This window comes from Coregonus lavaretus (assembly GCF_964263955.1).
Source record: "Coregonus lavaretus genome assembly, chromosome: 13".
Lineage (NCBI taxonomy): Eukaryota > Metazoa > Chordata > Actinopteri > Salmoniformes > Salmonidae > Coregonus > Coregonus lavaretus.
The window spans coordinates 10,605,283-10,677,371 of record NC_140000.1 but is presented as its reverse complement, the minus strand read 5'-3'; the positions used below and the strand labels follow the sequence as shown (position 1 = coordinate 10,677,371).

The following is a 72,089-nucleotide window of genomic DNA, read 5'->3' as shown; positions in this document are numbered from 1 at the left end:
ATGGAGAGGGGTTGAGGGAGAAGGAACCAGGAGAGAGATGGAGAGGGTTGAGGGAGAAGGAACCAGAGAGAGAGATGGAGAGGGGTTGAGGGAGAAGGAACCAGAGAGAGAGATGGAGAGGGGTTGAGGGAGAAGGAACCAAGAGAGAGATGGAGAGGGGTTGAGGGAGAAGGAACCAGAGAGAGATGGAGAGGGGTTGAGGGAGAAGGAACCAGAGAGAGAGATGGAGAGGGGTTGAGGGAGAAGGAACAGAGAGAGAGATGGAGAGGGGTTGAGGGAGAAGGAACCAGAGAGAGATGGAGAGGGGTTGAGGGAGAAGGAACCAGAGGAGAGATGGAGAGGGGTTGAGGGAGAAAGGAACTAGAGAGAGATGGAGAGGGGTTGAGGGAGAAGGAACCATAGAGAGATGGAGAGGGGTTGAGGGAGAAGGAACCAGAGAGAGATGGAGAGGGGTTGAGGGAGAAGGAACTAGAGAGAGGGAGAGGGGTGAGGAGAAGGAACCATGAGAGATGGAGAGGGGTTGAGGGAGAAGGAACCTAGAGAGAGATGGAGAGGGGTTGAGGGAGAAGGAACCATAGAGAGATGGAGAGGGGTTGAGGGAGAAGGAACAGAGAGAGATGGAGAGGGGTTGAGGGAGAAGGAACTAGAGAGAGATGGAGAGGGGTTGAGGGAGAAGGAACCAGAGAGAGATGGAGAGGGGTTGAGGGAGAAGGAACCAGAGAGATGGAGAGGGGTTGAGGGAGAAGGAACCAGAGAGAGATGGAGAGGGGTTGAGGGAGAAGGAACTAGAGAGAGATGGAGAGGGGTTGAGGGAGAAGGAACCAGAGAGAGATGGAGAGGGTTGAGGGAGAAGGAACTAGAGAGAGATGGAGAGGGGTTGAGGGAGAAGGAACCAGAGAGAGAGATGGAGAGGGGTTGAGGGAGAAGGAACCAGAGAGAGAGATGGAGAGGGGTTGAGGGAGAAGGAACCAGAGAGAGAGATGGAGAGGGGTTGAGGGAGAAGGAACCAGAGAGAGATGGAGAGGGGTTGAGGGAGAAGGAACCAGAGAGAGATGGAGAGGGGTTGAGGGAGAAGGAACTAGAGAGAGAGATGGAGAGGGGTTGAGGGAGAAGGAACCAGAGAGATGGAGAGGGGTTGAGGGAGAAGGAACCAGAGAGAGATGGAGAGGGGTTGAGGGAGAAGGAACCATAGAGATGGAGAGGGGTTGAGGGAGAAGGAACCAGAGAGATGGAGAGGGGTTGAGGGAGAAGGAACCAGAGAGAGATGGAGAGGGGTTGAGGGAGAAGGAACCAGAGAGATGGAGAGGGGTTGAGGGAGAAGGAACCAGAGAGAGATGGAGAGGGGTTGAGGGAGAAGGAACTAGAGAGAGATGGAGAGGGGTTGAGGGAGAAGGAACCAGAGAGATGGAGAGGGGTTGAGGGAGAAGGAACCATAGAGAGATGGAGAGGGGTTGAGGGAGAAGGAACTAGAGAGAGAGATGGAGAGGGGTTGAGGGAGAAGGAACTAGAGAGAGATGGAGAGGGGTTGAGGGAGAAGGAACCAGAGAGATGGAGAGGGGTTGAGGGAGAAGGAACCAGAGAGATGGAGAGGGGTTGAGGGAGAAGGAACCAGAGAGAGATGGAGAGGGGTTGAGGGAGAAGGAACTAGAGAGAGAGATGGAGAGGGGTTGAGGGAGAAGGAACTAGAGAGAGATGGAGAGGGGTTGAGGGAGAAGGAACCAGAGAGAGATGGAGAGGGGTTGAGGGAGAAGGAACCAGACAGATGGAGAGGGGTTGAGGGAGAAGGAACCAGAGAGAGATGGAGAGGGGTTGAGGGAGAAGGAACCAGAGAGATGGAGAGGGGTTGAGGGAGAAGGAACCAGAGAGAGATGGAGAGGGGTTGAGGGAGAAGGAACCAGAGAGAGATGGAGAGGGGTTGAGGGAGAAGGAACTAGAGAGAGATGGAGAGGGGTTGAGGGAGAAGGAACCAGAGAGAGAGATGGAGAGGGGTTGAGGGAGAAGGAACTAGAGAGAGAGATGGAGAGGGGTTGAGGGAGAAGGAACTAGAGAGATGGAGAGGGGTTGAGGGAGAAGGAACTAGAGAGAGAGATGGAGAGGGGTTGAGGGAGAAGGAACCAGAGAGAGAGATGGAGAGGGGTTGAGGGAGAAGGAACCAGAGAGAGATGGAGAGGGGTTGAGGGAGAAGGAACCAGAGAGAGATGGAGAGGGGTTGAGGGAGAAGGAACCAGAGAGAGAGATGGAGAGGGGTTGAGGGAGAAGGAACCAGAGAGAGAGATGGAGAGGGGTTGAGGGAGAAGGAACCAGAGAGAGATGGAGAGGGGTTGAGGGAGAAGGAACCAGAGAGAGAGATGGAGAGGGGTTGAGGGAGAAGGAAACTCCATGAGGGGTAAGAGGTAATAATAGACTTGAGGAAAAGAGATACAGAATGTCCCACTCCCCACATAAACACAGCAGCACCAGACAACAGTGATTACAGCAGAGTGTGTGTGTGTGTGTGTGTGTGTGATTTCCACCCAGACCCCAGCCTTCCTCCTGCCTGCCCTGTCACTGTGGAGAAAGTGACTGACTACTACTAACCCAGTGCATCCCTTCAAAGAGTAAGTAATCGTATTACTGGTACCTAATCATTAGCGCGACCCTTGATCTCATTCCCAACCTCAGGCCGGTGATACTGTGCCTTATCAACAGGTCCAGGACCTGTATTCCTGTGAAATGTTGGTTCTATTCTATCTAGTAGTAATAGCTAACCAAGGACAAAGCCTGATTTCAGATAAGTTGACCTAATGTAACCTCTCAGATAATATAATTTGTGCTAAAGTCAATTTACCAAACACTATCATCAATTGCTGGGAGGATACGATTGATTGGCACTCATTGAAAATCAGGAAATAGACTATTTGATTTTCAGGCCTGAATAAAAGGGTAATTCCTGATTACTCAGGATGGAAAAGTCACAGCATCAACAGGTTAGTGTCTGGTAACATTAGGCATATAGCGAGCAGACAAAGTGTCCTGTATGATAGAACAGAGAGATAGATTGATAGATAACTAAGCTTACAGAACAAATAATCTCTATCTAGAAACCATTAGATTGCTATCCAATATTGCTATATCCTATTTATAACATTCTCATTATGGCAATGCACATAGATTGTAATGAGTGGAGAGGCGTGTGTTAAGGGTTAAAACTCCCAACCAGGCCTACACAGCACAGCAACAGGAGAACTGGAGTGAGTGAGTGAGTGAGTGAGTGAGTGAGTGAGTGAGTGAGTGAGTGAGTGAGTGAGTGAGTGGAAGAGATAAAGGCTGGCTGGGATTAAAGCCTTATAATAATGTGACTATTTAAAGGCTCTATTATTAGGGCAGATTTGTGGTTAGATAATGCCTCGGTTAAAGCTCAACTGTGTTTGTCAACACGGTTAAGAGTGAAGGAGTGGGACTTGCACACGCAGGGACACACAACACACACAAGCACAAACGGCCGACATACACTTTCAAGTGAACGCACAAACAAACCCAACAACAGCACTTTATACACATGTACATGACACCGCTCAAACACACTCGGCTCTGGTATACACACATCCAACACATACACACTCTAGTTTTGGGTACACACATTCCCTGACATACAACCTAACACACACTCTAGTAAAAGGGCCCCTTGTGGTGGGACGTGGTGATGTCATCAGCCCCCTCCTCATGGCTGTTTCTCTGGGGTAGGGGTGTACTGGAATGTGGCAGAAAGGGGGTGGAGGTTAGAGAGGGGGAGGAGAGCAGCAGCCATGGGGCTCACACAGTCCGTCCGTCAGCCACTACTAGCACAGGCATGGCTCTACATAAACCACTACAGAACAGGCATCACTGTTGTGTTGTTCACAAAACCAAAGAACCACATTATTCTTCGGAGAGAACACACCCGTAAGATAAGAGTGGCCTGCGTCATCTCAAGTCCCTGTGATGTCAGGCATAGCCTTTGTTTTTGTTGTAGTGAAATAAAAAAATATGCAGCGTTGGCATTAAATGTGGGACTGCGCTTCCTGATGCTGTATGTATGGGGGAAGTTGGTTAGTAATGTGCTTCACAACATGCAAGAGAGAGCAGGAATAAACTTATGCCGGAATTTCAGGAATTAGCTGACTGTTAACTAGGGAGCTTGATGGTCACTGTTTGACCTATTTGGAATCCCCCTACTTATAATCATGGCCTCTTTTTACAATGTCATCTTTCACTGTTGTTCACCTTTGATAGGCCTCGGACTATAGACCAGATGACACATTGATGTAGCCACATTTGTTGCATGCTTGATACAGAGAGCATATTTGTGATTAGCTTGAATTGATCGTACTATTGAGGGAGAGATCACCCAAAGCTATCTCTGATCTTTTGTCACATTAGGCCAATATCACTTTACATCTCAAAACAACATCTTTGGAACAATTACAAAAACTTCACTAATTATACCGGAGATTTTGATCATACTACTTGACTATAGGCCTACACAACATCTAGGCTAAACCAGTCAGGGATGACATGATTATCAGTCACTTTGAACATGAAAGCATGCCGCTGATAGTGAAATTATACTAATCTAACACACAGCAGAGATGTACATACTCCGACCACTTCCTGTTCCGATGCCGTACAGTACAAACCAACCTGCACCAGATATCGACACGGGCCATTCACACAGACACCGTGAAGTCAGGCGTCGCACTGAGTGAAAGCCGCAAGGCCTGAGTATAGCTACAGTCCACCTTACGCTTGTGAGTAAAAACAATGCGATGCAGTAATAGACAATTCTCATTCATTTGTTTCAGTGGTAGCGTTTGTACAGTGATTGAGTCAGTGCGGAGTGGACGGACGCAATAACATGCAAATTATGTTGATAGGTGGGTGATAATGAAGTGAAGGGTGCACCATTAAAGAAACCGAGTCATGAGGGATAAGACCTATTTGTTTACAGTACAGATAGAATGGTGGTGTGGCAAATGTATATAGGCCTATAATTACATGTTACATTTTAGCCATTTAGCAGACGCTCTTATCCAGAGCGACTTACAGTTAGTGAGTGCATACTTTTTTCTTTTAGACTGGCCCCCTGTGGGAATCAAACCCACAACCCTGGCGTTGCAAGCGCCATGCTCTACCAACTGAGCTACACGGGGCCCAATCAATTTTATACACTGTAATGCCAGCATGTGTTTTTAAAGTGAAACAAATGTAACAATGCAATGGTCACTGCACCTTTGATCATTTCCATAAAACGGTTTCACAGCCAGTGATGTGTGAGCTACTGGCTTACTTGTGGGTGGTGCTAGCATAACCAGAGGTGAATCCCCTGCCAGATTTAATAATTGTTCACCCAAACAGGCTGGCTTAAAATATATATTTTTGAAATGAAATAAATGAAGTTGATTCATTGGTTGTATTGTCTCCTGATAATCAGAAATGTTGAATGTGTAGTAGAAGGTTCCTGGGATCAAGCCCAATTGGTTATATTGCAATTACATGGTAAATAAAAAGTGCATAGCCTACAGTCGAGAAGTCCGCAATTCAACAAATATGAAATAGCTGATGTCAAGTTGCGGCTGTCAGTGAGAACCATCTAAAATAGCCCTAGGCCTATTGCAATATTTCCAAATTAAATTGCGGGATAAACACAAAAGTCACATATATTCCAAATTATCCTTTCAAATGATTTAAGTGTGAAGTGTAGTTTATTCCCATTAGTAGGCACTAGTTTCGACCATACCACTGTCTATATCATTGAGCGAGTCAGTGCCACTGGAAAGTTTAGGACAATCATTTCCTCCTCAATCTGAAGATGGACGTCATATTGTACAATTTGTCTCCACTTTTCGTAGGCCTAGATTAGATGGTCGCCACCGACGATAGTTGGTCTGTTTTGTCAGCGGTTGCAACTTGTGTAGTTGCGCTGCCTACTTGGCAACAGGCCTAATAACGGGCTGGTATGCCATGGGAAATTTGTGGTGCATCTTGGTCAATTTATCATGTCTTAAATGAAAAATGTTGGGCCAGTCACTTTTACTCAGTCCTAGCCACACGGCAATTTCTGCCTACATCACTGATCATAACTAAAGTGAAAGCGAGATCAAACTTAATTATTGCTAGAAATATGCCTAAAGCGTTATTGTAAGCTTCAAACATATCAGAAACGGCATGATTTATTCTAAATGTTTTTCGATTCGTAATAGCCTCCTCCTTCAAAAATGACACAGTCCCTCTCCATTGAAACTTTCACCCGTCACTCTAGCTCGGCGGCCTTCATAACTAACCAAGCATGGCGTCCTCGCAAAGTTAACCCAAAAATAATTCACTTGCATTTTCACGGGTCTAACTAAATCTATTTATTGTGTGAATGACGAAGTTAATCTGAACGGTGAAGTGAATTGTGCTGATTTAAGGAGCTTCGAAAACTTGGCCAGAGACTTTTTATTGAAAGGGAACAACGAACGGGTTGAGGGGAAAATCCCAACATGGATTCCGCAACATTCCACGGCTGAGCCAGTGCCGTTACTTTGCAGAACTTCTTGAAGCACGAGACAAACAAAGCACGATTTAATCAGATTCAGATTATGACAGGGGCATAAATAAAATAACATTTGAGAAAATAGATCCTGAAGGTGGCCACATATTTAAAAGCCATTTCGGCCAAACAGCGGAGAAATACATTACTTGTGTGGGATGCATAGGATGACAAACAAACAACACCCTGTAAATGACCAAATTTGACAAAACTCCTAAACAAACCCGGTAGCTGGGTGCAATCTTCCATACAAAGTGTCTGGTTCACATGATTAACTACAACTCAACCAATCGTTTCCTTTTCGATTATTAAAGTGGATGTCCGCTAGCAAAAGCTTCCATTTTGAATGTCTCACTAAATTCGGCAAAACCAACTCAACGTCAGCTACATCAACAGGTCGATAATCAATCCACATTGACATATATTTCCAGCAAACTAGACACAGTAAGTATAAACAACACTTTTGCATCAACTTCAGTTGTATCAATTTATCTAACATAACTGGAAAACTGGTTGAATACTATTGCTACAATACAATGAACTCACGTTAGCTAGCTTTTAGCTTGTTAACTGTCAAATGCACGGCTAATGTTAGCAAGCTAACAAGCTTGCTAACTAGTTAAATGTGTTTGACAACTTGCATGACTTTTGTGCACCACCTAATAATTGACAATAATAGACCGGACAACTGGCGAAGATAACCAGCAAGTTCATGATCAAGTTCATCCAGGCGAAAGTGGTCGACTTGTGTTTTGCACAAACTTACCCGAATCTCCGGGGGTTTTCATTTTGAGTGTTGCAAGCTAGTTAACGTTAGCTAGCGAGCTTGATGGAACTCAAGTCAAAACAGTAGCGTTAGTGGAAGGAAAGGTCGTCTCCCTCTGAGCCCTTCCTTTGGTTCGGAGTGGAAAAACGAGGGGGAACAGGCTAACGTTACAAACTTTCCGCCGTTGCTCCAGTCGCGGGCCCCTTTGCTTCCACTTTCTTTCCCAATACCCCCTTCCCCAACTGTAGCAATCGAAGTAACGTTACTTTCCACGAATCGCACAGTCAGTTGATGTAGTTCACTGCTGTTTGTCCCACGGCAACTTCGCCTGTCCTGTTCGAGTTGCAGCGGAACACGGTCAACCGTCCCGACAAGCATACGAACCGAAAACCCTTCTCTTTCCTTGTTTGCATATACTTTCACGAACTGTCGAGTTGTTGTTTACTCCATCTCAATCACATCTTCCCCGTTATTTGACATATTGTCGTTAAAAGAACCGTTCTGTAGAATAGCAGTCGTCCTCTATTTTAGACTAGTTTTCTTCCTCCACTCACTCACATTCTGCACTCTGTGGCTACTCTTTCTCCTCCCCCGGTTCCTCTCTCTCGGGTGTCGTGTTTCGCTCTCTCCTCACGGGGCCGCCCACACCGACCAGGAGAGGGGGGGCTCTAAGGGGCGGGGCACACCCACTCACCACGAGCCAAGGTAGCGTCACTGCTGCAGCACGCGGCGTCGCCATGGAGACCGCCACAGCCACACTGCGGTGGTGACATCATATCCGCGATTCTAGAGCGAGAAGGCCGTCATCACGTCTTTTTACGTCAATCGTAGGCACTTTCTTCTAATTATCACTTTTCATTTCATTGTAATTGGATCTCTTGATGTGGCCAGATTATTAAACCACAGTACAAATGCACAAGGCATTATAACACTGAACACTGAGCATATTGCAACAAGAACCAAACCAAACTTTCACAGACCTCACCCTGTATTTCACATGGCCTACTACACCTCCCTGCTGCATTTGGTGGCAGTGATGGGATAGTCCCTGGCCACCTCCGGTTTCGGACCTTTTAGGAAGCGTAGGCCTTCCACTGAACACCATGTGGGGCTGCCTCTGAAACCGAGAGGCGATCATATCCGAAATATAAGATTTATCACCTTATGAAATGTCCAGCTTCATGGCCTACATGCATGGCGTCAGCTCGCTATATGTGTCGTCAGCTAGCTAGGAGAAAGTATTGCATATATACAACCTTGTGTCCTGTCACTCAGGCACTAGTCTGTGTCACTGTGCTTGTGTGTGGCACTGATGCAGAACTGTCACATTGTCAACAAGTGCATGTGAGAGAGGTGGCGTCATACATGGCAGGTGAAGTGTGTCTCTTGGGCCCTCTTTACAACCCCAGCTGCTCATAAGAACAGTACAGCAAAGGGTAATCTACTGTATGTGTGTGACACAGACCAATGCACAGGGACATCAACAGGATAACACTGCGGTGTAAAACAAAGTAAACAACCTCCTTATAACACTGGTGACACAGCCCCTCTTAGTCGCTCTCTGCCCCTCTCAGCCACTCTCTTCCCATGGTGTGATTTACAAACAGGATCTCTCTGTCCTCCACTGGCCATTCTTCAGGAGAGCAGGAAACGTACTCTGTTTTCCCAGATAAGCATCAGAGTGCTGGGAGAGAGGTTCTATCTGGGATGCAGCATTCCCAAATCCAGGAAACGGGGAGCACCATCCCGTCCCGTCTCTTCCTGTTTTCCCACACCCATACTCACTGTCAACCACATCTAGTGGAACATTAGCCACTGCATTGTTTTCTCGCCCCCCCCCCCCCCCCCCCCCCCTCTTTCTGTCTCTCTCTCGCTCTTCCTCTCTGTCCTCACTCACTTTCTCTGCCTCTGTCTCTCTACTCTTATCAATTTCAATTTCAATTCAATTTAAGGGCTTTATTGGCATGGGAAACATATGTTTACATTGCCAAAGCAAGTGAAGTAGATAGTAAACAAAAGTGAAATAAACAATAAATATTAACAGTAAACAATACACTCAGAAGTTCCAAAAGAATAAAGACATTTCAAATGTCATATTATGTATATATACAGTGTTGTAACAATGTGCAAATAGTTAAAGTACAAATGGGAAAATAAATAAACTCTTCCTCTCTCTCGTCTTCTCTTTCAGTTTCATTCTGTTGTCCTCTCTTTGTCTATCCACCTCTCATCCTATCTCCATATCGCTCTTTCATTTGAAGAGCTCTTCAGCATCCCCCAAGCCCTTCACAGAGGAAGTATGGTTGGAGAGATGAGAAGAGAGGGAGCGGGAGAGGAGAAGCGAGAGTTGAAGAAGAAGAAGAATAGAGGAAAAGAGTCAGGGATGTGTGTGTCCCCCCCCCCCTTTTAAAAGGTGCTCTATGATGACCCAAGTAGAGGAGATTACAATGTCATTGAAATCTACAGCACAGTACATTCTGAACACTGATAAACACACACAGTGCCTCCCTCCAACCCTCCACCCCTCTCCCCCACCTCTGTCCTCCTCCTCCCTCTCGCCGGCTGTCCCTCTTCTGTTTATCATTCACCTCTCTCTCCCTCCTCGCTCTTTTCTATTCACTCTTTCCCATGCCCTCCACTTCTCTCTCTCCATCTTCATCCTCTTCTCCTCCCCCGACCCTCTCTCCTCCCCCTCTCCCTTTTCAATTCAATGTGCTTTAAATATTGCCAAAGCAAAAGAGTTTGAGTATTATTTTTCTCTCCCACTCCACCACTCTCTGTTGCTGTGCCGTCATCCCCCTCTCTCTCTCTTACACCTCTTTCTCATTCTTCCTCTCATTCTGTTCTTCGCCGCCTCTCCCTTGCCTACCTCTCCTTTTCTCCCTGTCTCTCCATCCCTCAGTCTTTGTCACATGTCAAATTTCAAGTCTCACAATGCTCTCAAGGTTATGTACTTGTGTGAACTACATAATGCATTACTCACATTCTCCAGACTGTTTTTACAGAAAACCCACTGATCATGTTTCATAACAACTGTTGAATTCAAAGTCAACCAGACTTGTCATCTTTTTAATTACAGCTTGTCTGTATAAAAGCACAAGGACTGTGCCAATGACGTTCATGCCAATATCAAGAGCGTCCTGGTTCTATCAGGTGAATAATGTTTGGAAAAATATTTTTGAGGAAAAATTACCTAATATTTGTTTTCACAACTTTGTTATTGTGTAGTAACATGCATTCTACAACTGTTGTTGCGTTGACTGGCTGGATAGAACAGATCTCTCTTTAGGCAGTGGAAACACAACCACATTGGTGCAGTCTCTTTGATGAACTACTGATTGAAGGTGCCCTGGTGAATGATGATGGAAGTCACTGCTCTTGGTTGTGTACTGATTTATCGCTATTGATATTCCATGACAATAAAGTATTTTCAGCCATGGTTACTCTTAAGGACGTGTTAATCTGAAAGAGTCATTCCTCAGATCCTGATTTTAGAACATCTTCATGCTTTCCCACAGGTTTGCCTAATCTTCCCTCTTTCTCTCTTTCCCTCTCTCACTCCTTGCTTTTTATCCTGTTCTTCCCTCCGTGCTTGGTGAGAGTCCCTCCGTTCCTAATTGGAATGACAGACAGACGCTGTGGAGAGAAAGACCGAGAGATGGTGAAAGAAAGAGAACAGAGATTAGGTTTTTGGGGGGACTGGGGCACCCCCCAACCCCCACAAACATCACCCGCTGATCCCCTTCCCGAACTAGACCCTCCAGCCCCCCTTCAATATCACCAGACCATACCCCCCCAGAGCTTCACCCCCAGTCGCCCCCCTCCAAACCCCCAAACCCTGGATGAACCTGAGGGATTTACACCAAAACATCCCTCTCCCTTTAAAATAGGGGTGGCAAGCTCTATACTCCTAGTGAGATACAGGTTGTGCTGGCTTTTTTCCAGCCCGTCTCTAACACTCCTTATTCAGTAGAGGGTTGGCCCACCCTGATTTAGGAAAACCTACAGACCTGTAGAGAGCTCAGGCTCGTAGCCCATACGGCAGTGTTAGTGTGCTGGGCCAGATCAAAGCCCTGCACACCCTCCCAGAGCCAGGATTGAATATACATTGAGCCCAAATGCCTCCCCTGGTCTGTCTGTGGAGCTCCAACACAGATGACTCTGTAATTACCAGGGACAATGGGTGTGGTACCCCACTCAGCATTGCACCACAGGCGCGCGCACACACACACACACACACACAGATTAGGCCTACAGCTAACAGTGGAAATCAACCAGGATTAGGCCAAATACCTGGCATTATATGGTGTAATATGCTATGATTCATACGGCTGATGACGTCAAACACACACACAAGGAGGGATATTAGTCCTAAGAGGTAAAAGCTATGATCATTTTTACCTTGATTTCTCAATCAGTGTGTTACCGTATTATTATAATAATTCTAATTTCTACTTCTTAACACCTGAGCTTGGAAAGAGAGAGCAACTTTTGAGGGGACTGGGAAAGAGGGTTAAAGAAGATGAAAAGGACTAGAGGAGGTGAAAGAATGAAAGAGTTGGCAGTTGAAAGGACAACAAGCTGCCGGGGTGTTGGAGGGTGGCGGTTGATGCCCCTGTGAAAGAAGAGAGAGAGGGTGAAAAAGTGATGAGAGCAAGTGGAGATGGGGAGAAAAAGAGCGAGAAGTGGAGAGAGAGAGTCAATGGGCTCTTTGTCATCAAAGAACTTGTTTATTTTCAAGCTTGCCACTCCAACCGTCAGGATCACACCATCTCTCTCTGTCTGTCTGTCTGTCTGCCTTTCTCTCTACTTCTAGGGTCAAGTTTTAAGGCCTCTATCATCTTCTACCAATCTGATGTTTGTCTGTCTGTACGTATGTCTGTGTGTCAGTCAACATTGTCCAGCAGGAGAATTCCTCTGTAGTCTCCCTACCTGTGGCATTGGCATGCGCTCTCTCACCCTTCTTCTACTCCCTCCATCTCCATCTCCCCTCCCTCTCTATCCATCTCCCCTCCCTCTCTATCCATCTCCCCTCCCTCTCTATCCATCTCCCCTGTCTCTAACAGTCCCCTTTTCACTATTCTCTCACTTTCTCTCTTTCTTATTCTCTTTCATGTTCACCCTCTCACCCTCCATCCTCTCTCCCTTTCACCTGTCTCTTTCTGTCCCCTTTTCAGTCTTTCCTCTCTCTCTCCCTCCCTCTCTTTCTGCCTCCCTTTTTACCCTCCCTCTCTCTACCAGCTGGTATTTGCACATGAGTAATGGGATTACCACAGTGAGCGGTGGAGGAGGGGGAGAGAGAAGGGGGGGAGTCACAGTGAAGAAGAAGTAACACGGCGGAAGAGAGAGGGGCATCAGTAGGGGGGTTAAGGTGGGTAGAGGGGCATCAGTAGGGGGGTTAAGGTGGGGAGAAGAAGGCCTGATAATTGAGGAAGTAAACAATGCTGAATATTCTGATGATTGTAAACGGAATGTCACAGATTGAGTTCTGTCGGTGACATGCAAACAATCCATGCATGCACAAACACACATACACACATAATATGTATCCTAGTATACCCACAAAAGTACACCTGCCTCTCTCTTTTAGAAGACTGCTTCTATGTAGCACTGGCATTCCAATGCATGCCAGCTTAAAACCAGCCCTGGGCACTATTTTCATTGCCCTAGAGCTAGACAGAAAGCCACACATTTAATGTAGGATTACCATGGCAATGACCGAGCTAGTAAAGAAGAAAAAGCTCATTTTGCAGTCTGTAAAGTCTGGAAAAAAGTATGCAGAGTGGACCGTATTAAAATGGGGAGGTGGGAGGTGGAAAGAGAGGGTAATGTGAGTGCTGGAGAGAGGCACAGAGAATGTGTGTTATATTAAACCAATGTCTGGCAGCGTGTCAAGCCTGTAATACACAGAGAGAGAGAGAGTAAGAGAGAATTAAAGGTCCAATGCAGCTGTTTTTTTTATCCCAATATCAAATCATTTCTGGGTAACAATTAAGTACCTTACTGTGATCATTTTCAATTAAGATGGTCAAAAAGAAACAAATAAGCTTCTTAGCAAAGAGCAATTTCTCAAGCAAGAATGTTGCTAGGACCTTCTGGGAGTGGTCTGAGTGGGGAAGGGAAAACTGAAAACGAGCTGTTATTGGCAGAGAAGTTTGGAACTCTTTCTTATTGGTCTATTAACCAATTTAGGCTGGTGATGCCACCAGACAGGCCAAAACTCCATCCCACCAAAACAGGCTGAAATTTCAGGCAGTCTTTTCAAACAGCTCTTACACTAAAAGGGCATTATCATAATTTTCACAATTTCACAGCATCATTCCAATCTCATAGTGTGGCAGTACAGTATGTATAGTATAAAACACAGGAAAATCACGTTTTGGACTGCACTGGGACTTTAATGGCAGAAAGACCATGTTCATTTAGCCAACAAGACATGACACTGACAGACAAGCGGTGGAGTAGAAAGAAAGGAGAGATAGAAAGTAGGAAGTTAATTTGGGAGTTTTAAGGTCATGCGGTGTGGTCAGAGATGGAGAGAGAGAACGTGAGCGAGGCAGAGAGGGTGTAAAAGGAGAGAGAGGGAGCGAGAGAGGTATGCCTGGCACTGTGACTGTTGCTATATTGAGCACAGCGTGTGTGTTGACAGTGTCTCCTGTATCTCACAGAGGAACAAACTCTTCCTATTGGCACAGCTGTGAGCTTCCCTTCTCTCACCCTCTTACTCTCCCTCTCATTCCTTCTCGCCCCCCTCTAACCCCTCATTGACCAAATTGTTCTCACCCTTCCTCTCTCAAAACCACCCCTCTCTGCTGTATCATCCTCTACCTCCGTCCCCCTCGCTCACCTCTCTCCCTTTTACCCCCCCTTTCTCCATTTCTTCACCCACACCCCTCCCTATATCCTCTACACATGTCATAGCAGACCTAGAATTAGACCAGGCTACTGTAACGCTCTCCTCAGATGGGCTGGCTGGGTGAGAGAGTGAGTGAGTGAGTGAGTGAGTGAGTGAGTGAGTGAGTGAGTGAGTGAGTGAGTGAGTGAGTGAGTGAGTGAGTGAGTGTGTGAGAGAGAGAGAGAGTCTGGGTCAGATCCAATCAGTGCCTCCCTCCCCCCTCCTTTCATCCCCAATTACTCATCATCACACCATCAGAGCCGTGCCACAAGGCCACTCACCCCCTCCTACCGGATTACACCCCTCTCATCACCCCTCACCCCCTCCTACCGGATTACACCCCTCTCATCACCCCCGCACCCCACTACCAAATTAAACTCCTGCCCTGTTCATCTCATGCTCTCAGAGCCAGTCAGAGTGTGTTCAGATCAAATGGTCTAAGACTAGGAGGCTGTGGTTTGGACCCTGGTCCTTGGTATGGTTCCTTGGTGTCTGGTTGTGCTGTGTGGCATCATTGGCATGTAGACAGCAGGTCTGTGGGTGGTTCAGCTATGTGTCATACAGTGGCAGTCTAGGGGTGGGCTGCTCTCACCGGAACATGGGACTGCTGTGTTCCACTGGTGAGTCTGGTGTGTGCTGGCCTCCCTCTCCCGGGCATGGCTGTGGGTGGTGTAGTAATGTGTCATAGCTGCAGGGGTGTGTTGTGGATTCCTCTCCTGTGTGAGTGTGTTGTGTGTGTTTAAAAAAAAAAAAAAGTTCTGTACAATGGGTTCATTTGTGGTGGGTGCTGATGTAACATGTTAGTTATGTTCATATTGATTTATTTCCTTTGTAGATTTTGTATTGTGGAGAGTTATGGTGTACTGTACAGTAAATGCAAAAAAAAAACGAACATATTAAGTTGTGACTGTATAGCATACTGTGCTTAGAATCGCGCTAAATGTGCTTATTCTAAACGAAGCAACCAGTTCAATTGTTTCCTTTCTGGAAAGGAAACAGACATCATTGTGAGTGATGTTAACTTTGGTGTTTAACTGAAAAATAATTTGAAAAATAGTATTTGAACCAGCCTAGGTCTCACCCACCAGTGTGGGTGCAGTGCTGTTCTAAACCATATCAGGTTGACTGTACTGTAGTCCTGTAGTGTGTTCTGTTGGCATTTCTATCAGCCTTGGTTTCAACAGAGCTGCTTACTGTACTGGAGTGGATTTCTCTGTACTGTGGGTGTTGTGAGTGATGTGTAATGCCTGGGTGGACGGGTTTCCCTGTTGTGCCCACTCTGTGTGTGTGGTTCTGTTTATGTGTGTGTATGGTTCTGTTTGTGTGTGTGTATGGTTCTGTTTGTGTGTGCGTGCGTGACTCCAGACTTGTGCCCACTGTGTGGATGAGAGCGTCAGCGTGCTTCCAGGCCTTCTCTGTGCCCACTCTAGTCGCGGGCGAACTGCTGTATGTACGGTGAGGGGGTGGGAGCAGCAGGGAGCTGACTGAGACTCAGCGTGAGTGGAGAAGAGCATTCAGAGAGAGATGACTGACAGGTGCTAGAACCAATCTATCCTTTCAAGGACTGAGAGGGATCAAGTCACAATAATATATCCAAACTTGGGTTACCTTTGCTACTCTTTGGATCCTTACCATCCTAAACAGGGCATCACAGAGGTGGTAAGGGACCTGAAGACCTTTAAATTGGATGCACTGATTTACACTCTGGCCGACTCCATCGGTCAATATGGGCCCAGATTGTCACCATAGTAATATGATCCTATGTACACACCATGATCAGTGAGTCATTGTGCGGTGGGCGTCAGAAAGCTGCTGCCATACTCACATACTGTTACCACACAGAGTCCTCCACCTCCTACTGTTGCACATAGACACGACACCCGCACACACACTCAACACGCACTCACATGCCACGCACAACACACACACACACACTCACAAACACACTCAGCACGCACGCACGCACGCACAGACAGACAGACAGACAGACAGACAGACAGACAGACAGAGAGCGACAGACGGAGAAAGGGCCAAACACAGTCAGTGATGTTTGTCAACCAACAGATGTCCTATGACTCAGTAGAGGAGGACAGAAAGAGAGAGAGAGTCAGACTCCTCTCCTCCCTGTCCAGGTCTGCTGCGTGACTACTGCTCATCTGCTGGGGATCGTCAGTTGTTGGTCTGTCACTGATAATCAGGTCGAGGCCTCCACCTAGTGGTGGCCTACTGCTAGAGCATGTTGAGCTGAATTTCCTTTAAGACCTTCAGGGCAAAGGGTTTTCACAGTGCTAGAACAAAACAATGCGAGACAAAAATTCTAAAACAAGAACTATAATAGAGATGAGAAAGAGATCTAGAGTGTACTGTTTTAAAGACACCAGAGGCCAGGATCATCTGTACAGTTTTTGTCTCCTGTTTTTATTTGGATGAATGAAACACTTTCACTTACAAAAATGACTTAAAATTAACAACACTGTACTATGAACAAGCAGAGATATTTTTTAAAGTTTTTTTTTCAGATAAATACAGTAAAAGGCTAAGTTGCTACCACAAGGAAGAAGGGAGGGAGAGACAGAGAGAAGGAAGGAGGGAGAGAAAAGAGGAGGACTGCTCACATGATGTAAGACACAGGAGGGTAGAACAAATGATGAGATGGAGGATGAGCACACACACACTAAAACAGATAGGGAAACATTACAACAAAGGGTGAAGGTTGGACAGAGGGAAATTAACTACATGTTGACTAACAGTAAATCCCCAATCAAGCTAATGTTTACAAACCTGTTGCTTCTCTAACAGATGAGATCAATTTTGAGGCTCGCACAAGCACGCACACACACCTAGAGGACTTATTTCCACAGAACAGTTATAGCAGTTATGACCGTTTTCCCTCCATTTATTAACCCCCCAACCATCATCAGATACAATCACTTCCAAAGAAGTCTGGAATTCCGTGGAAAAACTCTCCTTAACGTCTCTTACAGAATTCTCCCACATACACATCATATTTTCGGTTGTAATATGTAGCTCTTTTCCCTCTGCCCAACGAACACAGAGAGCGACATGGAATACAGACAGACAGACAGACAGACAGGAATACAGACAGACAGACAGACAGACAGACAGACAGACAGATAGGCAGTGGTAAGGGACAGACAGACAGAACTAAAAGGACAGGGTCAACAAACTCAGAGAGGATCATGGGATCATCAGCAGTACTCTGGCAGCACGAGCGAAAAGGAGGAAAGTCAAAGAGGATCAGAACAGCTACAGAGAAACCAAGAGAAACGTCATTATAGTCTTCATCATCGTCATCATCACCATTATATTTACGAGAAGCTTAAGGTAATTTTCCAATGACAAATACTTAAAAATATACATTTTTATCATCCTTATCTTAATCATCATTATTATTATTATCTTTGATATTTCCCTTAAGATAGCTGAGGTCAGAAACTGGATTACTAGGTGACAGGGGTTTAAAGTAGAAAATATATGAATAGACAGGAGAGAAAGAAAGAGGGATACAGTGGCTGTCTGTAAAAGAGAGGAGTAATGTCGAACTCTTTGGTTTTATTCTGTAAGATCGGACTTTGCTGTCTTGCTTAAGGAACTTTGGACTGAAGCTGTATTGTACAAGAGAGAGAAAGAAGAGAGAAGAAAAGATGAAAGAGAGGGAGTGTGGAAGTGAGTAGGTTCGAGGAATATCAGTCATCCTCCTTTTATGTTTTCTTTGCTCTTGCTATTGTCTTTCTGTCCCCCTTTGCTTTCTCCTGCCTTGACATCTACAATATGTTCTGTCATCTATCAGTAAACTGTTAATCATTGCCTGTTCTGCTCCAATTGAAATAAATTCCAGCCTGGTCTCATACCAAACGTAACATATCATACTTGTTTCACTGTCCCGGATTCACATTTACTATGTTACGTCTATCCCTGAGTCCAGGTTGCAATATCGATTCCTACATTTCACAGTTTCCTTTGTTTCTCGTTTGACACGGTTGCTAAGGTGCTTCGCTGAGACTACAAGGAATTAATCCATGAACTGAATCAATGTTGTGATGTCCAGACTGTACAAATGTACAAAATGGTTCATGCCGAAAAAGTCTGGAGAGATGTTCTTCCAGATTAAACTCTGCGGTGATAATGTTGACCCAGGCTTTAGTAGAGGGAGTAGGATTTGTTGCCTCTAGGTGCTAATCTAAGGTCAGTTTTGTGTTCTCCCGACACTAATAGCTAGGATTAGGGAAAGGTTAACAGATCCTAGATCTGTGCCTATGGCCAGGAGACTACTCAGTCTATAGGAGAGGTGTAGTCTCTGAATGGACAAATCACATTTTATTGGTCGCATACACATATTTTGCAGATGTTATCGCGGGTGTAGCGAAATGCTTATGTTCCTAGCTCCAACAGTGCAGACACTGGTAGACAGCAGGGTTTTAGGGAGTGAGTGCATGGTGCCGTATCCAACAGTAGGGCATAAACTTTGGTATCATTCTCTTGGGGGGGGGGGGGGGGGGTATCCCTACTGAAAGGACCTGCACTTTACATGTGATCCCTAAGACCCTGAGATCCACAGAAGCATCCTACCAGGACGTAGAGGACCTAAACTGGCCTACACATCATTAAAGATGGAAAGAGCAAGGGCAAAAGGAGGGACTTCCACCTTGGGGGAGTGTATGCATGCATCTCCTAGCAACCACCGTCTCAGCCCTTCCCCAGTCACCTACCCCTCTGCGCTCGCTGCCACACACATCTCTGATGGACACAACATCCAGCCAATCACCTAAACAACACAACATCCAGCCAATCACCTAAAGATGCTGGGTACCCAGAGGCTAGCCCCTGTAATAAAGCTTTGTGTTAAGGAGTAGGACAAAGTTGTTAAGGAGTAGGACAAAGTTTCTCCATAGATACTGACCTAAGGCCAGTGTTATGTGCCCTCAATGGTTAAGGTTAGGATTTAGAGGAAGGTAAGCTGATCCTAGATCTGTGCCTATGGAAAACTTGTACTTGGAGAGTGTTTGGTTTCAGCAGGGAGGGAGCAGTAGGGGAGAGGGGGATGGAGAGAGGGCTGTACAGAGCGGGGGGTTGTTCTTCAGAACAGACGGAGAGGGAGGTGTGTGGGTGAGTGGACTGGGAACCACAGCGAGAGGGCTGGCATGCAACTTGCTACCCAAAATGTCTCCTGATTTGGATGGGGCACAGGAAATGTGACCCCTGACTCTGACCCCATTATTGACCTTTGAACTCTGCCGCGCCCAAGCCTCGCTCTGGCCATCCATGGTCACACTCACATACACACGTACACAGCCCCGCCCCACACCCCGATCCCCACATGAACCCCGCCTTTTTTAAAGCTTTCATCTATTTGGTTTATCATCAGAGTATATGAGGTATATGATGAACTATCTCTCTTTAACATCCTACAGCAGATGTGGAAAACAAAACGTACTAACATCAAGAAAAGAAAAAACAGAAAGAAAAGAAAACAAGTCCATCTGTCACGTTCCTTTGCCCCAGTCAATGCATTTTCTCACTTGTTTTTTGGTTTGGTAGCTGTTTAAAGCTTTCAGTGTATTTCTCATGAGGAGAGGAGAGGTTGTGAGGGAACAGCACTGTATCTTTAAGCCAACCTGCCTGTCTGATCATCCCTGTCAGTGGAGCTCTCTTCCAGAACCGTTGGGCTATATTCAAACATACAAAATACTATTTATCCAATACTATCTTATAGGCGGCACTGACTGAGTGTACATCCGGGCTATAAATCCCTCTAACCTGATTAGTCCAAAGCATATGGTATACATCACAATGGGGACAAACTACACTTCTAAAGCTTTGAGATTTATTAATCCAGTGTTTAAAAAGTTTTACTCATGACCGGTTTGATCCGACCCGGGGGGGGGGGGGGGTCTCCAGTAACAATCCTGGACTGTAGTAAGGCTGTAGAGAACCCTACTGAGACTCCCTATCCCCACTTAAACTAAACACAACATCAAAAGACAGCATATAAAGCCAGAAACACCCAGATGCTCTGTCCCCTCTCATCTCACCACAGTCATTACTCATAAAGAATACAATAAGGTTCACTAGTAATATCATTATCATTAGGACAATTAATCCCATATTTAGGAAAGACAGCATTCAACACCTGAAAACATTGATTTGCTCAAATGTACATCAATATGAAGCTGATGTTCCTATTCCCATTACATTTTCCTGCCCTGCAATGTCTGAGAAAACACTGTTAGGTGGTCGTACCGAAGTGCCCTATGTAGACACAGTGCTGCCCCCTGTAAGCTCACCCCATCCGTTTAAAAGAGTCTCAGTGAGCTCAGCCCCACCCCTTTAAGAGCTTTCAGAGTAGTCTCAGTGAGCTCACCCCCACCCCTTTAAGAGCTTTCAGAGTAGTCTCAGTGAGCTCAGCCCCACCCCTTTAAGAGCTTTCAGAGTAGTCTCAGTGAGGAAGAAGAGAAGGAGTATGTGGCCAAACACATATTCTCATAGGCCCTGTGAGACCTGTGGTAGCATGTATCTGGTTTGATTTGGTTTGAAGAGGTGAGAAGGTACTTCAGCAGGATTTTTGGTCACAGCCCCGTAATATACAGTATATTCTAAATATATACCCCAAAATATATCCCCTGTAAAAAGATAAATAAATAAACAAATAAATAGTTAGAAGAAATCAATATGTGTAAATCGATTAAACCTAAGATGAATAAATAGTACAATCAAAAGTCCTAAATGATCCGACAAAGAAAAATAATATACAAAATATATATTGAGAGAGAGTTAACATTTTTGGTCTAAAATCAAGTTATTATCATCAACGTTTTTTAAGATCTTTTTCTCAATTTCTTTTTTGTACGTTTTTCAATACATTAGCGATAAGTAAGCATTAGAACATAGATCTTTTTTTCTACAAAATCTATAGAAGCACTAACAGATACATTCTGTCTAAGAGTTAATGTTGAGAAAAGGTTTCACCTCATGGTTAGAACCCCCACATCTAAAATAGATTAGTTCACTAATGATTCTCATTTGTCAACTGTATTTCTGTGTCTCAAACCAAATATTCTTTGGATGCATTTTAAACTCTACTGTAAATTTTAGCCGAAGTGTGTATGTGTGTGTGTGTAAGTGTGAGTGTGTATATAAGTGTGTGTGTGTGTGTGTGTATAAGTATGAGTGTGTTTGTGATAACTGGGTTAAACGTGCAAGAGAGGACATCTTTGTAAACTCCACTGAATTCTTTCTGTAACGCGTGTACACACACCACACCCAATGTCGCACCCTCACACAACGCACATACGCACACACACACACTTCAGATAAATTGACACAATCATATGTGTGAGCCCTAATGTAACGGCAGGGAGAGCAGTTGGACCATCTCTATGTCCTTCCTGCCTTTTTGGTTTGGTTTGGTATTTGGTTTGGTATTTGGTTTGGTATTTGGTTTGGTGTGTACGTTTTGCTTTTCAACTCTTGTTTTGGACTTTTTCTGTGTCTTTTTTCTGACAAGACAGTCAAGTGTTTTTTTAATCTAATAAAAATCTGGAAGCTAAATTTTCACAGTATTTTTCCAACCACCTGATAAAAATCTCTAGAACAACTACAAAAAAATAAGGAGCTCTTGTAGTAAGCGAATACGTTATTATCCCAAATGAGTAAGCACTAAAGAACAGTACATAAACAGCATCAAGAGACACAGCAAATAAATAAAATACAAAATAAACCAACAAACAGAAACATTTAAAAAACGGATTTAGAAGATTCAGTTCAATGAGGTCATTAGAGATTTCTCCATCCAGGACCAGAAAAGAAGAGTTGAGTTTGGAGTGAAAGAAAGACAGGGGAGAGGGAGGAAATCTGTCTTATCTATCCGTCAATCTATCCATCCATCTGTCCATCTGTGCTACACAGTTTAGAGCGGGCCACTGAAGCCCAGTTAGTTGGATAACAGACAGACGTGTCGGCTCCAGTCTGTAAAAACCTACACCTGTCCTCCTCCCCTCATCCCCCCCATCCATATTTGGTTATGTTTCTTTTTGGTTTGTTTCTGACGTTCCTTGGTTTGGTTTTTGGTTTGTATTTTTGGTATCCTCTTACAAAAACTTGACATCCCCTCTTTCTGTATGTTTGACCCCATCGCACCATCTGATCCCCTCCCCGTATGCACCCCATTTCTGTTGGGTGAGGGTTCTGTCCTTTTGAAGTGACCCTCTCGGGCGTAAGGAGATGGAAGGGGTCAACTAGGGGGGGTTCAGCGGGAGGGGTAGGGTGTGTCCCCAACCCCTACAGTATGTGAGTGTTAATGTCATGGCTGACTCCTCTGAAGAGTAACATATGCTTTGGTTTCAAAAGTGTAATAATGGCAGATTTGGGTGGAAAATGACAGTGAAATGGGATGGATGGAGGGATGTTAAACATTAAACAGGTTTTGATCTCTGTTTCTCTACTACGCGTCGAGACAGATGGCTGATTGACAAGGTAAGACTGAAACCTGTCCATGACTAAACTAACATTTATTAATTTACCTCTTTCTCGCCTCAAAATGTTACTAGTTTAAATCTCCAATCATGCTCAATTTCATACTGTCACCATGGTGGACTGGCCATTCACAAGGACTACATTGAGTCTAATGTAAGTCTAATATTATTTCATCAAGTGAGTCATTTGTTGCGAGTAATTATGGAGAGAGAGAGGTTTTTATCAAGGCTGAAAACTGGTACACTAAGCCTGATCTCTTGTTCCCTCGTCTCTTATTATTATCTCTGACAACATGAAGTAAATGGCACAAGATAATGATGATGATGACAGACTCCAACGCTATCAGTAAACTATTGGAAAGCAAGGGGGAGATAGGATAGGATACTCAGAGAAGCAGAGGTAGGAAAACACAAACAGAGACACCTGTAAGCTTGGCTCATTCAGTATCAACCATTTATAACAATAACAAATATCAGATATAAACAACATAATTGCAGTGAAAATGAGTGACAGACATGATGGGTGGATGACTGATCAGATGGAGGAATGTGATCGGCTGTGGATATTATGGGTGTGTGTGTGTGTGTGTGTGTGTGTGTGTGTGTGTGTGTGTGTGTGTAGCAGTATCAAAGTCCTGGTCCTGGATAGGATCAGTGTGTACAAGTCGTTTGGATAAAGCTTTTCCTTCCGTATTTTTGGTTTCTGTGATTTTGGTATGGTTGTCGTTTTTTGTCATTGTGTGTTCCTCTTCTCCTACTCAGGTACATTTTTGGTTTAAAATCATCCTCCCATCTCCTCCTCTTTCAGACCCGCAGCTTTTCAACAAAAGTCATCCACTTCTTTCTTTTTTTTTGTCCTTGCCACCATTCCCGAAAACACACAGTAACGTTTCTTTTTGTCATTTTTGGTTCACGCGATTCGACACACATCTCTATTCCTGTTCTTTGTCATTGGTTTATTTTCCAGGGAAAGAAAGAGAGAAAGAAAGGAGAGGTGCGATATCGCTCATTATTGACAAAACAGTCCCACGATGCCTCCTCCATCACCTTGGATAGATAAAGATTTTTGGTTTCAATCTTCCTCTTTCCCCCCTTCTCCCCCTTTCACTTCTGTCCCTCCCCCTCTCCTCTCTTTCATTCTGTGTATTTTTGGCATCGAAAGACTGGGAGAGAGAGAGAGCGTGATGGTGAAAAAACAGAAGTAGGACGAGAGAGAGAAAGAGATAGCTTTGGTTGAAAGGCGAGGTTGTCGTTTCCTCCTTTCTCCTCCTCCTCTCTGATTGGTGCTTGGCTGTGTCACTCAATCTTAGCCCCTCCCAGCGAGGATGGGCTGTGCGCCAATTCATCGGAGTCGCAGGAAGAGGCGGGGCTAGAGCAAGGAGAGGGGGAGCAGGGGGTGGGGCTTATGCTGCTGGTGAAGGGGAAGGGGGAGGGCTGGGAGGCTTTGGCTAAGGCAGCACTGACCAATCCAGCACCAGGATTCTGGCCCATGTGGAGGAAAGCGGGGTGGTTGAGGAAGAAGGAGGACTGGAGACCCCCTCCCTGCCCCCCTGCACCCCCCAGCAACACCTTACTGCCCCCCTCAAGACTGGAAAGGGGCAGCTGGCCACCACTGGCTGCTAGGGCTGAGAAGAGAGGGAGAGAGATGAGAGTTAACGTCATTATACCTACTGTGAAATAACTCCATTTACTATAGAGATGAAATGAAGAAGCGGATGAATGAGAGAAAAATCATGAAAGACAGACTAAAGACACACACACGCACGCACACACACACACACACACACAGTTCTAGATGGGGATGGGGATGAACATGGTGGAGTGATGGGACATCCCTGTCATAGACCTGCTCACCAGTTCCCTTCATCAGATGATCTATCACTATCATTAATCTCCTCTACTCTAACTCTCCCTCTCTAATCATCTCTGTCATTTTTTCTGTCTAGCATTATTTACCTTTTCTATCACTTTGTACCTCAAATTACTGTCCCTCCCGTTCCCTCTTTCTCTCCCTCCTGTCTCTCTCTCTTCCTCCTTTATTTCCCTCTTCCTCTCTTTTCCCTCCTTCCCTCTACACCTCTCTCTCCCTCTAACACACCTTGTATAGTAGCCAGAGGGTTGTTGCTGAGGAGAGCTTGGTTCAGAGCCTGGTTCCCTGTGTTTACTCCCATCACAGTGTTCCTGTGTTACACGCGCACACACACACACACACACACACACACACACACACACACACACACACACACACACACACACACACACACACACACACACACACACACACACACACAGGAGGAAAAACATTTACATCCAGAGGAGAAACAGAGAGAGAGAAGCAGGTTTAGCAGCAGAACGGAACAGAGACTCAGAGACCTGAACACAGACACACTGCAGGAGAAACCCACAGGTTAGATACAAACACACCATCTTGATTCATATCTTGTTTGGGAGCTACAAATCCAAACGCTTGCTTGTGTTTGTGTGCGGACGATCATATTCCTGTAAGAGAGAGTGTGTGTACAGTATAGGTACGTGTGTCTCTGTCGTATTCACCTCAAGTTTGCAGCAAAATCGGTGATGTAGTTAGACACGTCACCGTTCTTTTTACCCATACGCCATAAGCTGTGGACACAAAACACACAGTCACACACACAGGTTAGAAAGTACTGCTGCACAGAAGGAGCAGTGTCACGGATCAGTGTGTGTCAATCATGTGTGTGTGGGTGTGATAAACATTTGCTGCAAACTGCAGGTGAACCGAGTACTGAACCAATGGTGAAGCACAGTGACCAAAGTGTACACTTTGTATGCAGGTGCATGCTCACCCTGTGTTGAGACTCAGTGTGCTGTGGCTGTGAGGGGCTGGGCTGGCTGTGCTGCAAGGAGGAGGAGTCACTGGAGAGGAGGCAGAGCTGAGAGATGAGTGGGTGGGACCACTGGGGGTCAGAGGGGAGAACGATGACATGGTGGTCATTGTGGTGCTGAGGCTGGTCACCGCCTGGGACAGCTGACTGGACAGCTGACTGGACAGCTGACTGGACATCTGATACAGAGAACAGGAGAGGGAGAGGGGCGAGAAAGAGAAAAAGAGCGGGAGAGTGTATATTTAAAAGAGTGTCTATACTAAACTGTATCCAATAGAAAAAGGGATCAATGGGATTATTAATGTGTCATAGCAAAGCACTAAAGCAATGCAGGTTGGGTAGTACCATCTGCACACTAGAACAGGGGGTGCAGAAGAACATCCACCATGGCAGGGTAGGTAACAACACATCTGCCACGCTGATCCTCAACAAGGGGGCCCCTCAGGGGTGTGTGCTCAGTCCCCTCCTGTACTCCCTGTTCACCCATGACTGCATGGCCAGGCATGACTCCAACACATTTACATTTACGTCATTTAGCAGACGCTCTTATCCAGAGCAACTTACAGTTAGTGAGTGCATATATTATATATATATTTTTATACCCCCCGTGGGAATCGAAACCCACAATCCTGCTCTACCAACTGAGCTACATCCCTGCCGGCCATTCCCTCCCCTACCCTGGACGACGCTGGGCCAATTGTGCGCCGCCCTATGGGTCACCCGGTCGCGGCCGGCTACGACAGAGCCTGGATTCAAACCTGGATCTCTAGTGGCACAGCTAGCACTGCCTTAGACCACTGCGCCACTCGCCACCCATTAAGTTTGACGACGACACAACAGTGGTAGGCCTGATCACGATGAGACAGCCTATAGGGAGGAGGTCAGAGACCTGGCCGTGTGGTGCCAAGATAACAACCTCTCCCTCAGCGTGATCAACCTCTCCCTCAACGTGGACTACAGGAAAAAAAAAAAGGACTGAGCACGCCCCCATTCTCATCGATGGGGCTGTAGTGGAACAGGTTGGGAGCTTCAAGTTCCTTGGTGTCCACATCACCAACAAACTATCATGGTCCAAACACACCAAGACAGTCGTGAAGAGGGCACGACAAAGCCTATTCTTCCTCAGGAGACTGAAAAGATTTGGCATGGGTCCTCAGATCCTCAAAAAGTTATACAGCTGCACCATCGAGAGCATCATGGCTGGTTGCATCACCGCCTGGTATGGCAACTGCTCTGCCTCTGACCGCAAGGCACTACAGAGGATAGTGCTTACGGCCCAGTACATCACTGGGGCCAAGCTTCCTGCCATCCAGGACCTCTATACCTTGCGGTGTCAGAGGAAGGCCCTCAAAATTGTCAAAGACTCCAGCCACCCTAGTCATAGACTGTTCTCTCTGCTACCGCACGGCAAGCGGTACCGGAGCGCCAAGTCTAGGTCCAAAAGGCTTCTTAACAGCTTCTACCCCCAAACCATAAGACTCCTGAACAGCTAATCATGGCTACCCAGACTATTTGCATTCCCTTCCCCCCTTTTACGCTGCTGCTACTCTCTATTTATTATTTTTTACATTTTACATTTTAGTCATTTAGCAGACGCTCTTATCCAGAGCGATTTACAGTTAGTGAGTGCATACATTTTTTCATACTGGTCCCCCGTGGGAATTGAACCCACAACCCTGGCGTTGCAAGTGCCATGCTCTACCAACTGAGCTGCATAGTAACTTTAACTCTACCCACATGTACATGTTACCTCAATTACCTCGACTAACCTGTGCCCCCGCACATTGACTCTGTACCGGTACCCCCTGTATATAGCCTCCCTACTGTTATTTTATTTTACCACTGCAGCTATTTTTTACTTATCTATTTTTTACTTAACACTTTTTTTTCTCAAAACTGCATTGTTGGTTAAGGGCTTGTAAGTAAGCATTTCACTGTAAGGTCTACATGTTGTATTCGGCGCATGTGGCAAATAACATTTTATTTTATTTTATTTGACATGCGGGAGTCAACATTCATATAGGGGGAGAATTGTGATGGGTAAGGTTGGGAGAGAGGGATCATGCGGCTCAGGCCATACCATGTAAGGCTTTATGGGGGGTGTAAGAAGGGAGAGGCTGGGTGCAGGTCAGGCCATACCATGTGTGGGCTGTAGCAGGGGGGTTTGTGTGACGGTGGGGCTTGGGGGGGCTGGCCAGGCAGGGGAGGGGTGGCACTGTTGGGGTTGATACGCTTCTCTTTCTGGCGGCGGTTGCAGAACCACACGCGGATCACCTCCTTCTCCATGCTGAGCTGGTCCGCGATACACAGGATCTCCTCTGAGGTAGGCTTCTGGTTCTGCTGACACACGGGAGAGACAGAGATGGACACATTAGTACTAATACACACTTAGCCTTATATCACCTCACTGACATCACAGTGATATAGTGTTCTTCTAAGGGGAAAAACTACGGAACGAGCCATGTAGATGTTATGTCAACTTAAGATTTATGACTCCTGTATGACAGTGTTATGAAGGCCTTATGTCAGTGATATGTCATGTCTCTCACCGTGATGAAGGCTCTCTCCAGGGCTACGCGGACGTTAGTCTCGATGCTGGTTCTCTTCTTCCTGCGTCGGCCCGGCAGGCCCTCAAAGCCCATAGAGGAAGAGGACAGAGAGCTGGGGCTGGGCATAGTACTGTCTGTGGACATGGTCTCTGTCAAACAGAGAGATTGATTAGTGGGTTGATTTAAAATCACACAAACTGGTATCCTCATTCTACAGATATAATTTAATTAACTCAAGGTTACATTCATTCTACAGATTAGTGCAACTTGGGGATTGGTTAATTAATCAACTGATTTATTGATTGATTCAAAGTGTCATACACCTTCTCCTTCACCAATTCCCTCATCTCACCTCACCTTCCCTCCCCTCCCCTCCCATCCTCCCTCTCCTCTCTCCCCGCCCCTCCACTTCCCTCCCTCCCTCTCCTCTCTCTCATCCCCCACCCTCCCCTCTCACCTGCATCATTGAGCCACTTCTCCAGTAGTGGTTTGAGTTTGCACATGTTCTTAAAGCTCAGGTTGAGGGCCTCGAAGCGAGAGATGGTGGTCTGACTGAAATCATTCCCATATAGCTTCCCCATGGCCATACCCACGTCACCCTGAGAGAGAGAGGGGGGGAGTAAAACAGAGAGTTAGCACACACACGCACATGCACACGAACACATACACACACACACAGAAAGGCGTACCTGTGTAAAGCCCAGTTTGATGCGTCTCTGTTTGAAGGTGCGGGCGAACACCTCCAGTTCCTCCAGGTCACTGGGCTCCTCGGGGTGAGAGGTCACAGAGGACACAGAGGTCATGACCCCACTGCCCTCCATTGCCTTGTCTCTCTACAGGGGGAGAGGGGGAGGAGGAGAAAGAGAAAGAGAGGGGGAGAGCGAAAGAGAGAGATAATTATGTAGCAGAAGAGAGGCGTTTACTGGATATGACAGAATGATGAGACGAGATGTTTGTTGGAAAGAGTCGGAGACTGTAGCCTCTCTCAAAGCCTGGGTGTTTCCTCAGTGGGCCTACCTGTGCTAGGAGCCCCAGCCTGGTGGGAGTGGACAGGATGCTCCCATTGTTTTGCTGAGGTAGCTGAATCAGATTTGGTGTTGATAGCAGTCCTGAGAGTGAAGAAGAGAGGGAATCAGTAGGCCTATGATCAGTTATGTGATCAAACAACACATGTAATATTCCACAAAGCTCCATGGTCAATCAGAGAGTCCAATGCTAGGCATTCTAGTGCTAGACAGTTGAAGAACCTGTTAATGGTTGTCAACAGTTGGCACTTATAAATAAATGAAATCTGTTTGTTGATAGATGGAACATCTACAGCCCATCTTCAGGGCACTGTCCCAATAGAATAGGACCAGTGGTAGTGGCTAGTGCGAGGAGCTCACCTTGCTGCCCTTGGTGCTGTGGGAGGAGGAACTGAGGAGACTGCAGGTGATGTCCTGGCACCAGAACCAACTGCTGCAGCTGCAACAACTGCTGGATGTCCTGCAGGGAGACAGGAGGAGAGAGCAGAGGGATCAGAGATGGAGAGAACACACATGTACAGAGAACAAAGGAAAACAACCCCTTCATATAGAAGCCAAGAGAAAAGACTGAAAGAACAGCAGAGCAACACAAGCGATTAAAAAAAAGATCAATACAAACTGAGGATTCCAGACTGGCTCCTGAATCAAGACCCTTCCCCACCTCTTCCCAACCAGGATGTGGCCTTGTGATGGGTTGTCAGTACCTGGGCGGTGAGCTGGATTGGCTGAGAGAGGGTGAGCTGGGGATGAATGGGCGGCACAGGGACAGGTTGACCTGTCTGTTCCTGTGTGCTCTGTCCCTGTCCCTGGGGCTGTGATTGGCCCTGCTGCCCTGTCTGTCCCGCCTGCTGCTGGGCCTGCTGATTGGCTGCTGCGGCTGCCTGAGCTTGCTGATTGGCTTGGGCGGCTGCGTGGGCTGCGTGGGCTGCGTGAGCTGCGTGAGCTGCGTTGGACTGCTGAACAGACTGCTGCACAGCTGCAGCTAGAAGCTGAGCCTGAGCCTGCTGCAGTAACAACTGCTGCTGAGCTGGCAAGAGAGCGGTCAACTGAGAAAGTGACACCGAGTGAGAGAGAGAGAGAGAGACACAGAGAAAGAGAGAGAGGGACAGAGAGAAAAATAAAGGGGGGGGGGGGGGGGGGGGGGGGGGGGCAAAGAGCAGAGAGATGCAGAGGGTATGGGAAAGAGCAGAGAAAAGGAAGAAGGAAAAAAGCAGTGAACTCAACCCGGACCATAAGGATGTGTCTTTGTTTTTGTGAGTGTGCATCACTGTGTGTTTGTTAAGCCTCCTCCTCTCTTGTCTTACCCCGGCCAGTTGGGAGCCGGTCAGCATGAGCTGTGTGTGTGGGAGGGGCGTCTGGGAGGGGGCGTGGCTGTGGTGTGGAGGAGGGCCCGGGGACATCTCACCACACTCTTCCATCTTATTCTGAGAGGAGGAGAGAGAACGAGGGATACAGTTAAAGGAAGGGCCAACAGATAAAAGTCTGTGTTAGCTGACTGTTCTGCTCTGTTGCTGTGGTAACCTGCATGCCAAACAGGAAGGTGCCTTCCTTTTCTTTAGAAAAGAGGGATAGTCATCCTTTCTTCCTGGAATGGGCATGTCCAAACTGGCTAGTCTGACTGTTTTGCATCCCTGTCAATCTGTATGCAAATATGGCAAAATACTCTATAGTGTGGCCACACAAAACACACACCCACCCACCCACACACACACCCACACACCTTGTTGCTGCTGAGGGTTGGAGAAAGGGGAAAGGGACTGATTTTCATCTGCTGAACCTGTAAAAAGGACAAATACCATCAGTACAGATAAGCATAAATGATAATAAAAAATAATGCACTACTGCAGTGTTTCACAATCCTGGTCCTGGGGACCCCAACACACCTAATTCCACTTAGCAACTCATCATCCAGCCTTTGATAAGTGGAATCAGGTGTATTTTGCTAGGGTAAAAACAGAAATGTGCACCCCTTGGGGTCCCCAGGACCAGATTTGGGAAACACACTGCACTACTGTATTGATGCTTGTGGCTTGGTATTAGGCTACCTGTTGTCAGTCATCTTTACTTTTCAGACCTAATGTGTGTGTTATTCAGATCATGATCGTCACCATAGAAAATGACTAACTGATTGTTATGTTTCCTAGAGGTATATTACCAGTGATATCAGTACTGAAATGTAGGTGAAGTGAGAGACCGAAGCACCAAGCAGACACAAACCTGATGATTCGAGTCAGGACCGTTCCGCTCTGAATCTGTGTGTGTGGGGGGGTGGGGGGGGTAGGGGGTAGGAAACAATTAGAAATTACTCATACACACACACATGCACACTTGTAGGCATACACACACACACACACGTGCATGCACATATGCACACACACGAACACATGCAGGTATGCACACACACGCTAACACGCACCAACCCTAACACACACGCACGCGAGCGAGCGAACGCACACACGCACACACACCCATACACACAGAGACAAATACCTGTGCTCTCCATTGGAGAGTCAGCCCCTGTGTTCTCAACAGCTACTGGCTTTGACATCCTGATATCTATGAGAGAGAGAGAGAGACAGAGAGAGACACACACAGAGAGAGCGAGAGATACAGAGAGAGACAGAGAGAGCAAGAGAGAGAGACAGAGAAAGAGAGGGAGAGAGACAGAGAGACAGAGAGAGAGAGAGAGCGAGAGAGAAAGAGAGAGAGAGAGAGAGGGAGACAGAGAGGGGGGAAGAAAGGAGAGAGACAGAGAGTGCAGATGATTATGCAAAGGCTTTTGGCTGATGTTACAGGCGCTGAAATATGATGTCACACCGCAGTATTGGCTTTTGTATATACGGTGATCTTTTTTGCTGTGAAGCCTGCATTCATTATTTCCTATATGTACAGAGGTGTTTGTTTGGTCTAACAATAGGCCATATAGAGGTTTGAGTGGGAACAGAGCCTTACTAGACACCTCTATACTGATGTTACTCACTGTAGAGTCATCACTACATTACACCACACCACACTATACTACACCACAACACTTCCTCTCCTCTCTACTGTACAGACAGTCAGTCAGGCCTGGGAATGTCCCCATAGACAGAGAGTCGAGGGGAGTGAGGGGGAGGGGGAGATGGAGGGAAAAAGAGAGGAGGAACAGGGGGTGGAATAGGAGAGTGGGTTGGGGTGGGTAGAAAGATATAGAGAGAGAGAGTGAGAGAGAGAGAGAGGGGGGTGAGGGGTACACAATTCACTGTAAATAAAATCTGATATTGAAGTGAATTATGTTAAGTTAATTAAAGTTACCGTAACAGATGTTTTATTTGGCAGGTACTGTATTAACTACCGCTTATTTGGTGAGAAGCCACAATATCTACAGACAGACAGTCATGTTTGCTGACACTCCCTCCCTCCCTCCCTCACACCAACTTCCCTTTAATGAAAACATGCAAATCCACCCAACGACCAACTAATTATATCTGCCACCTGCATTATTAAAAACGTTCCTCTCTCTCTCCCCCTTCCTCCCAGTTCTCTCTATCACTTCTATTCCCCCCCCCCCCCCTTTTTTTTCTCTCTCGGTTCCAATATAAAGGATGAGTGCTTAGAGTAAGATAAATGCTCGTTAATTTTATTCTCAAAGATGACAAAACCCAGTTGTACTTTTTGAAGTCATAACAAAACTAAACTGTGAAACGACAATACACAATAACAAAGTACAACCAACAGACTAAGTAGGCTAATGTGTCCGTAACAGGTTATTATCTATATGAGTAATGGCATTGCACTACAGCGACTTCCCTTGTACTGGCTATGGAGCAGGGCCAGAGTATGTGAGCAGAGCGGCGCTGGAGCTAAGCGTGCCCAATTTGACTGGAGCACGGAGCAAGATTCCCAAAGACTGGAGCGTCGGCCTTCTCACCCGCTCCAATTTCGCTCCAGTAGCGCTCACTTCAGGAGCTCAGAGCATGCCGTCCCAGCATGCATTTATAGGCTACTTATCTGCTGCTATAGCCCCTTGCTTTAGCTACTGTCATGGAGTTCGCTAAATATGTTCATAAAGAAATTGATAAAACACACAGGTGCAAAATCAAGGTGATTTACAAAGATAAGGACCAAGAGCAAGAGGGGGAGTGTGGTGATGTAATGTCCACAACTAAAGAATCATTGTGGAATCTGAAAAGACACATATCCTGAAAGCATGTTGGTTTACTTAATACATGCACATGTTAAAAGAAGGAACAAGGTGGGTAGCTAATTAAGTGTGTCATTGTAGCAAAGTATTTATAAACAAAAAATCAGATCTCTTAAAAGTTTCCTTCATTTTTGTTAATTATCTATACAATAGGCCATCATTGGCATATTTCAACTTTTAAGAAGCTTTCCATTTTGATTGGGTTATTTTGCCTAAAAACCTTTAGGCCTACCTATAGAAAATAAACTCTGCATCCCTACCCAGCCTGGGTTGGTCAAAAGGGTGTTCAGCATCCCAAGTGGCTCTGCAAGCGCTGAGAGGATATTCTCCGCTGCTGGCCTGCTCTCCAGAGACCATCGCATGAACCTGAAGCCACAGACTCTGGCCAAACTAGTGTTTCTAAAAATGAATTCAAAGGCACTGTAGACTGAGCCTAATAAGGCATTTTCCATTGAATTTGTAGGTTAGTCACAGCCTATATGCACAGTTTATAGACTATAACGATTTAATACAACGAAATGTTGTTTAAATGTTGTGCGCTTAATGTCACTAACTCCCTACCAGCCTAGTGTCGCTCTCGCAAAAGCTTCACAATGTATTTCTTTGTAGGCTATAGCCTTGAAATAATGTAAGTAATATAGCCTAAATAATTCATTTCCATTCCTTCTTAGGCTCCCTGTCTGGCTCCTGACCTATCTAGAGTGTTTATATGCTGTTTAATATGACATGTAGCCTATTTAAAATTAAGAGCGCTTCTCACTTTCACCTTTTCATGTTTATTAAAATAAATTTCATTCAAATCATTTGGTTTGGTAGGTCCAGGTAGTCACAAAAATAGATGGGTGTTGGTTAAATTGGGATTTTAATAAATGAAACGAATCCTGTGAGCAAGAAGTGTTTTTTAGCAGAGCGGTTGGAAAGGACATGGAGGGCCAGAGTAGAGCACTGCTCCATGAGCTATGAGCAGGATTTCCGACCGCTCCGCTCACATACTCTGAGCAGGACCACTTACCAACCAATAGGGGGCAGTAGTGAGACACTGAACACATTTACCAACAATTACTATGGATGAGGTTATTTAGCAACAGGGCTATTCAATACCAGGCCTCAATGTCTGTAGAGCTGCTGGGTTTTCTTTCTCCCCAGTAGTTAAATGATTGACTAATGTTGTTGATTGGCCAGAGAGTCCAGTTGCCTGGAAACACAGGTCTGAATCAGTTAAACCAAACCAATGAAAACCAATAGTGGTGAGGCCATTGAGGCCCAGATGTCTGAACTAGCTATATCCAGGCTGGTTAACACAGAACAGAGGAAGGCAGGGGCAGTACAGTACTTGTGACAGTCAGGAGTTTTTTTTTTTCTGCAGACACAGGGTCTAAAATAGATGGACTTTCTCCACATCTTAATTTAGTCCGAACAACTCAGATATGAGGAAGCAATTCAATGAATCCACAATGGAACCAATGGAGTAGTCACAAAAGTGCAAACTACAAGCTAAATTGAGCACACCTCAAAGAGTTTCAGGTCTGTTTGTGAGATGACCGTGTTAGTGATACATTATGTAGTGTAGTGTGGGAAGACAGTGTTAGTGATATGTAGTGTAATGTGGGAAGACAGTGTTAGTGATATGTAGTGTAATGTGGGAAGACGGTGTTAGTGATACAGTATATAGTGTAATGTGGGAAGACAGTGTTAGTGATATGTAGTGTAATGTGGGAAGACAGTGTTAGTGATATGTAGTGTAATGTGGGAAGACAGTGTTAGTGATATGTAGTGTAATGTGGGAAGACAGTGTTAGTGATACAGTATGTAGTGTAATGTGGGAAGACAGTGTTAGTGATATGTAGTGTAATGTGGGAAGACTGTGTTAGTGATACAGTATGTAGTGTAATGTGGGAAGACAGTGTTAGTGATATGTAGTGTAATGTGGGAAGACAGTGTTAGTGATACAGTATGTAGTGTAATGTGGGAAGACAGTGTTAGTGATATGTAGTGGCTTGTGAAAGTATTCACCCCCCTTGGCATTTTTCCTATTTTGTTGCCTTACAACCTGGAATTAAAATGGATTTTTGGGGGGTTTGTATAATTTGATTTACACAACATTCCTACCACTTTGAAGATACAAAATATGTTGTATTGTGAAACAAACAAGAAATAAGACAAAAAAACATAAAACTTGAGTGTGCATAACTATTCACCCCTCCACATTCTTCAAGGCAAAACTGCTCCAGCTCCTTCAAGTTGGATGGGTTCTACTGGTGTACAGCAATCTTTAAGTCATACCACAGATTCTCAATTGGATTGAGGTCTGGGCTTTGACTAGGCCATTCCAAGACATTTAAATGTTTCCCCTTAAACCACTCGAATGTTGCCTTAGCAGTATGCTTAGGGTCATTGTCCTGCTGGAAGGTGAACCTCCGTCCCAGTCTCAAATCTCTGGAAGACAAACAGGTTTCCCTCAAGAATTTCCCTGTATTTAGCGCCATCCATCATTCCTTCAATTCTGACCAGTTTCCCAGTCCCTGCCGATGAAAAACATCCCACAGCATGATGCTGCCACCACCATGCTTCACTGTGGGGATGGTGTTCTCGGGGTGATGAGAGGTGTTGGGTTTGCGCCAGACATAGCGTTTTCCTTGATGGCCAAGAAGCTAAATTTTAGTCTCATCTGACCAGAGTACCTTCTTCCATATGTTTGGGGAGTCTCCCACATGCCTTTTGGTGAACACCAAATGCGTTTGCTTATTTCTTTTCTTTAAGCAATGGCTTTTTTCTGGCCACTCTTCTGTAAAGCCCAGCTCTGTGGAGTGTACGGCTTAAAGTGGTCCTATGCATAGATACTCCAATCTCCGCTGTGGAGCTTTGCAGCTCCTTCAGGGTTATCTTTGGTCTCTTTGTTGCCTCTCTGATTAATGCCCTCCATGCCTGGTACGTGAGTTTTGGTGGGCGGCCCTCTCTTGGCAGGTTTGTTGTGGTGCCATTTTTTAATAATGGATTTAATGGTGCCCCGTGGGATGTTCAAAGTTTCGGATGTTTTTTTATAACCAAACCCTGATCTGTACTTCTCCACAACTTTGTCCCTGACCTGTTTGGAGAGCTCCTTGGTCTTCATGGTGCTGTTTGCTTGGTGGTGCCCCTTTGTTTAGTGGTGTTGCAGACTCTGGGGCCTCTCAGAACAGGTGTATATATGCTGAGATCATGTGGCACTTAGATTGCACACAGGTGGACTTTATTTAACTAATTATGTGACTTCTGAAGGTAATTGGTTGTACCAGATCTTATTTAGGGGCTTCATAACAAAGGGGGTGAATACACGCACCACTTTTCCGTAATGTATTTTTTAGAATTTTTTGAAATAAGTTATTTTTTTCATTTCACTTCACCAATTTGGACTATTTTGTGTATGTCCATTACATGAAATCCAAATAAACATTTAAATTACAGGTTGTAATGCAACAAAATAGGAAAAACGCCAAGGGGGATGAATACTTTTGCAAGGCACTGTATGTAGTGAGGGTAGTATATGAGGTTAGTAGTGTATATACAGTAGCCTGGGGTAAAGCTAGTGCATCATGGTGTGTTGTATGTCTCTCTCACTTCCACCCCTCTACTTCCCCTAGCTCACACCAACTTGAACACAGAGTGCTAAACCCAACACTTACTGTCAGTGTAACTATTAATATTACTACTGCTTTCTCATACACACTGACACGCACTGTCGCACAACACATTGGGACATACAGACGAGTCATTTAGCAGACGCTCTTATCCAGAGCGACTTACAGGAGCAATTAGGGTTAAGTGCCTTGCTCAAGGGCAGATTTTTCACCTAGTCGGCTCGCGGATTCGAACCAGCAACCTTTCGGTTACTGGCCCAACGCTCTTAACCACTAGGCTACCTGCCGCACTACTTGCACACACGCACGCACACGCACGCACACGCATGCACACACACGCACACACACACACACACACACGTCATACTATAGTTGCTGTAATAATACTAACATGTGCACCTATCGTGTGACAGTGGCAAAACTGTAGTAGCTGAAGCTTTCTGGTGGTGGTTTAGATCCATCTGATACATTGTTACCTTCACTCTGATACATAAGGAACGGCTCAGTAGGCCCATATTATGGTACTATCGCACCACTGGCAACATTCTCTCTGATTACATCAAACTGCCATATTAATTGCCCTACTGTAAAACACATTACTACTGATACGTATCAGCCTTTATAGTCTCTCCTCTTGCTGCAGTTGGAAGCAGAGAAGCTATTCTCAGAAGCCTTACCACCACTCAACCAATAGATGTATGTATGTGCCATAGAAATGGATGTCAAGATAGGACAGTCTCTCAAACTGTAAAGTATACTGCTGTATACGGTTGCATAGTGCACAGCATGATATGCCTTTTCATGACATGTTCTATGTGTTCTGTTTCTATGGTGTGTTCTCCCAGGGGTATTCTGGGTGAAACTGACATCAACTGAACCTTCATTTCCTGCTTAAGGAGATCACTCTGGCGCCAAGGGGGGGGTCTGGGAAATGAAGTCTCCTGATGAAACTTTTAAACTTTCCATTCATATTTCACTATTGCTATGTAATCATTCAATGAAAACACTGTACAGTCATTGGACACTCTGGCAGGTGTGATAATCCTGTGCAGTTAACAAACGGCACACTGAAACCCTAACATTATGACTGACATATTCACAATGAATACTGACAATGAACCTTGTTGTCTGTGTGTAATTCAAAGCCTAGATGAGACACTGTAGTTCACCTGAGTAACCTCGTTCTTTACTACATGGACCCCATAATATGATGTGTCATCCCGTCACCATGGTCACAGGAATGTACAGGGGGGTTGATTTTAAAAAGCCCTATTCATCAATGTCCACGTCGATGTGAGAAGTGACACAAGATGCTTCATCACATGAATCATTCCCATCAAATGAATATGCACGCACATACCGTAAATTGTTTCCTGTGATGTTATCTACACCTGGTTATTCATGACATTCAGTAATACTATTGACATTGGTTGATAGATTTTTCTGTTATTGATGAATCACTTCCTGTGAATGTATTTTTGAGAAACTATTTCTATCACGTCGTCATTTGACATTAAAACATTACCATCTATATGTAGCTGAAGACCACTTCTAATGCTGTTATGTAGGACACATAACTCAAGTGTACCTTTAGGTTCTCTGTTTAAACAGTTGTAATGACAAGGGATGGATAAGAGATAGCAAATACTTGTACAGAAAACACACGCACACACACACACACTGCATCCCTGTCCACCCTGGAGAGACATGTCTGACCTTTCTCTCTGCCTACGACAGACATCCACACCTCCTTCCTCTCCTCCCTCCATCTTCTCCTCCCTCCATCCTCTCCTCACCTCCCTCCATCCATCGCCCTCTCTTTGATGTGCTCTAATTAGCCATGCTCATTAGACCCAGCGGTGCTAATCAACTGGCTCAGCCCAGACACACACACACACACACACACACAGACAGACAGATGCACACACACACACACAGAAACACACACACGGCGAGCTTAATTGGGCTGTGCTAATGAAGGCAGAGAGAGGCACAGACACTCACCTGGCAACCACATACTGCAGAAGTCCATCACTGCTAGAGCTACTGTCCTGGTCAAATGTCTGAGTGTGTGTGGCCTCTTCTTTCTTTCTCACACACTCTCTCTCTCTCTCTCTCTTTCTCTCTCACTCACTCACTCACTCACTCGACCCAACAGAGGAGTGATACAAATCATTCTCCCTCCCTCTTGTTGTCCACGCCCCCACACATGCCCCACCCCCTCCCCACATCCTGACAGAAAGAGAGAGAGAGAGAGAGAGAGAGAGAGAGAGAGAGAGAGAGAGAGAGAGAGAGAGAAGAGGAAGTAAACAAAAAAAAGAGTAGGAAGTGGGGTCAGGAAGAAAGAGAAAGGGGGACACGTGAGGTTAAAGAGTGGGAGAGAATGAGATCTAAGACATAGAGGAGAAAGAAGAGGGGGAAGACATCAGTGGAAAGTGACAGTGTAGCTGGAAACTGTCACTCACAGCTCAGAGAAAAACAACCCTACGGCTGACACTACCGCAGTCACACTGCAAAACATTTCAATTCTACCTAGATTTTTTGTATTGTTTTGAGATAATTAAGTGAAAATTACTTGTTTTGAGTTGATCTCGCTCACCCAGAAAATGCATTTACTTGTTTCAAGTTGATTTTGCTTACCCAGGAAATGCATCAAGATCATTTGTCTTGTTTTAAGATATTCTGAGACTGACTTGTGTCAAGCCTTTTGTAGGTTAAAGTAAGCAAAATGCCAGTACACTAAGATCATTTGTCTTGGTAAGATGTCTTATTAAGATCAAATATCTTGAAATAAGATCATGTATCTTACCCCACTTGGATCAAGCCTTTTTTAGGTTAAAATCAGCATAATTATCTGCCTGTGCCCTAAGATAATTTACCTTGGTAAGACGTCAAGTCAATGCATTCTAAGAGATATCTAGGTGAGATCTAAATGTTTTGCAGTGCACTACCTGGCCAGTTAGAGACGTAACACATCATATACCATACAATAATACATTACAAAGGCTAATACATGCTTATAACAAGTGATATAGCATTATACCTGCTGTAGACTTTAAGTCAAGTGTTACCAAATATGTCATCTACATGCTCAACAGTTTTCATTATATTTGTCGGTTCTACCTACTCAGATTGTGTCTCTGTTATAGGTCTCGCTGTCACATGAGGTGGGAGATGTGAGCCATCACAACATCCCCACAAACCACAACCTCTCTCACCACTCAGCCCCACTCCTCCGACAGAGGAAAAATTGAGTAAGTGCAGCACTACCGCTGACCAACCAGTTTGAGTTCACAACTACAGCGGAAATATGGGTTTCTCTGAAGTAGCATGAGTCAGCCACATGGGGGCAGTATTGACAATCAATTCCACTAACAGATGCAGGTAGCATCCTTCCAAGGCCAAGAAGAGGGAACTGTGCCCCCTCCTCCCCCCTTCCTCTCCCTTTCTTTAGTTCTCTCTCCTCTCTCTCTCTCTCTCTCTCTCTCTCTCTCTCTCTCTCTCTCTCTCTCTCTCTCTCTCTCTCATTCTTCACTAATTCAAAAACTATCGATGGAGAGCTCTCAAGTTTGCGTGTGTGTGTATGTGCATGTGTGGTAAAAGGTGTTGACACCAGCAGTCATGGTTGTCCAGAGACAGTGACAGACTGCGTGAGGGGAGGGGGTGTGTCTATGGGTCAGAGGTCGTCTGGGCAGACTGGATTTGGCCGTGGCCCTACTACCACCATCCCTCCTCTCCCCTGTGTGTGTGTGTGTGTGTGTGTGTCATGTTCAGGGATAAGGGGGTCCTTCCTGCCTTTGAGGAAGTCTAAGCCTTGGTTACCATGACAACCAGACCCAGCGACACTCCCTTCTGGCTAATCTGAGGATGCTGGGGTAAGTCGCCCTTATTTGGGTGACACAATATCACAGATGTTATATAATAACATAATGATTCGGAACCAATACAGTGACATACAACAGCAAATAAAGAAATTATCCTTTCATGGAATTTCAGCAACACACTGCTGTATTTGATTAATAATAACTCAGTTATTCATGAAATTGTATCGATTTAACTATATATATTTTAATACGGTATAAAAACACATACACAGAAATAAAAACAAAATCAGACACACACAATCTGATAGTGGGACCCCAGGGAGGAGGATGGGGCCGTCTGAGTAACATCAATCACTCTGCTGTCACTGAGAGAGAGAGGGAGGGGAGGGGAGGGAGGGAAGGAGGGGGAGAGAGGAAAAGCGATAAAGAGAGAGGGAAGGAGAGGTGTCCAGAATGGGTCAGTACAGGGACCATTCAACATCTCTCTGGAGCTCTATTGTACAGCCACCACAGGGGGAGCCCAGAGCAGATACACACATCCCTCATCTTTACTCTGGTGTTGGACCAACAATGTGTGTTTGTCTCACCACTGTGTGCGTGTGCGTGTGCGTGTGTGTGTGCACGTGTATGCGCGTGTGTGTGTGTGTGTGCACGTGTATGCGTGTGTGTGTGTGTGTGCGTGTATGCGTGTGTGTGTGTGTGTGTGTGTGTGTGTGTGTGTGTGTGTGTGTGTGTGTGCGTGTGTGTGTGTGTGTGTGTGTGTGTGTGTGTGTGTGTGTGTGTGTGTGTGTGTGTGTGTGTGTGTGTGTGTGTGTGTGTGTGTGTGTGTGTGTGTGTGTGTGTGTGTGTGCGTGTGGAGCTCCAGGGTTATAAACTGTACTGGTAGGAGTGTAAGAGGTTTAGGGGGTGTATGGAAACCAGCGGGGGTGAAAACATGATAACATCTGTCTCTACCAAGACTCAGATAATAACACACACAGTCCAGCTAGTTTAGACAGACAGAACTCTGTCAGAGCATCACTGTAATGGTAGACTGAAAGAGAAAGTGTTATCATTACTTGGCTATAGGATGAGGAGATATCATGGTCAGTTGGATAGTAAATCATCTGTATTAATTAACATGTAAGAATGTAAATGATGGTGCAGTATCTTTCTCTGTCATTCTCTCAGTCCTCCTCCTCTTTCACCTTCACCAGGCCCACCTCTATCTCTCTCTTCCTCTCCATCCTCCTCCTCTTTCACCTTCACCAGGCCCACCTCTCCCTCTCTCTTCCTCTCCATCCTCCTCCTCTTTCACCTTCACCAGGCCCACCTCTACCTCACTCTTCCTCTCCCTCCTCCTCCTCTTTCACCTTCACCAGGCCCACCTCTACCTCTCTCTTCCTCTCCATCCTCCTCCTCTTTCACCTTCACCAGGCCCACCTCTACCTCTCTCTTCCTCTCCATCCTCCTCCTCTTTCACCTTCAACAGGCCCACCTCTATCTCCCTCTCTCTCTTCCTCTCATCACACCACTTTTTTTTCCAACCAGCTTCAATCTCCTTTAAATTCAAACTTTCTATTTCACACATATGCATCCACATCTACACTACATACACTAACAACCTCTCTCTCCCTCTCTCTCTCTGCTGGTCAGCAGCAGGTCTGACATCACTGGACACTGCTCTGCACCTTGATTGGACACACGTTGCCAGGCAACAGCAGCGAAAGGTCTCGGTGTGTATGTGTGCGCGCGCGTGTGTTTACTTCTGTTTATACATGCGTGTGTGATCAGTGTGTGAGAGATTTTATCGTCATGTCCTTGTCTACATGTGTGGAGGAAAACTTATGAATAAAGAAGTGTCACTGTATATCTGATATCAAGCCATATGAATGATCATCCTGTCTGCCTGCCTGTCAGTTCTCAGAGAGAAACGAGTATATATACATTTGTGTGTTAATGAAAAAGAGAGGATGTCGGTGTGTATGTGTTTATGTGTATGCTTGTGTTTTTGTCTGTATAAATGAATGTGTGTGTTTGGTCAGTGTATGAAATGTGTGTGTTTGCGTCAGTGAACGGTGTGTGTGTGTGTGTGTGTGTGTGTGTGTGTGTGTCTAAGCCCCCGGGAGCTGGTGGTTATTGTATCTGACACAGCGGCTCTTTCTCGCGCCTCATATTTCTGGGCCGATCGATTCGTCTGACTCCCGACAAGACAATAATCGCACCTCCCTCTCTCACTCCATCACTACCATTATTACTGACCTCCCCAGGGAACGCACAGGGCGGAGGGTGGGAGAGCGGGATGAGGGAGAGAGAGAGAGAGAATGAAGAGGGAGAGAGATTTAGAGAGAGATGATGAAAGAGAGAGTTGGCAAAATGAGGCTATAACAGTAAAGAAAAATGCAGGAAGGAGGGAGAGAGAGAGAGAGAGAGAGAGACAGACAGAGAGAGAGAGAGAGAGAGAGAGAGAGAGAGACAGACAGAGAGAGAGAGAGAGAGAGAGAGAGAGAGAGAGAGAGAGAGAGAGAGAGAGAGAGAGAGACAGAGACAGAGACAGAGACAGAGACAGAGACAGAGAGAGAGAGAGAGAGAGAGAGAGAGAGAGAGAGAGAGAGAGAGAGTGAGAGAGAGAGAGAGAGAGAGAGAGAGAGAGAGAGAGAGAGAGAGAGAGAGAGAGAGAGAGAGAGCGAGAGAGAGAGAGGAGGAAAATAAATGAGGTAAAGAAATGGTCTAGAAAAAGGAAGACGAAAACAAACAGGAAGCAGAGAAGAAGGGAGGATGGTAGAGGGATGTAAGAACATATAGATTGAGTGGTGAGTTCTAGCAGAGAAGAGGGCTGAAAGAGAAGAGGACAGAAAGAAGAGCAGGTATCCCGGTGAACGAGTGCAGCGAGACAGAGAGGAGGAGATGGAGAGAGGGGACAATAAAGGTAGAGAAACAGACGAGAGATGAAGGATTTACACTATGTTCTTCCAATAAAGGAGAGAATGAGACAGAGGGGAAAATAAAGAGGGAAAGGTAGAGGGGGCGAGAGAGGGGCGTTGAGTGCCGGATTGAGGTGAAACACACACACACACGCAGTAGCGTTGTAGGGGTCAGCATATAGAAATGTTATTAAATTGTCTGCAGCACAAGGGCTGATTGGCGGCTGACTCCTGTGCTGCCATTCAATGGAGAAGAATAGAGAGAGAATGTGCCGCACTGAAAACACAGCCACACACACACACATTCACAGGTATACAAACAATACACTTACACCTCGACCCTCTCTCACACACAAGCATCCACACAACGGAGGTATACGGAAACAGAACGCATTCTACCTGTCTTTTGTCTGTCTGCCTAAGTGTCTACACAATATGTGTAGTGTGTATGTGTGTGTGTGTGTGTGTGTGTGTGTGTGTGTGTGTGTGTGTGTGTGTGTGTGTGTCACTGCTGTAGCTGTCTGCTTTGAATCTAAATTACAATTACTGTAATTGGCTCTCAATTCAAGGGATTGCTGTTTGACCCCCCCGCCCCTCTCTCCCTCTCTTTCTGCCTAGCGCTCTATGCTTTGTGCTCTCTCTGTCTTTCTCTCACCTTTTCCGTCTTCCTCTCTCTATTCTGCTTTTCCTCATCAATATTCCTCTTTCCCCCTCTACCTCTATCAGTACATCCATCTTTCTCTCAGTGTAATCTTCCTCATGTATCCCCATCCCCTATTCCCCTCTTCCTTTACCTTCTGTCCCATCTTTTCTCCCTCCCTTTATCCTACCACTATCATGTTCTTTACTCACCATTCATCCATCCAATTCTCTGGATGTTTTACCTCTCCTTTCCCTCCATCTCTCCATCTCTCCCTGTGATAATCAGAGGAATAATGTGTCTCATTGTAGTCTTGATATATTCTGTTCTAGTTATAATGGAGAGATATCAGCCTTCTACAGTCTGAGCACAGGGACATGGTGTGCATTTGGGAGAGGAGAGAAAGAGCGATTGAACGAAGGAGGGCGGGAGTGGTGGTTGTGGGTTGAGGGGGGTAGGAAATTGGTCTGGCTAGCGGAACAGCTTTTCACCCCTCTCTCTCTCCCTCCCTCACTCCCTCTTTCGCTCACTCCCTCTCTCTCTCTCCCTCTCTCTCCATTCTGCTTTGTATTCTGCTGAGATGACAGGGGGAAAGCTTTATTGCTCTGAGTTGGTATCGATCGGGGCCCCTAGTAGGGGGGAGGGGGAGGGACGCACACTTCTGGCCCTTTCTCAACGACGCCTGCTTCAAATCCCACCTCAACCCCCTCCTCCCTCTCTCTCGCTCCCTGACTCTGAAATTCAAATTCAAGGCTCCTATTCTCCAAAGGGTAGGAGAGAAAGGCGTCTGCCTGCTTCCCCTGGCTGACTGAAGGCCTGAATGGAGCTTCAATCTGATAAGTCATCTTCCACAAACACAAACAACCAAAAGAAAGATGCATAAATATTTTTAAAAAGACAGGAGAATATATCACCCACCCATCCCTTCCTCCTCTCCTCAATCTTTTTATATAATGGTCCTTGCCTCCTCCTCTCCTCTCCTCTCCTCTCCATGTTTCCATACTCCTTCAATACCTTTATTTCTCTCTGAGGCAGGTGAGAATTATTTATTTCAAAAGTGAAGAATGAGCATGCCCTAACATGCATAATTCACACACACACACACACACACACAGACACACACACACACACACACATACACACACACACACACACACACACACACACACACACACACACACACACACACACACACACACACAGAAACTACATAATGACCCTGGGTACGGTATGTTTCTCTAAAGCCCATGTAGATGCTTTATTCATTTTCATGCAGTATCCTTCTACAATTCAACTCCAGAATACGATTATATAAACCAACAGATTCCAAATCCCTATTTTCTTTCCTACGTATGGAAAGAACCAACCAACCGGTCAGAACCAACTGGTCAGAACCAACTGGTCAGAACCAACCGGTCAGAACCAACTGGTCAGAACCAACCGGTCAGAACCAACCGGTCAGAACCAACCTGTCAAACAGAGGAACAGCTCCAGTCTGTTTATCCATTAAGGACATGCGTGGCGCTTCACATGTCACTAAGGAGCGGAACAGATTGCCTTTAGGGCCACCGGGTTCAAGTCCATGACCAGAGGGCTGGAGGGTGAGGGGGTGAGGGTCCACTATTCCCCGGGGGGGAGAGTCCTCTGTTGTCTCCCCCCAGAGCGATGCTCCTCACCTCTCCTGTCCTGCTGGCTCTCTCTAAGCCCTACTTAGGCTGACTGATCACACACACATATGTAAACCTGAGCCTAGCCTCCAGACTTAATGGAACTGTTTGAAATGGTACAGTATAATCACTGTCAATCAACTTAGCTAGCTACCGCCTTCTATTCACTATTCTCACAATATAACTGTTTTTAGTTTTACAATGTGAAGAAGTCTGCAGTGTTTTCATCCAGTTCAAATTCATCATCACACTTGCTGCTTGGTTGACATGACCAACACACACTATCACCTGAGCAATCTCTGTGTGGAAAATATGAAAAGATATATATGCTATTTGAATAAACAGTAAGCCTAGATTTCCTCCAGGTTTTATATTAAGTCCTAGCTGTGTGGTGGATGCATGTCTTTGTGTTCAGTGATAAGAGTATCCACACACACACACACAAGCACACACACACTAGGGGAGTAGATGTCTGCTACTGACATGAATACATTCACACATGTAGACCTAGACCTAATACAGCCCTTCTCTGGTGTCTGTCTGGTGACTGGATGTTTTATTGAACATACACTAGTCTATTCTGTGTGTGGGGGGGGGTGAGAATATATGCAGCACCAAGTCCAACTCTTTTTCACTTGTATCTGTGAATGATTAATCAGTTAGTAGTGACTTCCCTGCATGTGCTCAAGTCAAGATAAATTCACTGGTTGGGAAGGCAACATTTTGAAAGTAAAATTCCTGAAGCTGAAATTTAAATGTTGGTTTGAGAGTTAGATTTTTAAAGGGGTTCTGTGTTGGCACCAGAAGACCGCTACAAAGGACAATCCAATGTTATAGCATTATAGTAATGTTATTATTATAGCACCAAACTCTGGCCATGGGAACCTCTAAGGCAGGGGTGTGTCAAACATACGGCCCGAGGGGGTCCAATCTGGCCCGTGGGTGGTTTGAGTATTATGTTTTTTTAAGAACTCAATATAATTTTAAATGACTAAAACCAAATCGAAACTGTGTAGAAATGATAATGGACCTACATTCACACTTGACTGTGTGATAATCACCGAAATGGAAGCTAGACAGTCAGGGAGCAAAAAACTATGGATAGAAGAAAATATTTTGCACATTTTGACTGCGAGGATATATAACAAATGTTCAGTGCGGCCCCCCCGGACCTCGTTGAAGAACGATACGGCCACCGGGCAAAATGAGTTTGACAACCCGGCTCTAAGGTATGGCCTGAGTGCATGAAGCTACTGAATAAGATCTCTCCTAGGTGACTATCATCATCAATAGGCCTGGGCAGGCCTGGGTAGAACATTGCAGATTGTGTGGTTGTTACAGGGGTCACTGGTCTTCCTGTTGTGTATAAAGTGGATTCCTGACTGAGACCCACCAGAGAACCATGGTGAACAACCCCACCCACACAGGCGCGGTGGAAATGGATCGAACAGAACTAAAACCACAACACCACTGTATAGTGTGCTAACATCTGTAGGGCAGGCGGGGCGGGCAGGGCAAACTCTCACGGTAATCGATGAAAGAGGGAGAGGGAGGGAGGGAGGGTGGTGAAAATCGGTTAAGAAAGCAGGTTATCTCCTGTTATTAGGGGAGGGAATCCCCGACTGGGGGGGGTGGGAACGAGGGAAGACCAGGGTTCATTGATAAAAAAGAGAGAGAGAGAGAGGAGGAGGGAGCGGTCTATGTTTGGCATCGAGAGAGAGAGAGAGCAGACAATTATCTGTATTGATTAGAGCGGGGCCAGTACTGAGAGAGTCTGAGAAAACTATGACTAGATCAATAGAGACAGAGAGGGGGGGGGGGGGGGTAGGTTCAGAAAGTCAAGGCTACAAAAATGTCCCTCTAAGTTAATTGAGCAAGCTTTTGGTCACCTTCCCTGAGAGAAAGTATGACAGAGCGAGAGAGAGAGAGAGAGAGAGAGAGAGAGAGAGAGAGAGAGAGAGAAAGAGAGAGAGATTTGAACATGACAGGGGGTGTGGAAGTGGGGGTGTTGCTGTGGGGCCTCTTTTGGTTCAATCCTCCGTGACACAAAAACAAAATGGAGGAATGTCAGAGGAACAAAAGGAGAACAGAGGGGCGACAACAAACACTGAGTGAAAACCTCCTCCTACCACACACATCTTCCTACTACACACATGCACACACTTCCTGTTAACCCTCACATTTCTACAGACGCCGACCCCATCACCAGGCAACCCCGACCCTCGGCATGGCGTCAGAAGTATGCTCACCAACCCACACGCACACAGACATGCAAGTTGAAATGCAACGGGCTTGGTTTGGATGAGGCATCTGTCCTTCAACATTTTTAAGTGATACACTGACTGAGGTTGGAGAAGAGTGCTTTTGCCAGATCACTTACTACTGAAAACAAGTTATCAGCCAACTTTATACTAAAACACAAAAACACACATAGATAAAACAATGGGTCAGAAAGCGAGAAGGATTATTGAGCCGACCTTTAGGTAAGGGCACAAAATGTCAGGTTTGACAAATGACCTTTTAAACATGGTGCAGATGTAGGGGTTCTGTACATTGTGAATAGAAGCCATTTCAACTGTCCTCCCTCCCAATAGCTATTGAAAAGATATTGTAAAAACATTACAAGTCTGGTTGTAACAATAAAGCAACATTGTATTTTCAGACACATTGGAGGGATTTTCCTACTGGCAATTTAATTCCATTCTGTCAAGACAGTTCAAAAAGGGTAGATTGAAGTAGTGGTAAATAATAATACTGTAAGAAAGAAAGAAAGAAAGAAAGAAAGAAAGAAAGAAAGAAAGAAAGAAAGAAAGAAAGAAAGAAAGAAAGAAAGAAAGAAAGAAAGAAAGAAAGAAAGAAAGAAAGAAAGAAAGAAGAAGAATGGTAGAATAGAGAGAAAGGAGGAGAGAGAGCTGCAGGGATTACAGGTGTATAGTTATGCATGCCTGACATCACAGAACCCCTCCCACAGCCCTTGGGAATGGGCACCTTGGAAACGGTCGCTAAGGGAACAGACTACTGAGAGAGAGAGAGAGAGAGAGAGAGAGAGAGAGAGAGAGAGAGAGGGGGAGAGAGAGAGAGAGTAGGATAAATTAGTAAGAAGTGGAGAGGGCAAAGAAAAAAGGGGAGGCGAAAAATTCAAGAGCGGAAGAAAGAGGGAAATGGAAAGTTGGCATATGAATAGAGGGCAGGGTGAAATACATGAATAAAGAAGAAAGAGAGAACAGAGAACGTGGGAGAGGAGAGGGGAAATAAAGCATACCTGTATACCTCTATGTACCCAAATACTGGTCTCTCCTGAGTGCTGGCCCTCCCTCCCCTGTACTGGTCACTGTCTCCCCAGATCCCCCTGGCCTGTGGCCCTCTTGTGGCGCCTGAAAGTGCTGCGAGGTTCCTTGAGGAACGGTAGTTAAACATCACTCACTGGCTCTCAAACTACGCTCTGGTTTATTGATGCACTGGAGCGAGGCCAAACACACACACACACACACACAGAGCTGCTGACATCCAGTCATGCACACAGACAAGTACTGTGTGCCTTTGTGACCTGAGTAAACTTCAGTTCACCCTGCCAGTTCAGACGTAGACATACACAACTCTTTTCACCCATATCTGTACCCACACTTATGAAGTCTCCAACTCTCTAAAACTCCAACTCCCTCCACCTTCAAAACAAAGCAACACACTATCAAAGCTCCATCATATACTGTACCTATCAAATAGCCTGCCTACTGTATATGTAAGCAATATATATTTGGTATGCATAATATAATATCTGATCAATATCAAATGCTGAATAATACATATATTGCCTTTCAGGGTGAGACTGGTAATGTAGATCTATGGTAATGTAGATATATGGTAATGTAGATCTGTGGTAATGTAGATCTATGGTAATGTCAGAGCAGCATGGTGAGATTGGCCCTGAACTCTTAGTGCATGGCAGGCAGCCATTCACATTCAGCCGCTCTCTGTCGCCCGCCTGCTCCCTCCATAATGCATGAATTTACTCAACATTATTTCATCACACTCATGCATGCACGCACACCCTATCCCCGTGCAGAGCACCTACCCAGCACAACACAAAAAAACACAATGTGCAACCACCCAACACAAATCTTTCATTCAGCAAAACATGTCCAGTTTCCCTGTTCGCCATCAGTGGGAAGAGCTCCTAAGCAAGCATTTCAGGGTAAAGTCTACACCCGTTATATTCGGCACATGTGACAAATACAATTTGATTTGATTTGAGAAATGTGCAGGCTAAAAAATAGGGGAGAAGAAGCATTCAAGAGGGAGAAAAATGTTGAAAAGAAAGTGGGAGACCGACTGAATCAGAAGTCACTTTAGAATTGTGTGACATATTTTTGATTGAGTGAGTTAGTGAGAGAACACTGTAAATATGTATTAGAGTATCTCTCTCTGTATCCATATTTATAGTCAATGCCTTTCTCTCTCTCCCTCTCTCCCTCGCTCTCTCTCTCTCTCTCTCTCTCTCTCTCTATCCCTCTATCTCTCCCTCTCCCTGCGCACACCGGTCTTTAACCTTGGCCCTTGGTGACTCTGCTTATAGTAATAAAGTCACCCCTCCTCCTCCCTACCTCTCCCTCTATCCCCCCTTCCTCCTCCTCATTTTCCTTCTCCCTCCCTCTACCCCGGGCACTGCTGTTGTCCACTGTTCCTCTCATTCATAGTAAACACTATTGATTTTCAGCAGGAAAAAAAAAAAAGCCATGAATTTTAATGCCCGTATCTGTCCCTTCTCCCTCCCTTCCCTTCATCCCCCTCTCCCTTCTTCTTCCTGAGGGGAGGATAAAGAGATGGGGATCAGGAATGTGTATGTTTGTGTGCGTGTATCGTATGTGTGAGTTAAGGTGTGTGGGGGGGGGGGGGGGGGCATTTCTAATTTCCCAGCTGTGCCTCTCTCACACAATAGCCCCCTCCTCTCCATGCTCCCCATTCCTCCTTCCCCTCCTCCTCCCCGCACACTTGGTCCCACTGGGGAGTGGAGGCAGGGAGAGGTGAGCTCATACATACACATGGCAGATCATCCCACTGATAGAGTCCTGTCCTCCTAGCATCCACACCACCACAACACCAAGGCCACACTGGACAGATACAGTTGAAGTCGGAAGTTTCCATACACCTTAGCCAAATACATTTAAACTCAGTTTTTCACAATTCCTGACATTTAATCCTAGTAAAAATTCCTTGGCTTAGGTCAGTTAGGATCACCACTTTATTTTAAGAATGTGAAATATCAGAATAATAGTAGAGAGAATTATTTATTTCAGCTTTTATTTCTTTCATCACATTCCCTGTGGGTCAGAAGTTGACATACACTCAATTAGTATTTGGTAGCATTGCCTTTAAATTGTTTAACTTGGGTCAAACGTTTCGGGTAGGCGTCCACAAGCTTCCCACAATAAGTTGGGTTAATTTTGGCCCATTCCTCCTGAAAGAGCTGGTGTAACTGAGTCAGGTTTGTAGGCCTCCTTGCTCGCACACGCTTTTTCAGTTCTGCCCACACATTTTCTATAGAATTGAGGTCAGGGCTTTGTGATGGTCACTCCAATACATTGACTTTGTTGTCTTTAAGCCATTTTGCCACAACTTTGGAAGTATGCTTGGGGTCATTGTCCATTTGGAAGACCCATTTGCCACCAAGCTTTAACTTCCTGACTGATGTCTTGAGATGTTGCTTCAATATATCCACATAATTTTCCTTCCTCATGATGCCATCTATTTTGTGAAGTGCACCAGTCCCTCCTGCAGCAAAGCACTCCCACAGCATGATTGTCACTATTCCGTCGTGGATGTGGTGGAGGAGTCAAGCGCAGGAAACAGAGGTTTAGTCCAACAAGACTTTTAATAGTCTCAATAACACGAGAACAAAACCCCGACCTCGAAAACACGAAGTGGCGAGGGAGAATTACGCACACGCGTAAAACACTAAACATGAAAAAATGACACGGAAAACAAACACGTATCATAGACACAGTGGCAACAGAATAACAACACACAACTACCCTAGATCACAACACGGAACTTATAAGACACGTAATCAACTCCCAAACAGACACAGGTGTGACAGACAGACAAAAGCAATCAAACACAGAAACATAGAGCGGTGGCAGCTAGTACTCCGGGGACGGCGAACGCCGAAGCCTGCCCGAACCAGGAGGAGGAGCAGCCTCGGCCGAAACCGTGACAGTACCCCCCCCTTGACGCGCGGCTCCAGCCGCGCGCCGACCCCGGCCTCGGGGACGGCCAGGAGGACGCGGACCCGGGCGCGTGGGATGCCCATGGTGAAACTCAGTCAGGAGGGATGGATCGAGTATGTCCCTCCTGGGCACCCAGCACCGTTCCTCCGGACCGTACCCCTCCCACTCCACGAGATACTGGAGACCACTCCTCCGGCGCCTCGAGTCCAAGATGGTCCGGACCCTGTACGCCGGGACCCCCTCGATGTCCAAAGGGGGCGGAGGGGTCTCTCCTATCTCATCTTCTTGGAGTGGGCCAGCTACCACCAGCCTGAGAAGAGACACATGGAACGAGGGGTTAATATTTTTATACTCAATTGGCAGTTGTAACCTGTAACACACCTCGTTCAATCTTCTCAGGACTTTGAAGGGCCCCACAAACCGCCGACCCAGCTTCCGGCAGGGCAGGCGGAGGGGCAGGTTTCGAGTCGAGAGCCAGACTCGATCTCCCGGTGCGTACACCGGTCCCTCACTGCGGTGGCGATCGGCGCTCGCCTTTTGTTGACGGATGGCACACTGCAGATGGACATGGGCAGCGTCCCACGTCTCTTCCGAGCGCCGAATCCACTCGTCCACCGCAGGGGCCTCGATCTGGCTCTCGTGCCACGGTGCCAGGACCGGCTGATAACCTAAAACACACTGGAAAGGTGTTAAGTTGGTGGAGGAGTGGCGGAGAGAGTTCTGGGCCATCTCTGCCCAGGGGATGAACCTCGACCACTCCTCCGGCCGGTCCCGGCAATAGGACCTCAAAAACCTACCCACATCCTGGTTGACACGTTCCACCTGCCCATTACTCTCTGGGTGGTACCCCGAGGTAAGGCTTACCGAGACCCCCAACCGTTCCATGAACGCTCCCCAAACTCTGGAAGTGAACTGGGGACCTCGGTCAGACACAATATCCTCGGGGACCCCATAGTGCCGGAACACATGGGTAAATAGGGCCTCAGCGGTTTGTAGGGCAGTAGGGAGACCCGGCATGGGAAGGAGACGACAGGCCTTGGAAAACCGATCCACAACGACCAATATGGTGGTATTCCCCTGGGAGGGGGGTAGGTCAGTTACGAAATCCACCGATAGGTGGGACCATGGTCGTTGTGGAACGGGCAGGGGATGTAGCTTACCCCTGGGCAAATGTCTAGGCGCCTTACACTGGGCACACACCGAGCAGGAGGAGACATAAACCCTCACATCCCTAGCTAACGTTGGCCACCAGTATTTCATGCTAAGACAGTGCACGGTCCGGCCAATACCTGGATGTCCAGAGGAGGGTGATGTATGAGCCCAATAAATAAGACGATCACGGATCTCGAGCGGAACATACGTCCGCCCCACAGGACATTCGGGGGGAGTAGGGTCGGTACGCAGTGCCCGCTCGATTTCCGTATCGACCTCCCATACTACCGGAGCCACCAAACAAGATTCCGGCAATATGGAAGTAGGCTCGTTGGACCTCTCCTCCGTGTCATACCGCCGGGACAGGGCGTCTGCCTTACCATTCTGGGACCCTGGGATGTATGTGATCTTAAAAACAAACCGGGTTAGGAACATATTCCACCTAGCCTGACGAGGGTTCAATCTCCTAGCTGCCCGGATGTACTCCAGGTTACGGTGATCAGTCAGAATGAGGAAAGGGTGTTGAGCCCCCTCAAGCCAATGCCTCCACACCTTTAGGGCTTGGACTACGGCTAACAGCTCCCTGTCCCCAACATCATAGTTGCGCTCCGCCGAGCTGAGCTTCTTTGAGTAGAAAGCACAGGGGCGGAGTTTAGGTGGCGCGCCGGACCGTTGTGACAGGACTGCCCCAATACCGGTCTCGGACGCGTCTACCTCAACCTGGAATGGTAAAGAGGGATCCGGATGCGCCAGCACCGGAGCCGAGGTGAACAGGTTCTTACGTTTGACAAATGCCCTGTCCGCTTCAGCCGACCACCGCAAACGAACCGGACCCCCCTTTAGCAGGGACGTAATGGGAGCTGCAACCTGTCCAAAACCCCGAATAAACCTCCGGTAGTAATTAGCAAAACCCAAGAACTACTGCACCTCTTTTACAGTGGTTGGAGTTTGCCAATTACGCACGGCCGATACCCGGTCTACCTCTATCTCCACACCAGACGCGGACAACCGATAACCCAAATGGAGACGGACTCCTGGAAGAACAGGCATTTCTCTGCCTTGACATACAAGTCATGCTCCAACAGTCTTCTCAACACTCGGCGCACCTGGGCTACATGCTCGGCTCGAGTAGCAGAGTACACTAGGATGTCGTCGATGTAAACTACTACCCCCTGCCCATGCATGTCCCGGAAAATCTCGTCAACAAAGGATTGGAAGACTGACGGAGCATTCATTAACCCGTATGGCATGACGAGATACTCGTAATGACCCGAAGTGGTGCTAAATGCTGTCTTCCATTCATCCCCCTCCCTAATGCGCACCAGATTGTACGCGCTCCTGAGATCCAACTTTGTGAAGAACCGCGCTCCGCGTAATGATTCCGTCATCGTCGCAATCAGTGGAAGTGGGTAGCTGTATTTAACTGTGATCTGATTGAGACTACGATAATCAATACACGGGCGCAATCCCCCGTCCTTCTTCTTCACAAAGAAGAAACTCGAGGAGACTGGGGAAGTAGAGGACCGTATGTATCCCTGTGCCAAGGACTCGGCTATGTATGTCTCCATAGCCGCTGTCTCCTCTTGAGACAGGGGATACACATGACTCCGTGGAAGAGCCGCTCCTGTTTGGAGATTTATCGCACAGTCCCCCTGTCTATGAGGAGGTAGCCGTGTTGCCCTCGATTTGCTAAACACGAGTGCTAAATCCTCATACTCGGGGGGAATGCGCAGTGCGGGCACTTGGTTCGGACTCTCTACCGAGGTCACCCCTACGGAAACACCTAGACATCTCCCTACACACTGAGCAGACCACTCCATAAGAGCCCTCTGTTGCCACGCTATGGTAGGATCATGGGTGCTTAACCAGGGAAGGCCCAACACCACGGGGTACGCAGGAGAGTCAATCAGATAAAACTGAATGATCTCCTCATGACCCCCCTGCGTCGTCATCGTCAGTGGTGCTGTGACCTCCCTGATCAGGCCCGACCCCAACGGCCGGCTGTCTAATGCGTGGACAGGAAATGGATCGTCTACCGGCCGAAGGGGAATCCCTAACCTACTACAAAATGCCCGATCAATAAAGTTCCCAGCTGCGCCTGAATCTACTAGCGCCTTATGCTGGGAATGAGGTGCCACCTGTGGAAACCTCACAGGAATACTCATGTGACCAACAGAGAGCTCTGGGTGAGTGGGGCGCCTACTCACCTGAAATGACTCCCCAGTGCGTGGCCTGTTGTCACCTCTCCCAGGAGACCCTCCCCAGCACCTGGCCGCAGTGTGTCCTCCACGACCGCAGGTGGTGCAGGGGATGGCCCCCCTCGGGTTCCCTCTCCTCCTCTCTCTAGCGCCAGCACCCCCCAGCTCCATGGGAATCGGCTCGGGGGTGCTGGAGGGTGGACTGGACGACCCCCACTCGGGACGTCCGCGGGTAGCCAGCAGGGTATCCAGACGGATGGAAATGTCCACCAACTGGTCAAACGACAGGTTGGTGTCCCTGCAGGCCAGCTCCCGACGAACGTCCTCTCGTAGACTACACCGGTACTGGTCGATGAGGGCCCTCTCATTCCACCCCGCATCCGCCGCTAGTGTCCGGAACTCCAGTGCGAACTCCTGTGCGCTCCTCTTCCCCTGTCGGAGGTGGAATAGACGCTCTCCCGCCGCTTTCCCCTCAGGGGGATGATCGAAGACAGCCCTGAAGCGGCGGGAGAACTCCGCGTAGGTGATGGTTGCGGCGTCTATTCCCCTCCATTCGGCGTTGGCCCACTCCAACGCCTTGCCGGAGAGACAGGAGATGAGGGCGGAGACGCTCTCGTATCCCGAGGGCGCCGGGTGTATGGTGGCAAGGTAAAGTTCTACCTGCAGGAGGAATCCCTGACACCCGGCTGCAGAACCGTCATATGCCCTCGGGAGTGAGAGCCGAATGCCACTGGGTTCCGGTGCTGAGAGAGGAGGACTGGCCGTTGGTGATGCGATGTTGTAAGGGTCCTTGGCCACCTCAGGGTTCACCAATCTGCGCAGAGTGTTGGGCACCTCGTCCATGGCGGTCCCGAGTTGCCGGATCATGGCGTCCTGGAAGTTGATCCGGTCCAGCAGGGATTCGGGTGCCGCCGCTGTTCCTGCTGACTCCATGATGGTGTGTTGTTCTGTCACTATTCCGTCGTGGATGTGGTGGAGGAGTCAAGCGCAGGAAACAGAGGTTTAGTCCAACAAGACTTTTAATAGTCTCAATAACACGAGAACAAAACCCCGACCTCGAAAACACGAAGTGGCGAGGGAGAATTATGCACACGCGTAAAACACTAAACATGAAAAAATGACACGGAAAACAAACACGTATCATAGACACAGTGGCAACAGAATAACAACACACAACTACCCTAGATCACAACACGGAACTTATAAGACACGTAATCAACTCCCAAACAGACACAGGTGTGACAGACAGACAAAAGCAATCAAACACAGAAACATAGAGCGGTGGCAGCTAGTACTCCGGGGACGGCGAACGCCGAAGCCTGCCCGAACCAGGAGGAGGAGCAGCCTCGGCCGAAACCGTGACAATGATGCTGCCACCCCCTGTGCTTCACAGTTGGGATGGTGTTCTTCGGCTTGCAAGCAACCCCCTTTTCCTCCAAACATAACGGTGGTCATTATAGCCAAACAGTTCTATTTTTGTTTCATCAGACCAGAGGACATTTCTCCAAAAAGTACGATCTTTGTCCCCATGTGCAGTTGCAAACAGTAGTCTGGCTTTTTTATGCCGGTTGTGGAGCATTGGCTTCTTCCTTGCTGAGCGGCCTTACATGTTATGTCGATATAGGACTTGTTTTACTGTGGATATAGATACTTTTGTACCTGTTTCCTCAAGCATCTTCACAAGGTCCTTTGCTGTTGTTCTGGGATGGATTTGCACTTTTCGCACCAAAGTACGTTAATCTCTAGGAGACAGAATGTGTCTCCTTCCTGAACGGTATGACGGCTGCGTGGTCCCATGGTGTTTATACTTACGTACTATTGTGTGTACAGATGAACGTGGTACCTTCAGGCATTTGGAAATTGCTCCCAAGGATGAACCAGACTTGTGGAGGTCTACAATTTTCTTTCTGAGGTCTTGGCTGATTTCTTTTGATTTTCCCATGATGTCAAGCAAAGAGGCACTGGGTTTGAAGGTAGGCCTTGAAATATATCCACAGGTACACCTCCAATTGACTCAAATTATGTCAATTAGCCTATCAGAAGCTTCTAAAGCCATGACATCATTTTCTGGAATTTTCCAAGCTGTTTAAAGTTACAGTCAACTTAGTGTATGTAAACTTCTGACCAACTGGAATTGTGATACAGTGAATGATAAGTGAAATAATCTGTCTGTAAACAATTGTTGGAAAAATGTATTGTGTAATGCACAAAGTAGATGTCCTAAACGACTTGCCAAAACTATAGTTTGTTAACAAGAAATTTGTGGAGTGGTTGAAAAACTAGTTTTAATGAATTCAACTGTATGTAACACACACACTGATCTAGACACAAGAGGCTAACATTACATTGACCATAAAAACAGTGCTACTGACAGTGATTTTCTATTCGATGTACTAATTGATGGTAGACTACTGATACTAACAATGTGTGGGATAATGGGAGGTGAGGGGGGTTCTCTCTCCATCAATCGTTCACTTTCTATCTGTCTCTCTCTCTCGCTCTCTCTCGCTCTCTCTCTCCTACTCTGTGTATTGATTTTGCTATAAGCAGTGTCCTGGTTGCGACAGGGCAATACAGACAGACAAAGGCAGACTTCATCAACGAGCGCTGAACACTGCAACATCTTCTCAATAATCACTCCATCGTGGGAGAGAGAGAGGAGAAGACAGGGAGAAACGGAGGAAGAGAGGGGAAGAGGAAGTGTTATGTAGAGAGAATTAAAGAAAGAGAGAGAGAGGGGTATTTACAGCGATAATGTTAGAGTTAGAGGAATATTTTCTCAGAAGAAAAAATATTATGTGTGTGTGTAGTTTCCTAATCTCCCTGTTCCCAATTCAGCGTGTATGTTCAGCTGCCTAATAGGATCTGACTAGAGAGAGAGGACAGAGAGAGCAAGAGAGCGAGAGAGAGAGAGAGAGAGAGAGAGAGAGAGAGAGAGAGAGAGAGAGAGAGAGAGAGAGAGAGAGAGAGAGAGAGAGAGAGAGAGAGAGAGAGAGAGAGAGAGAGAGAGAGAGCATGGCCACACTAGCTCATAAGCTGCTAATGAGTACCGCTAATACCACTGCACAGAGCAGGGATCAAAGTCCTCTCTCACTACAACTCCTAATTACTGTAAACCTCATTAGGATGAGCTCAGGTTGGGGCTCACTAAGACTACTGAAATACTCTGACAGCTTTAATTTAACTTGGTTGATGGAAATCAAAGAGTTTGGGTATACTGTATCGCCACGCCAAAGCTTGATATGTACTACAGGTTCCTATTGTGGATTTCTATGGTGACATTGTACAGCGCCGTGTTTGAGTAGTGGTGGTACAACTCTGTGTTTGCTGTTAGTGTATAATGGCTGTAGTCTCTATTGAATCGTAGTGCTAGTTTCTGGTTAATGAAGTGTCATACTATTGTGTAGAATGTGCTAGTGTGGCAGTCTAAGGGAGCAACAGGTGTAGACAGCAGGTCTCCATGTAACTCCATCTGTTCCTCTGGTCTCCCCCTCTTTTCCTCTGCTCCTCTCCTCCGTTCCTCCTTTCGTCTGATCAAAGAACCTTCCATTCAATCTCCTCTCCTCTCCCTCCACTTCTCCCTCCTTCCTCCCCCGGCCTCCACCCCTCTCTCCCTCCATCATAATTTGACTGATGATTACACCTGTCACTCAAGGCAGCATGTGGCCAATTAGGAACTAGGGGTGAAAGAGAGGGGAGGGGCCTGTGGGGTGTGGTGGAAAGGGATATTTTTGTTTAGTCCATTTTTGTGTTCAAATCTGTTCCGTTTCTTTTATTATTTCTTTCTTCCACTCTTATTAGAGAAAAGATGGAGCCCCCCCCCCTCTCTCTCTCGCTCTCTCTCTCTTTCCTGGCTATTTACCTCTCTCGCTGGCTGTCCCTGTGTAATCACAGAACCATTTAAACACACTTTTATACACTACCTCTGACTCACGGTTAAGAGTGCGACCGCTGCCCGTACTTTTATAGGCCTTAATGTGTCCTGCAGTCACTTTGGCAACCAGGCTGTCGCTCCCCACACCACAGAAGAGTGAGGGGGGATGAGAGAGAGAGGGAGAGAGAGAGAGAGAGAGAGAGAGAGAGAGAGAGAGAGAGAGAGAGAGAGAGAGAGAGAGAGAGAGATATCGATCGAGATGAGAGAGAGAGAGAGAGAGATCGAGATGAGAGACAGACATTGAGAAGGGTGAAAAAGATGGTGCCATGCACGGCGACTCAGCCCCACTTCACAAACAGACAAAGGGACCAAGGGGTGCACCCCTTGTACAGAAAAAGGAGGGGTCTCACCCATTTTTTCCTTCCTAATCTTGGCAACCAACTGGTGAATGTAAGTGTGGCCAGTCCAAAAACCTGTTTTGAATCTACTATAGGCTGAATACCACAACTCTCCCCATAACTGAGAGAGAGAAAGACAGAAATATAGGTAGAGGAAAATGAGGACAATAGAGAAAGCATGTAGGAGATAATGTTCTATTAGGAGGACATGAGAGGGGGAAGAAGGAAGGCTTACAACAGTTTGAGAGGGGAAAAAGAGAGAGAACGAAAGAAAGGAGGGAAGCGTACAACAGATTAATTAAAGGACAGCGCACTCCCGCCGGGAGAAGGACAGAGGAGAGGAAGGACAGAGGGGATAAAGGAGAGAAGGAAATGTTGAGAGAAAAAAATAGGAGAATTTTCCCTTTTTGTAAACGATTGGTATATTCAGTGTGGGTGTGGATGTAGGTTTGTGTGTGTGCGTGTGTGTATGCGTGTGAGAGAAGGCCCAACATTGGCTGGTGATGGTTGATGAACATCTCTCTCTCTGATACAGCAATGTAATTTTCCCACAACACCTCACACATTCTTACATAGCAGTATCCCCCAACACACACACACACACAGGCAGATAGACTGAAGGACAGCAGACGAACCGCAGAGGTTAATAGGACCTCTTCATAATCATAAATCTTATCAGCTAAATGAAATGGAGAGGAGGACCCCTGATTTAGACCGTGCCGGGCTGGGGGGTGGGACCCAATCAAAACTCCGGACTTTATTGGTATTTTTATTATCTAAATGCACCGGCACACGGGCCAGTGGCAGGAGAGAAAACCACCAGCAATCAACAACAAAACAGACAGCGGAGTGGAAAAACAGCAATATCTTTGTTCAGTCATCTCGGTGGGCCTTATTGATTTTTAAAAATTAAAAATGATTGCATTTATCCATCTAACCGGCTAAATCTCATTCAGGGTAAATATTTATTTGGGAGAATAAGGGACAGGCCAGCTCTAGTATGACTTTCTTCCTTTTTCTACTTCTTTTAAAGAGGCAACAGTCAACAAATCTGTGTGTTCCACATACAATCAAGTCAACACGCTGAAAATTGATTTCCAATAGTTTCTGGACTTCTCTGATTTGTGTAATTGGACTCATGTGGTGTATGCCTCTCCTTCACCTCACACACTTATCAGAGGTTGACCAACACACACACGACGCGCGACCACACACATAACGCACACACGCACACAAACACACAGAAACACACACACTCAACCCTCAATCTGAGAGAGAGAGAGAGAGGTGTAAAAGCAGCATGTATGAGGGTATTCCTGGTGATGTGTTGATTAAGAGCCTGGACCCCCCCTCTCTCCACCCTGCCTCCCCCTTCTCTCCCCTGGTCCCAGGGGGATATGTCTGATTAAGTGGCCTGCTCACCCTGTCTCTGATTAGAACTAATGCTGGGATGTATTTCACTGGACACACTCACTGACCCACCATACATAGAATACCTCGCTGTGTGTGTGTGGGGTGGCATGCATATGGGTGTGGGTGTGGGTGTGTGTGTGTGTGTGTGTGTGTGTGTGCGGGAGAAACTCAATACCACTCACTGCTGCTAATGGGGGACTTCATCAGCATTGGTACTATATTAGTCTCAGTCTACAAGCACACACACTGCATTCCCTGTGTATGGTGTACTGCACATTTTCTTCACGTGAACAGAGCTCTTGACTCAGACATCCTCTACTGAGGACAGTGAGGGAGGTTATCCATGTCAAGAGCATCTGTGTGATGCCATAATAGAGAGCTCTGTAACATCCACATGTCTGTTTTCATTATGACTAGCAGCATTCTGCCACCAGACCAGACTAGAGCACTGCATTACTGACGACTGACTGTGGGCCCATCATACTGCAATCTAATAACGGAACACACACGTACACACACACACACAGATACACACACACACAGACAGATAGAGGAAGAGATGGAGGGAGGGAGGGAAGAAAAGATAGGGAGAGAGAGTGAGAGAACTATACTGTGGAAGGAAGCAGTAGAGAGAGAGAGGGGGGGGGGGGGGGGCAGTAGCCTTAATGCTATATAGCATGTAGTATTGACATCTTTCTTGTGTCTATTGATTCCCCATTATGTTCCTAACAAACCCAGGTTGACATTTTGTCATTCGCAATCATGTTAACACTGGGGCTCACACACTCCCCACCACGCTCCGATCTATACACACACACGTGCAGGTTCGGACACAGACACACAAAAACACATGTAAGCATATGCACCGGTCTACATGCACAATCAAATCATTTCTGGATAAGAGCGTCTGCTAAATGACTAAAATGTAAAATGTAAATGTAAAACTATAGCTTGTTTATTGACATACATCATATGAAACAGAAATGCATACACACCATAGCATAGACAGTAGATATTGACTACAGCAGTATCAGTGTCCCCGTGGCTTAATGGCTCTACAGCCACAAAGCGTATGAAGCTAAAATAGTGGAATTAAGTGTGTGTGCGTGTGTGTGTGTGTAAAGGAAACTAAAGTAAGGCTACAGTTTCAGTCCTGTTCCATCATATCAAGCCCATTCCTACTAGAGCAAACCTGCCAGTCCTTGTGCAGGTCACATTAAAATGTAATGCAGCGGTTAATGGTGATGGCCTAACAAACCACTTTACTCTGTACTACGCTACACAGGGGTGGCAGGTAGCAAGGCGGTTAAGAGCGTTGGACCAGTAAGTGAAATGTCGCTGGTTCGAATTCCCGAGGCAATTAATCCCCAACAACAGCTCCCTGGGTGCCGATGATGTTAATTAAGGCAGCCCCCTGCACTGCTCTGATTCACAGGGGTTGGGTTAAATGACACATTTCAGTTGAATGCATTCAGTTGTACAACTGACTAAGTATCCCCTTTCCCACTATACACTCCTGTCCCAGACACAATGCCATTAAATATAGAACAAAACCACTATCACTGGGAATGAATGGCTACCCAGCTGGAAAACAGTCCAATACATGAGTAATATGTTACATGATGGTTAGTGTGCTACGTGACTTGTTGTGTTGGTAGGTAAGCCCCAGAGGCTCTGAGATGGGGCCTATGTAGTGTGGGAAGAACATGAAAAGTACAGGCGTGTGTGTGTGGCAATAGGTTATGTTGAATTGTATACGATAGAGAATAAACTAAATATGAGGGAGAGCGCAGAATTAGCAACATATCATCCATCACTATTGTCACATTGACTCCTATAGGCCAACAAACTGTACACAACACATGAGTACTACCATTTTTTTTTTTTTTTTTTTTTTTTTTTTTTTTACCATAATGGCTCTGGTACAGTTTACCCTCACCTCTCCGTCTCAAACTGGGTTTTCCTCTCCAGCCTCATTTTTCACTCTGTCATCTGCTTTTACTTTCAACGGCTTCTCTCTCCCACTTTCTCAAAATGTTTTATCTCACTCTAAGATTCGCCATTTTTCAATGTGTGGAGCTCGAAAACTCCTCCTCCCAGTACCCGCTCCCTATCTCGCTTCTCTGTCCTTCCTTTCCTCTCCTCCCCCACCCTCTCCTCTGTGTGCTATCTCTAGAGATACACCTAGGTAACAGGTCGCTCTCATCCCTCTACGCTCCCCTCTGCCCTCTGCCCTCTCTCTCACATCCCCTCATCTCTACATCATGGTGTATAAACACTCTTCTAGTGACAGATAGTAAATGAAGGTGGAGAGAAACTCGCCTTTCTAAAATCAAATGGATTTGAACTGATCTGAAAATTACACATTGGAAAAAGAGAGAAAAATATAGTCTTATACAGATAAATGGGTGCCTGTCTCTTTAAGAAAGCAGCCACCGTCCAAGGTGCACACCAAGCTGTATTTATGCACCATTAAACCGTGACAGGCATTATGTGTATGCATTCTGAATAGTTTTAATACAGCGGGGAGGTGAAACATAAACGCACAGTGCAGTCATATGGTATTTTCCACCAACCCCCTCCCTATTGCCTACACACACACATACACACCGAGATCAGGGACATTACGCATACTTCCCCTCCCTACTGAGGAGAAGAGAAAAGCTGTATACCGCTGTTGTTTCACGTCTGGGCGGCTGCCTAATTCCAGAGCTAGAGGAAGCCACAGTGACACACCGGCAGTGACACACGGAAGCCGGGCTGGCTGCTCCCACCATGCGTCCTTTTATTCCGCTTCAGCGCAGATGAAACGCAGACGGCGCCCCAGCCGCCCTCCCCTTCCCCAGCCCAGCCTCAATGGTCCCGCCTTCCCCTGCCGGGTTTAGCGACCAGCCACGCTGACACCGCACGTAGACAAGCATCGGGACAGACAAACGTGATCCTGAGAAATCAATGTCTGTCATGTTTAGGCTACTGAAATAAAGGCGTTATCCATACACACATAACCATTGTATGGAATTGAGACAGAGGAGGGCTATTCGACGAATGCCAGTCAAATGTCTAAATCACAACACAGATAAACACACAGCCTGTCGAAAATGAGTGAAATAAAACGAAATAAAGACAGCATTCTTCCGTCTCCTCGTTCACGGTCCTTCTCCTTTCACCGTATTTTTGCCTCTCACTCCCCTCTCCCTGTTTCCACCGGCCCAGGAATCGATCTCCGCAGGATCGATAAGTTTGCATGAATATTCCCTGCCTGCCGAGAGGGTAGTTCGGGAGAGAAGGAGGCTGAGGCACAGGCGTACCGCGCCGAGGAGAGGGAAAGGATGGAGAGAGGGGACAGAAAACACACTGGGAAGAGGGATACATCACCGGGGGAAAAGGAACGTAAATAAACACAAGATGGAACCGTCGCGCATTACGCACACGTGTTCTTTCAAGTTAACGGAGAAAAGGACGTCTGCGCGCAATTATTTCCAGTCTAATTTTAAACTATGGACTTATGTGTCTGTTTATTTACACATTTAAACCAGGAGAGAAGAGGAGTGTATTCCAGCCTTCAACACAGAAGTTCCCAGAGCACATTCCAGTTCCAAGTGGATAATCGGCACCGAAAAGCGCGCTACATGGGAGTCGTTAAGATGGGGCGTGTATGCATGACTGAGCCTCACCGACATGGCAAGAATAACGGAAAATGTCTTACCGGAGTCGGAACGTAGAGCCAACGGGGACTTGAGACGCCAGGCGTTGAGGTCAGGGGCAGTTCTCTGAAACATGAACGGCACCGGCAAGGGAACAAACATGATCTTCCTCCGTCTTCTGGTTTTGTTTAATATAATTTTTCAGTAATATTGTGACAAGATGTTTCCTCTTCTGTGTATCTTCGTCCGTTTGAAATATATTTGGTATCGAACACTTAGAACATTCGTTGTTTGGCTTACCAGTTGATGGCGGGTACACATGTAGGCTATGCTGGATAGCTCTATTTACATTTTTGGATGTGCATAGAACATATACATATATATATATATATATATATATATGGTGCTCCCTTGAGTGTGCAGCACTCAGGCTAAGGAAACAGCCCAGACCCAACACACAGACGGATAGAACCACAACTGAACTCCCACTACTATATCAGAAGAAAACTATCAGGACTAATATAGTAATAATACTTTTATTATAAGCCTGTGGTTATGTCCAGATTTTTGCTCCTGTCTCTCTCGTATGCCGTGACAACTGTAAGTAACCATACAATAGCCTAATCGTTCTATTTCTCATATATGCGTTTATATTAGCATACTCTCAATGTTAGCCCACTGTTTTCCTATCGACAGGCGTGAGAACAGACACCGTAACAGTCGCTAGTTTCTTAGCATCACTCACTGGGGTTAGCTTTGGTTTGCGCTGGTAAATAAAATGGATAATATTACAATAAAAACAGACGAAACCCGAGCCACGCTGGTGTAAAGGCCAAAAATTATTGTGGTCTATTTGGATTTGTTATTTTTGGTTAATCTACTTTATTTGGTTTATAGCTGATCGCACTCTCTCACTGCCCCTCACATGTAGGCTATATACACACACATTCACCCATACGCAGGCTACAACGCAGCGAAGCGTGTTTAAAATGCATGTAAAATAGCTGCATTACGCTAATCAACTGAAATAAATAAACATTTGGAAAGGCTACCTAACGTGCGCGCTTGGCCTACGCTCCTCCTCCCTCACTCCCTGTCACAAGGAAGTAATTAAAACGCAATCAATCGATAAAGAAATAAATAAAGCCAAATAAATAAATAAAGAACGGAAACAACATAAAAATAAATCTGAATATCCGTTACGTTTCTCGTTCTTGTCGGAGCACTTGCCTATCTTTCTGTCCATCCGCCTGTGTGTCTTTCTGTCTGCCTGTTTGTCCCAGATATTTGGGAACCCCAATAGCTCACTCGACCCAGCTCCCTCCAGTATTCTAGCGATCTGCTACTACGCTGGCTGCAACATTGAAGCGAGAGAGCACCCGCTACTCACACATCCCCCCCCCCCCCCCCCCCCTCCCTCCCTCCTCCCTCACGCTCTCTCTCTGTCTCTGCTCCCTCGCTCCATCCTTCCTCCCAACCGCCTCTCACTCGTTTTCACCACCGCTGCTAAAGGTATCCTGTATTGATTTCTGACTTTTTTCCTCTCAATAAGACCATGCTATAATGATGCGAATGGTGATCATTACATTACTGCTTGTCTGGGAGACTGAGATCACAGATAACTGGAGAAGCCAACCAACAGGCACATACAGTATGTTATTATACTGAACAAAAATATAAACGCAACATGCAACAATTTCAAAGAGTTTACTGAGTTACAGTTCATATGAGGAAATCAGTCAACTGAAATAAATAAATTAGGCCCTAATCTATGGATTTCACATGACTGATACCTTTAAAAAATGGGCCTCACAATGGGCCTCAGGATCTCGTCACGGTATTTTTGAGCATTCAAATTGCCATCGATAAAATGCAATTGTGTTCGTTGTCCGTAATTTATGCCTGCCCGTACCATAACCCTACCACCGCCATGGTGGACTCTGTTCACAACGTTGACATCAGCAAACCGCTCGCCCACATAACACCAAACACATGGTCTGCGGTTGTAAGGCCGGTTGAACATTCAATTCTCTGGCAACAGCTCTGGTGGACATTCCAGTAGTCAGCATGCCAATTGCACGCTCCCTCAAAGCTTGAGACATCTGTGGCATTGTGTTGTGTGACAAAGCTGCACATGTTAGAGGTGCACCTGTGTAATGATCATGCGGTTTAATCAGCTTCTTCATATGCCACACCTGTCAGGTGGATTGATTATCTTGGCAAAGGAGAAATGCTCACTTACAGGGATGTAAACAAATTTGTGCACAACATTTGAGAGAAATAAGCTTTTTGTGCGTATGGAACATCTCTGGGATCTTTTATTTCAGCTCATGAAACATGGGACCAACACTTTATATGTTGCGTTTATATTTTTGTTCGGTGTATAATACGACAAAAGTTGATAGCCTACAATTTTTTCCCATTACTGCAAATGTTAACTATTGAAATGCATTTTGTTTAGAATGATAAGACCTATGATAAATATTTATATTTTAATCAAATCATGTTTGAAATGTTTATTTTTCTCTCATGGAATTGCGTGAGGGAATCTTTTCATTAAGGAATCTTTCAGCCTTAAAAATTCAGACAGTTAACACTTGTTAAGAACCACCTTCGTTGGCTAATGCAATATAAATGCTTTCTTGGTGCTTTCTGTCACCCATATACAATGTTCTACAATCATTATAACAGTCATATGCATCTAATAAATATGCATCTAGCCTATACGTTTAGGCAAAGGCATTGTGAGACCAGCTATAAGCATTTATAACAAAGCATGGCTGCTTAAATTCCTCCCTGCAGCCATGACCATGACCATTACGCACAGGTCCTTCTTAAAAGGCTTCCATTCGGCTAATACAATTTATTCAACTTCAAAATTACTGACGTGTCATGATCTAACTTAATCAACATCATTCCTGTGACTCAGAAGACGCGACTATTCTATGTGGAGAAACGTCATCTGCTACAGGTAAGGTGTTTGACCATGAGTAAAATCCCACTCCGGTAAGGCCAGCAGAGGCCGTTTAGCTACCGGCTGCACGCGGAAGAGCACCGGTTCAACCAACATCTCACCTCCCGCAGGCCTCCCCACAACATCTTTGAGTATTGCCGTGCACGTAGCGCGCGCCCTCTTTCTCTATTTCATCGCCTCACCTCCCTCATGCCAAACCGATATTTAACACGTTGCCAATTACCACGCTATGCACTAGATTATTGTCGATATAGATTTTTAAACAGAAAAATCTATTCAAACATCTAAGTCAATACGGGCAAATCAATAGCATTGAGTAAGACCCCCACACACCTCACAGTCTATAGGCATCTTGTTACCAGTTAAATATGAAATGTTAAACTTTATGACTGATTAATTTAAAAAAACATAGGCCTATCGATATAGTCATAAAATATGTTTATTATTAATATTAATATTACTACAATTACTATTTTTATTATTATGATGATTATTATGATGATGATTATTCCTTCACCCTTTTGGTTTCACGGCAGGCCAGGGATATGTGCTAGTTTCTAACTATGAGAAATGTGTCCTCTTTCCAGCCGTCATCTCTACCTCCGAATACACCACAATACAACAAGGTTTATTGTCCTTCTCCCTCTGCTCCACGTATGACAGATGACATCCGCAAGTCCAACGAGAGGAAGTAGGGATGTGGTAGAGAAGAGGATGGAGGGAAGGAGAGAGAAGCGACTAGTTGTCCTTCACGCACCCCCTTTTCGAACAGAGGTAGCCGCGCGCGCCCCGATCCCTCCTCCTCCCCGAACTCCTTCCAGACAAAAGCAATTATTTCTTGTAGAATGTAGTGTGGTTGTGCGCGTCTGTGGGAGAGAGGGATAGAGGTAGGGTGTGTGAGATTGAAGGAGGGGAAAATAAGATGGTGTTGGAGGGGATGGGAGGATGAGGGGGGGCCTAACACCTTCAGCATCCCCCAATCCTCCTCCTGGCACTCCTCCATCCAACTCTTCTCTTTCCTTTATCTGGAAATGTCATCAGATGTCATCTGTCATATGTGGAGCTGACACCCAACAAAATAAACTCTGTGTCCTACCCAAAGCTGTACCCAAAATACCCACTCCCATATGCACCTTACTAAAACATTTCTCTCATTACATTTGGGCACTTGCTTGTTCAGTATTTACCTGCAAACAAACTTTTGCAAAACAATTATACAAACGCAAGTAGCCAGCCAGACAGACTTATTTCATACTTTGCAATGCATCTAAGAACTATACTGTGTATTGTTCTTGCCATGGCAAACAGTAGTCGAGCCTCAGGCCTTACATTTACATTTTAGTCATTTAGCAAACGCTCTTATCCAGAGCGACTTACAGTTAGTGAGTGCATACATGTTTTTTTTTCTTTTTTTTTTCATACAGGCCCCCCGTGGAAAACGAACCCACAACCCTGGCGTTGCAAACGCCATGCTCTACCAACTGAGCTACACGGGACTACACCTGGCCCAAATACAAAGCTTCTCTCTCTGTAAGTCCTTGTGCCTCCTCTCTCTCTATGTGATAGTGCCCAGGCAGGGAGGCTGCTCCAGACCTCCCCTACCAAGGGGCCTCCATGGACCCCTAGAGCCCAGAGAGAATACCCATGGGGGGGCTCACCATCCAATAACCCCTTCTGCTCTGGACCATTCTCACCAGGGCCCGGACGGCCTGGGACAGATTGTCCACTGATAGGACTGATTCGTCGTCACACAGAGAAAAGAGAGAGGCACTTCTCATTCTCTCTTTATTTTCTCTTGTTTTAATGAAGAAGGAAAGGGGGATAGCTAGTCCGTTGTACAGCTGAATGCATTCAACTGAAATGTGTCTTCCGCATTTAACCCAACAGCGGGGGCTGCCTTAATCGACATCCACGTCATCGGCGCCCGGAACAGTGGGTTAACTGCCTTGCTCAAGGGGATTCGGGGATTCGATCCAGCAACCTTTTAGTTACTGGTCCAACGATCCTACCCGCCAGTGTACCTCTGAGATCGAAATGGAATGGAGTCATTGTCAGTGTTATTATTCTGTACTGTGATGTTAATGCATGGTACTGTATGGTAATGGCTATATGGATGCTTGATACTTTGATCATGAATAAAGAAAGAATTTCACTCATAATCTGAAGATAATTACATCAAATTGGCATATTTTCCCCTAACATGATATGTTGCATCTTTTGAGGTATAGTTCATTTTAGATTAATGTACTATATATAAAACAATAGTATTAGCACACTTTCTTATGGTTATTCCAAACCTGTCTGTACATTTATTGGCAGTATTCCTGTTACACGTTTCACCATCTGAAGCCAATTTCAATATTGGGGATTACATTATTATTGGCCCCATTGTGGTAAAAATGGGATCTTAGATATGTTTTATTTCATTACAATTGTATGACACTGTTATTACAAATACATGGATTTGATTGTTTAATTTGTGCAAAACTCTATAATTTTCTCTCCATTTAAATTGGCAGTAATGGATAGAAAAGAAATGCCCAGGCTGATTACAAGGTTGTTGTTTTTTAATAAATGTTGCATACTTTGTGTGTGATAACATGTTTTCATTAACGGTTATTTCATTTGGCATTTTCTCTGTAGAACGATATATTGCTATTTATAATCGGGATTTTGATTTACTAAAAATAAAAGAGATTTTTTTAAACAATAAATAAAAGCTTCATCTATGCATACAGGAAAAACAAATAACATCCAACAAAATTGACAGCAAATTCAATCAATCACCAATGTCATTCATACAATGCAGAATGTTCCTAAAAATGTCATATTCGTATATCCATCTTGAAATATCACAGTATATTTTAATCATATTCACTTAGACGTAACGGTTACACATTCAGCACATATAGTCTGGTCATCCTGCCCCGTCTATCCTCTAGTCTAGTATATTACTGTGCTTGTAGTAATAGGATGTCACTTTAATCTTCAAACAAGGCACGAAAAAATGCTCTGGCAATTATGGCAGAAATAAGGAACAGGAAGCTTGGTGGAAAGAACCCCTGAGCCTTCCAAAAAAAGTGTGTAACTATGTACGAGCTGTGTGTGAGTGTGTACTGCATGTGTGCATGATGTGTGTGTTTGACTACGTACTTGTCTGTGTATACTGTCCATGTGCATACTATGTCATGGTTATTGTTAAATGGTGATGTCACATTGACAAATGAGCTGGTTGAATTCAATTCTCACTCATCAATAACACCCATGCCCCCAAATCAATATCAGGCAACAGTTGTGTTACTGCCTCCATCAGAGTGGTAACAAGACCACATTACAATGAACAATACTCTCTCACTGTGACACTGCCAAGTCTCAACCCAATACCACCTAGCACCAACCCAGACCTCTCACATCCTATATCACTCCACTGTGTCCCTCCAATACCACCTAGCACCAACCCAGACCTCTCACATCCTATATCACTCCACTGTGTCCCTCCAATACCACCTAGCACCAACCCAGACCTCTCACATCCTATATCACTCCACTGTGTCCCTCCAATACCACCTAGCACCAACCCAGACCTCTCACATCGTCTATCACTCCACAGCGTCACTCCAATACCACCAATCCAGACCTCTCACATTGTCTATCACTCCACTGTGTCACTCCAATACCGCCTAGCACCAACCCAGACCTCTCACATCGTCTATCACTCCACTGTGTCACTCCAATACCACCTAGCACCAACCCAGACCTCTCACGTCCTCTATCACTCCACTGTGTCACTCCAATACCACCTAGCACCAACCCAGACCTCTCACATCGTCTATCACTCCACTGTGTCACTCCAATACCACCTAGCACCAACCCAGACCTCTCACAACCTCTATCACTCCACTGTGTCACTCCAATACCACCTAGCACCAACCCAGACCTCTCACATCCTCTATCACTCCACTGTGTCACTCCAATACCACCTAGCACCAACCCAGACCTCTCACGTCGTCTATCACTCCACTGTGTCACTCCAATACCACCTAGCACCAACCCAGACCTCTCACGTCGTCTATCACTCCACTGTGTAGGACATACAATAACAGAGAGAAGATGCAAAATTCACACGAATCCATATGCTGACCTGATGTATAGATTAGTCAAGATAATATGGACATGATGCATGGTGTTATATAGTGTGTGTGTGTGTGTGTGTGTGTGTGTGTGTGTGTGTGTGTGT

The 72,089-nt window shown here is 45.9% G+C and overlaps 1 protein-coding gene across 1 annotated transcript; it reads right to left on the bottom strand.

Moving 5' to 3' along the window:
- Window positions 1–23,999: 23,999 nt before the first annotated feature.
- Window positions 24,000–65,040, bottom strand: LOC311139764 (POU domain, class 2, transcription factor 2-like; the record flags this gene model as incomplete). The annotated part of the gene is made up of 16 exons (XM_084174708.1): window positions 24,000–24,328; window positions 24,802–24,884; window positions 25,257–25,325; window positions 25,529–25,722; window positions 27,707–27,904; window positions 28,117–28,265; window positions 28,574–28,715; window positions 28,806–28,949; window positions 29,134–29,225; window positions 29,502–29,601; window positions 29,846–30,187; window positions 30,446–30,565; window positions 30,862–30,918; window positions 31,359–31,393; window positions 31,632–31,697; window positions 64,941–65,040. 16 exons carry the CDS (start codon window positions 65,038–65,040, stop codon window positions 24,000–24,002), a joined length of 2,220 nt encoding a protein of 739 aa, XP_084030834.1.
- Between the last annotated feature and the right edge of the window lie 7,049 nt (window positions 65,041–72,089).